The 72,089-nt window shown below is 40.5% G+C and overlaps 1 protein-coding gene and 1 long non-coding RNA gene across 2 annotated transcripts; both read right to left on the bottom strand.

The window, feature by feature from the left end:
- Positions 1 to 21,392: 21,392 nt before the first annotated feature.
- LOC148969511 (uncharacterized) lies at positions 21,393 to 67,765 on the bottom strand. The gene is made up of 3 exons (XR_016149359.1): positions 67,321 to 67,765; positions 66,294 to 66,372; positions 21,393 to 21,903 (listed from the first exon to the last, which is right to left on the bottom strand). It is a non-coding gene; the product is annotated as an uncharacterized LOC148969511 (long non-coding RNA).
- LOC120478279 (retrovirus-related Pol polyprotein from transposon 412) lies at positions 36,320 to 45,983 on the bottom strand. Its single transcript, XM_089125404.1, has 4 exons — positions 45,391 to 45,983; positions 42,677 to 45,295; positions 38,011 to 42,590; positions 36,320 to 37,915 (listed from the first exon to the last, which is right to left on the bottom strand). The coding sequence occupies exons 2-3, from the start codon at positions 43,524 to 43,526 to the stop codon at positions 38,656 to 38,658; spliced, it is 4,785 nt and encodes a 1,594-aa protein (XP_088981530.1). The 5' UTR covers positions 43,527 to 45,295; positions 45,391 to 45,983; the 3' UTR covers positions 36,320 to 37,915; positions 38,011 to 38,655.
- Positions 67,766 to 72,089: the final 4,324 nt, after the last annotated feature.

Genomic DNA, 72,089 nt, shown 5'->3' with positions numbered 1-72,089 from the left:
TGCTTTTACTTTTACAAATGTTGGTAATGTTATAGTTAATGCTTACAAACTTTGAAGATTTTGAATACAGAAGTTATGTGAAGTTATGAGCTACGTAGAAGTTATGTATGTGTTTTTTAACAACCCGATCTCACGACCAAGTCGTACGAATTCGACGAATGATTAAAAAGTGGCTAATACGTAACAATTCATACGACCTCACTCGTACGAATTAATATGATTTTGCTAAATCGTACATATTTTACGAATTGGCCAATTTGTATGAATTCGCACGAATGACTTACCCCTTACCCCGCCCCTAAACCTAACCATCACGTGGGTTTAGACAAATCGTACGAATTCATACGAGTGAGGTCGTACGAATTAGTACGAATTAGCCACTTTTTAATCATGCGTTGAATTCGTACGAATTGGACGTGAGATACAGTAGTGTTGGTTTGTAATGGTGTGATTTTCATTTAGATGAATTACTGCAAATTAATTAAGATTATAAAGTAATAAATTCATTTTAAGACAGCATGGAAAAGATTGTATAATATACTGCTAGCCACAGTTAAAGTCTTGTGACACTCATGCCATGCTAGATTCCTTGCGCCGATTGCTTTGGGCCGGGCCTAGTCAAAGTCCAGGGCTGATTTTTAGTCTGAACCAGGGGATAATATTCCTTTAAAGAACAGAGTATGCATCTGTACTGTAGGAAGCACCTTCTTTTCCTCTGAATCTGTCTCTGTCTCTGTCTCTGTCTGTCTAAAGGTCCAGAGGTCCTCCTGAGGTCCTGCTCCTGTCAGTGGTAGGCGTCGAGTGCACAGATTACTCAAGTGTAGTCGACTGTGGTGGTGTTCTGCACTGCTGTGCCCTTAGCTTCAGGACATTCCATAAGTAACTTCACATAAAAGCTGAGGTTAAGAGGACTCTCGGAGCATGTGTCATCCCCGATCCCATTTACAACACGCCATTCGAAAGGCATTCGTACAATGTTCATAACACAGAGTACATTTAATGCTTCTGGTTCTGAAACCAGAGGAGGTCAATATGCAATAAATACCTAAACAGTAATAAACAATAAGTGTTTAGCACAAACAGTGCAGGGCAAGTTTGATATTTTAAATTAAGGTTAAAGGATTAGTTCACTTTTGAAAAAACTTTTGCTGATCTTTTACTCACCCCCATGTCATCCAAGATGTCCATGTCTTTCTTTCCTCAGTCGAAAAGAAATTTAGGTTTTTTGATGAAAACATTCCAGGATTTTTCTCCATATAATGGACTTCATTGGGAACCGGATGGTTCAAGTATCAAAAGACGGTTAATAACAGTTTCAGATGTAGCTTCAAATGTCTTTAAACGATATCAGACGATGAATAAGGGTCTTATCATGCGAAACGATCGGTTATTTCAAAACTTATTCCAAAAATGTAACTTTTCTAAGGACAAATGCTAGCCTTGCTCTTTTCTGTGAGGCGCGTTTGTAACGTCACGTAATACGTAATTACGTTCAAAAGGTCACGGGCGACGTAGTTGGAAGTACAGAATCAAAATCGTCTGACATCGTTGTTTTTTCTTTTAATTCCTTTTTTTGTAAACGGTGTTTGAGTTAGTTTTCACGTTCAACCTATGCGTTCAACTTGTAAACACTGACTCTGTACTTTCGGCTACGTCGCCCGTGACCTTTTGAACGTAATTACGTAATACGTGACGTTGCAAACGCGCCTCACAGAATAGAGCAAGGCTAGCATTTGTCCTTAGAAAAGTTACATTTTTGGAATAAGTTTTGAAATAACCGATCGTTTCGCATGATAAGACCCTTATTCATCGTCTGGTGTCGTTTAAAGACATTTGAAGCTGCATCTGAAACTGTTATTAACACTATCTTTTGGACCTGAACCATCCGGTTCCCATTGAAGTCCATTATATGGAGAAAAATCCTGGAATGTTTTCATCAAAAACCTAAATTTCTTTTCGACTGAGGAAAGAAAGACATGGACATCTTGGATGACATGGGGGTGAGTAAATTATCAGCAAAAGTTTTTTCAAAAGTGAACTAATCCTTTAATGACTTGCTTTACTCTTTACATGACTACATGTAAATTCTGTTTTTGAAACCAGTTCATTTGGGGAGCTAAGATGAGGTAAATAAACATTGATAAATGCAGAGGTATTTTGAATTTCATGAGCCAGTTATACCGTGATGACAGCGTTTGAGGAACTGGTAATTTAGAGTAAGTATATTAAAGTGCCATCATTTGAATAATGTCGCATTTTTATTTACGTTTCATGCAGCAGCTCGAAATTCATGACCTAGTTTCATCATCAGACTGATTTGATCAAAATGAATGTAGGAAATGCATATTGACTATGATTGCTTTTTCAATAAACAGTAGCATTAAACATTATAGCTGTTTGAATCGTTTATGACATCTGCGTTAGCTCACTGATGGGACTGAAATCAAGCTAGGCCTATATATATTACGTTGCCAATGCAGACATGATGAGCCATATCAATAGCGTGCAGTTTTGCCTATGAATATATGATACTGGAGCGTGACACTTTCTTTGTCCTTTCATTTTTTGGGAAATGAATCCGAGCCGTCCGTCTTTATACAACCTCGGAGAATCTTGTCATACAGAGCTGGGCGCTGACTGATTTTTGCAAAATGTACGTACCTCTAATTTATCATCCTCTGCCACAGGCGTTCCATTCCCAGACCGGGAGAATTTCAAAAGCCGCCGAACAAAAAGAGGACTACGAGAACTTTGTCCACTCAGTCAATCAGACGGAAACCCCACTGGGACCAAATGCAGGGATGTTGTTTTCTCTGAAGCCTTCAAACAAGTGTCTTTCCCTGTACCCATGTAAATAAACTCCCTCACTGTTTGCTTGTGTCATTACTAGAGTTGATATTTTGCCTGTGGCCCTGATCAGTGTAGGACACAAAGTGAACTTCAAAGCAAAACTGAGATAGTGTGTGCAGCTGCTCAGTGTGTGTGTGTGTTTGTGTGTGTGTGTGGGGGGGTCTAGGTCTGTATGAAGAACAGACAGTGCTCAGCTGCCCAGCTTAATAAAGCTACAGGGGAACAGGGGGGGTTTAAACATAGAGACAAACGTAGACACACTATATCAAAGCCGTAGTCGCTCCCTAATAAAACGAATCGTTGCCCATCCTGCTCGTATTTATCTCGCCCGCTGCAGCCTCCGTGTAATTCTAACACTCATCATGTATCACATCACTTTCAGCTTACTTTAGCACACTACAAACTCATAGACATAAGTATCTCCGGGGTGTCGTTGTCCAACCCCTTTGTGGGGTTATGGGATAGCATTTCAGGGAAAAAATAATTTGTGTAATACCACCATTGACCTCTAGAGTGCGTTTGAGAGCAGCATATTGTCTAAAGGTCCTATACATATGTTTCCATGTGGGAGAAAGAAAAAGCATACCAGTTCATTTACAAATAAAGAAAAAATAGACAGATTTTTCAATGTATTATATATATATATATATATATATATATATATATAATTTAATATATAATATAATAAATGTACATTTATTTATTTAATCTTAACTAATACTTATTTTCTTATAAAACAATAAAGCACTTTAATGAACATTCAACAAATTATAAAAACCTAGCACATGGCCACATAACTTAACATATTAACTTAAACTTAATAATATTAATATTATACTATGTAATGTAATAATAAACATTTCTGGAAGAAAATGTGTGTTGTGCTTCATGGCCATAATGCTACTCTGAAAAACAATAGTAACCTAAATATGGTAACTAGTTTCATACTAGTAGTCAAAACTATGTAATATAAATCTAAATACTAATTTTCGTAATTTATAGCAACAGAATAAATGTGTATGTGTTAACCCTCCTGTCAATTTGACCCCAGTAATTTAAACCTCCACAATATGATTTTTATTTTATTTATTTATTTTTTTTACAAAGGTTTGTCTCAGTTAATTTATGTCTTTGTTGACTAAGTAACCTTTTAAGTTGACATTAAATCTTAAGCAAAAATAAATAAATAAATAAAATTGTTTTTACAGACGTTAAACATTTAATGGGGTCAAATTGACCCCAAGTATAATAGGAGGGTTAAATCAGGTAGAAATAGTTATTTACATTAAAAATAATCTCTATCTATCTATCTATCTATCTATCTATCTATCTATCTATCTATCTATCTATCTATCTATCTATCTATCTATCTATCTATCTCTGTCCGTCCGTCCGTCCGTCCGTCCGTCCGTCCGTCCGTCCGTCCGTCCGTCCGTCCGTCCATCTATCTATCTATCTATCTATCTATCTATCTATCTATCTATCTATCTATCTATCTATCTATCTATCTATCTCTGTCCGTCCGTCCGTCCGTCTGTCCGTCCGTCCGTCTGTCCGTCTATCTATCTATCTATCTATCTATCTATCTATCTATCTATCTATCTATCTATCTATCTATCTATCTATCTATCTATCTATCTATCTAAATTGAAAATCAGATCATTTAGAAAAGTAATAGTACACTTCTCCTCAATAAGTTGCACAAAAAGCAGCGTGCGACAAGATTAAGGGGAACTATCAAGCACCAAAGTTTCTCTTTACTCTAAAGATCAAATTCATATCTCATAATAGCTCTTTTAACAAGGCAGACAAAGTAGTAGCATGTTTTTTTGCAGAAAACCTGGATCATTTCTCAATGGAGCGTTCCAGCACACGGAGCGCAGTGTAAGTCACAGCGATGTGGGAGAAGATGTATTGCAGGTTAATGCTCTGAGTTAGATTGATCTGGCAAAGGGCATTACTTGTCTGTTCTAATCACATTAGCCGGCCATTACTCATGTGTCCATTAATTCATTACTTCATTTGTCTCCATGAATATTTAACAATGTCTTGACATCTTTATGGACTGCTTGTTCTGCCGGGCGATTAAAAAGAGCACTGTCCCTCAATAGCCACATGCTCGCTATCATGTGATAATACACCTCTTAAATTTATGGATGGGTAAAGTAATGTGGGTCTGACAGCTGCTTTAAAAAAAAAAAAAAAAAAAATCTGATAAAAAAACCAGATAAAAAAAGGAAAAAAGTGTTTCACCATTTTCCCCATGGTTAAAAGAGCACTGAAAAAAAAAAAATCTCGCATTTTCTTTGAACTGACGATAGGATGAGAAGGTGAGGTTGTAGCACTGTCTTTGTCTGACACATTTGATTGGGTCCAACACCATCTACTTTGCAAAAATAATCAGACCGCTGCCTCCACAAGCATTGTCTGCTCTTAACTTACGGATACAGATGAAACTTGCTTGCTAACTAGCACCACACAGCCATAAACACTCACCAGGGTGGCAAACCCCATGGGAAGCAACAACATTGAGGCCATATTTGCATGATCAGCCATTCTATTTGTAGAAAGACAAAAGTAGACTTTGACAACCTGAGGTTCCAGTTCTTTCTTGCGTTGTTTCATGGAAACATCAGATTCAGTATGTGCTGCAGTATCATCAAATGTTTTATAGACATAGCAGAATGGACACCCAAGACTTCCTAAGTCAACCAGAAAGAACCATTAACAGCGAGTCTACTGAGGACCAGCACACCAGTTTAAACTGGCCGAGACTGCTTCACAAGTTTCCTAAAAATGAGTCTCCATTGCAGCTGAATGACCTTGGGGCTCTAAAAGAACTCAAAATCAGAAGTCAGAAGCCTTCAGAGGAGCAATTTTGGTCAATCGAGCACTCGGAACTCCTCTGGCGCGCACAAACGGGTCTTTAAAATGACAACCTTAGACTGGAGCGGGCCTGGTGACTTTTCCAGGATTGGATTAGAAGGGCCGGCTCTAATGACCAGTGCTTTTCTCGCTAACCGGTGTCCTTCACAATGCCGAGGCCTTTCAGGACCGGAGATGGTAGTCAGGGTGACCTACGTACCTGCTGTGTTTTTTTGAAACCCAGACATTTTCAGCGGGGACTACGCCCCCTCCTCCCAGTTTCAAATAGCCCCCCCGAAGATTATCTTGAGTTCATATCACCAATTCAAATTGCTGGATAATCAGCATCAGATCAAATAGCATTCAGTCCCTTTCCTCGTTTCCTCACTGCATCATCTCAAATGGGTTCCTTGTCGATCACAATGAAATGGCCTTTTATTGTGTCTTTATTCTTCACAGTCATTATCTCTCTTCATATTCCTTTTTCCAAGAAAATATGCAATTTGCTAACATAAAGAACATGCACGTACGAGTGTGTGCGCGTCCTTATTTTGCCGTATTGATGAAACGCACTATCACAGTCAGGACGCCGGCGTCTTTTTCTCTTTGTCTGGCGGCTTTGATGAGAACATTTGTACAAGGCCTTTGATATCAGCACACTTTTAAATGGATTTTGTGTGCCCTAAAATACGCACACAATCAGGCTGAATTAGACAGAAATTAGACAGTGTTTAATGGAATTTCCTTCATCGTAGCAGTGCACCAAACACAGCTGTGATGGATTCTACACAACTCTGCCGTACACTGAAAATACACAGCATGCAATGCATATTAAAATGTACAGGTTTCATCTGCACGTTCAATCTAGTTGAGTTTTTGGACCTCACTCAGGGAGGATTTCATTTGAAATGAACGAAAACAAAGTCGTAAAAGTGCTGTAGGGGGGATGCATGTTGGTGAGCAGAACCCATAAACAAGTTAACATTAACAAGGTAGCACTTCCGGTTCCATCTTCCTGAAGTCAATGGATTTTGGGGTTATCCTGAAGTCAATGGATTTTGGGGTTAATGCCTGACATAAGATCTGTGGTAAGCTCAAGATATTTTCAGGTTTTATTGTACAGTATAAAGTACATCTGTATAACCCCCTTGTGATGTTTTTAAAGCCTTTTCTTGTCTTGTAAAAGGCTTGCTAACATGACTAAATGGTACTTCAGAGGTTGTCAGGGACATTAAACGTCATCGGCTGAGCGGGTAAACTCATCTTCTCTACTGTAGTGCAATAACAGCCTCTTTTAAGGGGACTTATTTTTAAAACAAAGACTGAAAGAGTTGCCGGAAGCTTAGTGATGGTGATATACGTAGATACACACACTCCCGTATACATATCACTGTAAAATATATATATATACATATATTTTCAAGATTTGTTATCACAACATTTTTTCTTTTGTCAAATCAACTTCATTTATTTAATAATAAATTAATAATTTATTTTGTTCAGGTAACTTATTATTTTGAGTTTCTGATGATTAAATCAATCTCCTTCATTCTATTAACTCACGTTTTCCAGTTCAATCAACTTAAAAATTTAAAGCAACCAGGTTACTTATTTCTTTAAGTTAAGCCAACAATATTTTTTTTACAGTATACACGCACTCAAAAAAAATGATTTTAGCTCTTTGTTCAATTTCATTAATTAAAATGAGCATATATGACACAATCCTTCATAGAAGTGATTCCTGCTTAATTTCATTAAATGTAATCAATGTAATCTTTTAAAAATTAGGTTTACCAAATTTTTTTTTAGTTGAGTCAACATGAATATTTTTCATTCGTCTTAAACGGATGTCACTCAAAAAATGAATTTTGGCCCCTTGTTAAAATAATTAATTAAAATAACATGATTGCTTAATATTGTCACAACTTGTGTTCAATCAACCTACTTTATTTGTGCGAAATCTACATGAATCATCGTTGTTGACATCTAACTGGGCAGTGGATCTGTAGTGGACCAGCATGCTTTGCAAGGGACTGCATTAAGAGGGTCAATTTATGGAAAAAGTGTTATTTTATGTGTTTTTTAGGAAATGGAAAGATGTTGTTAGTTAATGTTAGTGTTTTATGTTCAGTTATGTTAGAAACTTAGAGTACTTTCTGTAATGTTTTTGAATTTTGTGCTTACCATTATGCAGAAGAGTGGTGACTGTGTTTAGGTCAGTATTGTGTTCAGACTCAATATTTCACTATACATGTTTTAAACCTCCTGTTCAGGCTGTGAGTACTCAGTATGCACTATGTGTAAATCTCACTCACAGTCCTGCACAACTAATATAATATGTAAAAAATAGCTTAAAAATGTCTGTCATTAGAAGTGACCATAGAGTCAAAATAACTAAAATTATAATGTTGATGAATTAAGGCAGGACAAGACTAAATGTAGTTAACCTGTCAAAACTTTATCTAGTAGGAATGACTAAATACATTTAAATTCATACAACAAGATTACAACAAATTATTTCAAACTAATTTAAATTTGATGGAAAAATGTAATTAAATTTCGCGGAAAACCTTTCCTTAATTTAAAGGGTTAGTTCACCCAAAAATGAAAATTAAGTCATTAATTACTCACCCCCATGCTGTACCAACCCCGTAAGACCTTCGTTCGTCTTCGGAACACAAATGAAGATATTTTTGATTAAATTTGAGAGCTGTATAACTACCACATTGGCTGCCTAAGGGACTGCCTCTTGACGGCCCAGAAAGTCAATGAAGAAAATGTTTAAATATCCCAAGTGACTACCGTGGCTCAACTATATGTTTATCAAGCGACGCGAATACTTTTTGTGCAAAAAAACGAACAAAAATAACGAGTTTATTCGACTATTTCTTTTCTTCCTTGTAGGCCATGCAGAAACGAGATTTCCTTAGATTTCCACGACGCATGCGCGAGAATTGCGATCTGAAGTAGTGTAAGCAGTGAAGTAGTGTTTATTTATTAAAATGGTTGAATATTCGCTGGTTCCGGCCTCCTTCTTCTTATAGCATCTGAACATTGTTACAGTAGTTAAAGCATTTTATATCGACCACAAATATGTTACCTTACATTCTAAGTACGTGCTGTAGAGCACAACACCGGCATTCTGGATAGAGACGTACATGAAGTTTGTATCGTGAACCCTTGTGCATGCGTAGTAAAAGTATAACCTGTGGGGGAAAAGGTGTTTAAACCTTATTTTTGGAGCTAAGTCATCAAACTTTTTTCAGCGATTTTTATCATATTTTACTGCTGTTTCTATACATGTAGTTTGTATGTCCTGGTGACCAGTGAAAATGCAGTTCTGACTCTCTGCCCATTCATTTACATAGGATAGGTCTTGTTAGTCCAAAATAGCTGCCCGGAGGCGTTGTCAAGATGGCGGCCGAGTGGCATGGCATGCCGAAATGGACTTTGTTTTTTCCTGAGTGTTTGTCATCAAAGACTCTTCCCTTGACTTATTCTTCATTGTGTGATTACGTATAGCATCCACCTGTGGCTGCTCAAACATGCATTTTAGTCTGGGACTAGGCTTAAGCCTTGTCTGTGAAACCGGGGGTCAAAGAATTTCACAGACACAGAATTGTTTTCAAGTCAAAGGCTAAAATTTGTAATAAGGTTAGCTGTCGAGGGACAGGAGGAGGCAGGAACCGACGAACATTAAACAACTTTAATCATAATTAAACAAACACAAAATGAAACATAACGTATATACATAATATATACATAAAATAGTCCAGGCCTGGTCCTCTCTCATCCTTCACTGTTGTCGCTACTCCTTCTATGCTTCCAAAGCACCTCCTTGAGAAACTCAAGAATGGTGCGGTCCGCCGGTGACTCTTATTGTCAATAACGCCACTGGCCTCACGTTGTTCTCAAGGTCCTCTGCCTCATCCTTCTTGCCACAATATTGTAGCAGTTTTTTTTTTTTTAAATGGCATTAAGCATAAAAAAGTGAACTCTCATGGGGATTTCATTATATTTTGGGGTCTAGGACAGTTGTCCGCAAGTTCGGTCCTTGAGAGCCGCTATCCTGCAGAGTTTGGCTCCAACATTGAAAAAAACCTCTCCTGCCTATAGCCTTAGTAATCCTGAAAACATTGATTAGCTTGTTCATGTGTGTTTGAATAGGGTTGGAACTAAATTCTGCAGGATAGCAGGTCTCTAGGACCGAACGTGCCTACCCCTGGTCTAGGACATGACCGAATCAAAACATGACCATGCCATTCCAAAACTAAATGGCTTTCTTCTGTGGTCTCCAAAAAGGTTTGGTTTCCAACATTCCCCAAAAAATCTTATTTTATGTTCCTTAGAAGAAAGTTTAGAAGAAAGAAAATCTAGAAGAAAGTCTAGAAATTCAGCCATTTTGCTATCTATTACTCACATTTTCAAATCAGTCACACATGCATCTACTCTTAGCCAGTCCTCAGAAGCTCCAGAAGCTCCAGTGATGAGTTAGTAAGTAGTCAAGGCTGTTCTGTCTGTCTGCTCAGCACATTTGAGACATGTTTTGCATTCCGCTGGGCCTTTTGAAATTAAGCCAATGAGATGGAAAGCCTTGTTCCTGAGCATGTTTCAGGCATTGAACAGCCATCCCCACTGCAGGATGTTTTCAAACTGATGACTCTGTCAGAGAAGGAGGGTCAAGTTTGGGTCGTGAATCAAAGACCCAAAGAACACAGATGGGCTTTTTAAGATGGTCATGTTCTATATGTAGAATATATCTGCATCCCTTCAAGCAAGGCCATTGACTACTAAAGAAATGTCATCGATATTCAGCCGAAACTTAGATGTGTTTATACGAAAAACAGTGAACTAAACTGAACAGTCTACCACCTCTAAGATCAAAGACTCATGGTTCACTTTCACTGTCTCACACCTTTGACGTCACAAACATACTTTCACACACTGGCCTGGTCTACATATGTTCCGACACATTCGTTTGCAGCTCAAGCATTTCTCTTTCAAAGACAGGAACCAATGAAGCGGGGCGTTTGTGTGTGTGTGTGTGTTTGGGGGCAGTGATTCAGACTGCACCCTCCCGGACGTTATGGTGTTATTTTAACGTAGCAAGCTGCAATTGCGTGGAACAAGCCTGCTTTTTTTCCAGCAGGTCAAACCGAGGACAGCCCCCACTGCAGCCATCCTATCCCTAGCTAGCCTCCAGAGGTGGCCCTGGTCTGAGACCTGTTTGAAGTTCCACCTGCTGAGAGAACTTCACTCAAGAAACATCTTTGGACTCCTCGAGGCCAGCGGGTTCAGGAGCCAGGGGCTGCTGTGTGTTAAAGTCAACAACACAGAATCAGGGAAGTCTTTGTGCCTGGGAGTTTTTTTTTTTTTATGTGTGTTTTTGAAGCTGACCTTTGGCAGGTCAACACTACAGCATCACATTCAGGATAGTGAACCTTGTGAAATCGACTGTAGAACTAGTTTTCTCCCATTTTTTTGTTTTTCCTCACTGTTGAAAGTGAACTGCTTTGGCTACCAGTGAACATTTATAAGTCAGTGGGTGACTTTTCACAGCTTAAAATGTCAACCCTGCTATCTAAAGTCTCTTATCACCTTGTAACATTAATAATCGATTAAAAGCGGTTTCATGATCTTAAGAACAAGTCTCATAATGGCTAACTGAACTGTACCGTAAGACTGTTAACTCTGTTAACTGAATGCATTGGTTTCAGAGGTAGCTAGCTTAGCTATAATGAAACCCTGATAATGGTGGTGTCAAGCCTCAGACAGGTGTTTATTTTAAATAAAATTAGCATTGAACATTACAAAATATGTCTTGTGAGAAAACTGAAAGGTGGCATGCAGTCCTCGCTTTATCATTAACTGAGTAATATTAATATAAACAACATGTACTTACAGTAGTCTAAGGGTTTAGTTTTAGGTTAGTTGCTTGAAGTTATGCATAATTTACTGTAATCACTATAGTAAGTATGTGTAACAAGGACACTGCAAAAAAAGTGTTACCTAAATAACGAATTATTGAAAGTTTTTAATTTCACTATATATCAATATTCAAATCTATCTCTAATAACTCGTAGAGTCATGACAAGGTTGGTAATATTAACTATATATATAACTATATAACTATAAATATAATCTAAATTAACTGTAAAACTGCCAAGCATGTCATACTGTCAACTCTGTTACCTTTCTGAATATATACTGTAGTTAGGGCCCGAGCACTAACTGTGCAAGGCCCTATTGAAACTGTTAGGATTATTATTATTTTTTTCTTTTTCTTTTTTTTTTGCAAAGTAAGTGCCATTCGCGGCCGCAACATGCTCAAAAACTCACCAAATTTGGCACGCATGTCAGGACTGGTGAAAAATTTCATATTTTGTGGGTTTCGCAAATGGGCATGGCAAAATGGCTCACTAGCGCCACCTAGAAGATTGGAAAAAAAATAGCCCCTCGTCCACGTTCAACATACATGCACAAAATTTGGTGGGGACGTGTATCATATCAAGACACACAAAAAAGCCTCAAGAACCCATACCCTAAACTCGACAGGAAGTCCGCCATTTTGTATTTGGCGGCCATTTTGGGACGATTTACACCCTCCGTACTTCAACGAACTCCTCCTAGGGATTTAGTCGGATCGACTTCAAATTGTGCTGTGCCTTCTAAAGGCATTGACGATGTAAAGTTGTGCTATCTGCGCGTTTTCGTCGATGGGTGTGTCCGTGGCATCGATGATTCGCCATGAAACATTAAGTTGTAGTAACTTGGCTGTAAATGCCCAGATCTGCACGAAATTTTACACATTTGACAAGAGTCCCGCCCTGAACAAATCTACATGCCGACATTCACCCACAGTCATAGCGCCACCTGCTGGCAACAGGAAGTGACATTTAACGAAGCAGCCCCCGCTGCATGTTTGACCGACATGTAAGAAATTTCTGTAGTGCATCTACCATGTCCAGACACACAGAAAAGTCTCTTGGAGCGATGAAACTCAACAGGAAGACGGACATTTCTAATTTTCCCACAATTTTTGGATGATTTACTCATTACGTACTTTAACTAACTCCTCCTAGGGATTTAGTAGGATCGACTTCACATTTCTGCTGTGCCTTCTAAAGGCATTGACGATGAAAAGTTGTGCTATCTGCGCATTTTCGTCAATGGGCGTGTCCGAGGTGTCGACGATTCGCCATGAAACAGGAAGTTGTTGTAACTTCAGTGTGCATCCTCAGACCTGCGTGAAATTTTATACGTTATACAACAGTCCCGCCCTGAACACATGTACATGCCGAAATTAGCCCACAGTCATAGTGCCACCTGCTGGCAACAGGAAGTGACCTTTAACGAAGCAGTCCCCGTCGCACGTTTGACCTACATGTACGGAATTTCTGTGGCAAATTCAGAGCTCTAGAATATGCAACGCGGCCGCCTCACACACCGACACGCTACAGGTGCGAGGGCCCGCCCATCGCTGCTTGCAGCTTTAATTATATTTGAACTCAACTAATTAATTTAGCTCGAGATAACTCTTAAACTCCCAGAAAAAAAGAAAGAAATTTGAACTTACTAAAACAATATATTTTTCAAAATGAAAAAGGCATCCGTACATTTCAAGAGCAACAACATGTTTGGAATGATTAGTCTGACTGTGCTTTGCTTTATTTCCTGTTTCCTGTTTGGAAGGACTCATCTATCACATCCAAGCGGACAACGGAATTTGGCACCATGCTGGATCCCCGAGAAGAGGAAGCCATCGCTCATGGACAAACACACAGTAACACTCATTCAACATGTGTGTAAAAACGTAATATGTCCGAGTGTGTGTGTGTGTGTGTGTGTAAGTATGTTCTCAGCTGAGGTATTCATTTTCTCTCATTCTCTTTGATGGCATGTACTGGACTGCCAGCTCCCCTGTTATGTGGTCTCCTGTGGTGGGGTCAACTCGAGCAGGCCACAAAGTCTCTTAGTCTCCACGTATTTCTCTCTCATGGCGCTCTGGGCGAGTACAGGCTTGTACCACCGCCAGCCCGAGGTCCTGTCTCTTTTCTCTTTAGCTCACACTCGTGTCCTGACTCTAATGGCTCTCTTAGCACGCAGGAACCGTTGAGGTGGAACATGTTTAGCCCCTTGCTGTTCTCAGGTTGGACGAAGACACGACACACTCTTTTAGGACCCCCCCTGAGTTTATCAGGCCACTGCAGTGCCTGAGGTAAATCTGTCTGGTCCCTGTAATCCATCTCTCTCATCTGACCCTGTTTATCCACGTGACACTGAACCAAGTCTATGTGTGTTCGGCTTTACCTGTGTTTCCTCTTGGTACTGGGAGCCAAACACATAAGGGCATTGCAGTGCAGCACTTCAGGCACACTGAACCATCTGCCTTTGTTTTCTTTATCTTTATATTTTAGCATACATATCAGGCAGGCAAATGTTGATGTTATGGAAAAAAAAGAATGGAGTGAAATGCTGAATGCTGTCCATTAAGCCTGGGATGAGATGTAGAAGTAATGGAGAGGTTTTCCCACTCTCGGGTGCTACGGGAGATGTGAGGTGAATACATGTGAGATGCAGTGACTGCGAGCAGACGCGAAGGAAACGGGGGTTATGAACATTGCCATGGGCAGTTAGGTCAAGATGTGAGGGAAACGATGTCAATTAAGGTGGGCAGAATGACTTTTAAACAATCTAATTTACAGCCTGGACAGGTGGAGGGAAATTCGAAGCTTGTGAAGCATGTCAAAAGAAGAACGGTCATCTGGAGGTAAAAGTCAAACACGAGCGGCTTGTTTATGAAAATGCAGGGGAGTGTGGAAATCAACTTATGGAGGATGTTAAAAAGTTGCTTTACACAAGAACATAAAAGAGCGTTAAAGACTCCACAACCTTCTTTTTTGGATAGCAAAAATAGCCTTTGTTATACCATGATCCATGATTTGCTACTTGATATTGCTAGTCAGTGACAGATATAAACATGAACATAAGAATCAGAATCAGTGGCCGGATTCATGAAATTCTTCTTTAGAAAGAAGTTAAGAAATGTATTAAAATGGAATCTTTAGAAGTTCGTAAGAATGTTTGTAAGTGCAATTCTTGCCAAATTCGGTCATGAAACTCAAGTCTAGCTCACAATCTTTTTGAAAAATGCAACTTAAATGGGCGTACATAGCTGTGAGAAGAAGGGAGTGGAGTGAATGGAGTGGAGTCCCATGCATATCGACTGTCATTAAAAAGCAGTGGTAAAACGTGAGGAAATTCTAGATTTTTTTTATATAGCACATTAAAAAAAAGATTTTTTTAAATGGCAAAGTTAAAGTCTTATGAAATACACTGACACTTTATTATTGTCCTTTCAAAAGTAACTGAATGCCCTGCTACATATATTAGCCTACAGTAATTGTAATTCTATTTAAAACATATTAAAGTAGTCTATGCATTATTATACTGCCATTATAAAATGTATAGTGGTTTATATAGACACCAAATTTTCCGCTTTAAAAAATCGTTCCGTGTGTAACCCCTCACACTCGGGTCCTACTCGCCCCGCTCCGAGCGGGCCTCGAACCCGGTTCTCCGGCGTGAGAGTCGGGCGCTCTAGCAAGGAGGCTAAAGACTGCAGCCCCTAGCGTCTGTCGCTAGAGCGCCTATTGAGATCGGGGAGTGAGGTTTACTCGCACAGCAACTACTAGCTGGCCTCCGTTACACTCACCCCCCTAAACCTCACTCTCATCCGGGTCACGGCACCAATGTAACCCCTCACACCCGGGTCCTACTCGCCCCGCTCCGAGCAGGCCTCGAACCCGGTTCTCCGGCGTGAGAGTCGGGCGCTCTAGCAAGGAGGCTAAAGACTGCAGCCCCTAGCGTCTGTCGCTAGAGCGCCTATTGAGATCGGGGAGTGAGGTTTACTCGCACAGCAACTACTAGCTGGCCTCCGTTACACGTGCATTGCCTAGACCTACGCGCCCCCTGAACCCCCATAATAAAGATGTTTGCAGCACACACTATAGTTTAGATCAGACTGTTTAGATGTGTCCGTGTTTGATGGCAAACCAACCGTCCAAAGCCAGAGTCTAGCCTGGGTAGCATTGTGGGGAAACATGTTCAACCCACTTGGACTTTTGCACCATGAAAACAAACACTTGTTTATTATCACAGTTTGACGTGTCTGTCATGGGAAAGATCCACGTGGTGTAGACAGTATCATCTCATAGATATGAAAACTCAGTCTCATTAATAATTATGAGACACTGATGCGTCATCAAGCACTCATACTGCATGGCTAAATCACAGCCGGTGACATGGACACGATGAAGATTTTAAACCCGGAAGACGAAAAATGTGGGGGAAAAAAACTCCAATTTAACCGTTTTAACCCTATTATTAAATCTAACAGATGCTAACATTTTCTCCAATGGTGTTCATTGTACCTCTGTTAAACTCTCAGAAAATGTGGTTTGGGGTTTCATGACCTTTTAAAGACCCCTGGGGTGAAAATCACATTTGTTGTTGTTTATCAGCAAGAGAGAGGAGCCAGACACAGAATGAGCAGTGATGGAGTCTGTTGACAAGGCTGTACACAGGGCACAACATGGAGAGTGAGGTGTGAAACAGTTCAAACCAAAGTCCTAAAAAGTGAAGCCAAATTGTCCCCAGGTGGTTGGCACTAGCATACTGTAGGTCACAAACCCTGCCCTCTCCATGTAGTCTAATGAGACACGAGAGAAACTAAACAATTAAATTACACTTCAAACACATTTTTTTTTCCAAAGATGTTTTTAGTCATTTTAGGTAGATTTTTATCATGCTGATGTAGGTTTAAGTGTGTGTGTTTTTTTTTTTTTTTAAATAAGTTTGGTCTTAGTTATTTGATGCTATGAAAACGGGAATGTGACGTCATGATTGACAGCTTCTCTAAACGAAGTAGTCACTGAGGCACCAACAGACTTTTTGGGGGGATTTTCGGGAGGAGATTTTAGTTTTAACTTTAATTTCTTCATTTCCATGACTGTTAATTTCAGACCGACATAACGAATGGTTCTGCAGGACACTGTACAAACCATTTCCGTGAGAGTGTGAGCGGGACTTTGACATCGCCGCTCCACTTCACACTCAATAGTCAAGTCATGTCACCTTTATTTATAGCACTTTTTTATAACTTCAAAGCAGCTTTACAGAGAAAACATGAAAATAAAGTTGTAATAGTAATGTTAAATATAAAATGAAATGTCCCCAACTAAGCAAGCCATAAGCCAATGGCGACAAAGGCGAAGAAAGGCGAAAAAGGCCACAGTGGCAAGGAACCATAACTCCATCAGGTGACAGAATGTACTAGAAAAAAAAAAAAAAAACCTTGGGAGAACCTAGGCTCAGACAGGGGGCCAGTTCTCTTCTGGCCAACGAACGAATTTTGATTCAGGCAGCCTTATAGGTCAGAAGTCAGATTGGATCGAAACATTATATTATGCAGTTCATCTGGTTGAAGATCCGAGTCATCACGTGCGTATGGAGACGAGTTTGTTGAGGATCAGGGCGATGGCTGTTGTGTCAATGAGGCTTTCACTCACAGGGGAGAGTCTAGTTGACACAACTCTGCTGACACTTTAGGGATGCGTTGTGGTCGTGTCTAGGCGCAAGTCCACCATCTGATCTGGATACGGCCCGGGTCCGGCTGATTACAGTTAACCTCGGAATAAACAGAAAGACTAAAATTAACGTAGATGCCATTATTTTTATGATGTAGCGAGTACATCAGGGGTTATAGGAAGTGTTCCCGGTTCCGGCTGACCTAATTTATGCAGACTAATAATCATGGGCGTCAGTTTGGTTTGAAATTTGCTGGGTACAATGACGCATTCGTTCTTTTTTTCTCTTTCGAGTAGGTCATGTTTTGAAAGACGATGTCCTGTAGCTTCCTGATGTACATAAAAAAAATGAGCACAATGTCTGAGTACAGTAACTACAGTATATACGCCCTTTATTGCATATGTACACTAGCCATGTTTCCATCCACTTGTCAATCGAATTATCTGAAATTCGGTTAAAAAACTCATGCGGATAAAGCTGGTGAAAGTGTGTTTCCATCCAACGGCTTTAAAGCGAATAAAAACCTGTACGTAATGACGTCACATGCTGTTTTGCGATCAAATTGGTATATCGAATTGATTTGAGACATTTTAAGGTGTTTCCATTTATTTTCGCACTAAATCGAACAACATTCAAGCAAACTTTTGCGAACAAAGTTTTGTTAGACAAAACGGATCGCGCCATCTACCAAAAAATGATCAATATTTCAGAAGTTGAAGGCTAATAATGCTTATGTGCCAGCTGATAGCGACATATGAATGGGATAATGTATGCGAGGCGGTTGTTGTTCGCTATAACAACCGCCTCGCAATATTATCCTGCTTATTACATATAAATCAACCAAATAAATAAATAAATCAATAATTTGACACAAAATATTGACTTAAAAACGAGTTTATTGATTTAAAAACGAGTATGCACGTATGCCCGACGACAGCGGAGGTGACTGTGGTTTGGGAACGACAGCGCTCCATCAGTTCTGGGAGATCGTGGTTCACGGAAACCCTTTGGTTGAAGCATCTTTTTGCTTTGTCCACTTACATCTGTCTTTGTTGACATCCGCCATGTGTGCGCAAACAGACTGGCTGGAAATGAACTCGTCTTCTGACGTGTTGCAACCATAAAAGGGCATAAAACTTAATCGCAATTCATTATTTATTCGGCAAATAACATTTCCATCAGCTTTTATCGCATTAGCCGTGTATCGATCAAGAGAAAATTCGGTGAGACCGAACGTATTTCATTTCAGTCGATTTTCATGAAATTTCATCGAATTTTACTGTTTCCATAAGGAAATGTTATCAATTCAACCACTGATAAACATTATTGGTTTTCCCTTCATCAAAACCAATAATGTTTATCAGTGGTTGAATTGATATAATGTTTATTAGTGGTTGTATATGTTTTGATGTGGGAAAAAATATACGAGAGCGGATAAGAACCGATGAGAAACATGGACACGTTTGTGTGCATTTTGATTTGTGATTTCACCGGAACGAATCTCCGCAACGGATTGAAGTGCGTTTCCGAGAGAAGACAACACATTTCAGTGCTGGTTCGCCTGTTATTAAACAAACAAATGAAACGAATGCTGTTAACTGGAGATGTTTTATTTGTATTGGAACAACTGTACCGTGAGATGTTTCAAAAGTGGTGGGGACAAAATCGACCCTGGCAAAAAGTGGTGGGGACATGTCCCACCCGTCCCCCTGTAAATGACGCATTTGCTAATAATCATTTAACTAATTTGAATAATAGGAATGTGTAGTGTTCTATCTGTGAGCCAAGCTGAAGAGATGTTTTTTTTTTCATCTAGATTTAAACTGACAGAGTGTGTCTGCTTTTGCTATCTGTCTTACGGATACTAGACATGTGACTTTCAAATGAAAGATCGGTATCAAAGAGCACACCCAGGTTACTAAACAACGACAAAGAGTTGACAGAGCAGCCATAAAGTGTTAGACACTATTCTAAATTATTACATGAGGATGTTTTTAGTCCAATAGTTAGAATCTCTGTTTTTTTTTTCTTTTTTTCTGAATTAAGTAGTAGGAAATTACTAGTCTTACAGGTTTTTATATATATATATCAGCTATGCATTCCGGTAATTTTGTGAATTAGTAAATTTCGTCAGGGCGTGAAGAAATACAGAGCTGTGTATCATCAGCATAACAGTGAAATCTAATTCCATGCTTCCTAATGATATCTCCTAATGGTAGCATGTACAGAGTGAATAGCAGCGGCCCTAGTACTGAGCCTTGTGGTACACCATACTGAATTTTTGAAGATGTCTCTTAATTTACTGCTACAAACTGATAACGGTCAGATAAGTATGATTTAGACCATGCTAATGCAATTCCACTAATGCCAACATCATTTTCGAGTCTATGCAGAACTAAGATCAAGTAACACTAATAGAGAATTACAACCTCAATCTCTGATAAGAGCAAATCATTTGTGACTCTAATGGGGGCTGTCTCAGTGCCATGGTATGGTCTTAATCCTGACTGAAAATCCTCACAGATACCATTTCTTTCTAGAAAGGAACATAGTTGTGAGGATGTTGCCTTTTTTAGTATCTTTGACAGATCACACTCTTCGAGATAGGCCTGTATTTGACTAATTCTGTAGGATCAAGTTGCCTTTTTTTAACAAGCGGTTTAATCATAGCCAGCTTTAAAGTTTTTGGCATGTATCCTAATGAGATGCATTTGTGATATTAGGGAAGAGGATCTATGACCTCTGGAAGTTGTGACTGAATTTTGAATTTAAAATCATGTCACGAATGCAGAATGGTATCATCACAATATGGTGCTTAATACTTGCATCTTACCTTTAACTTTAATAGGATGACAACAACATTCTTTTCAGGAATGCAAATTCATGAGCTTTGGTGGTGGTGATGGCGCAGTGGACCCGGGTTCGAATCCACTGTGATACACCAATGTGTCCTTGAGCAAGACACTTAACCCCTATAGCTGCGTGCGACCTCTGACATGTATAACAATTTTAAGTCGCTTTGGATAAAAAGTGTCAGCTAAATGAATAAATGTAAATATGAAATGTAAGCTTTGTTGTTTGATAAAAAAAGACAATAACATTCTTAGAAAATGTTTTTGGAAGTACAATATTAACATTAGCAAATAAGAATAAAATTGTAGTTATGTATGAAAGCAGGATGTAATGTCATCATTAATTCAATTACATTGTATTCAAATAGTTTTCCTAGAATAGATTGACTAATAATTTTAATGTGAATATCCAAAAGTCACTTTGGTCTATTTCAGGTGTAGCCCCTAGAATATAAACAAACACACCTGGAATAAAAGACACTTTTCAAAGTTCTGTTTTTATGACAATACTCACTTTCTGTCTGTTTAGAAAATTGTGATTTTTTTTTTTTTTTTGAACTATTTTCATTCACCTGTTCAGGTACAAACAGTAGCTTTGGCCTTATTTGCTGTAACTGGATACCAGTGTCTGTCAAACTTTTAAAGTATATTTGCTATTTAGTTCTAGCTCTTCAGTGCAAACGAATACATTTCCAAAAGGTCATACTTATTTGTGGTCACGCTGCTTTTCACAAAACAGATGGAAACAATTTTTTCAATTAGAAAAAGGAACAAAAAAAAAAAAAAAATGAGGGAAGACATACACACATATCCATACAATCCATACAAAAAACACAAGAATTACACCTATTGCACACTCGAATAGCATGGTTTTTTTTTTATGTTTTTTTGTTTTTTGTAAAAGTAAGCATGACTTTTACAAACCTTTTACACAAACCTTTTACCTTTTACAAACCTTTTTTTAAAAAAAAAACATTTACACAAACATGCATTTTGGCCACATCACTTAAAACATTATAATCATCAACACCAGGTCAAAGATAAAAGTGTGGACAGCAGGCCAAAACTTGAGAAAAATATGCATTACCAATTTATCTAGATTAATGTAAACATATCCTGTATGTGCAAACATGCATGTATATATATGTATGTGAGTATATAAAGTTAAAACACACCACATGCCTCATATTCCATCATGTGTCCCTTCCCCAGATCTCCCCCCCCCCCCATGCCATGTATGCAATGAACATATGGTAAAATGCTGCAGTCATCCTGCATATGGTCACCCATGAGATTCATGGACTCTTTGCCTTTCTCTGCAAGACTGGTGCTAAGTAAAACCAGCAAAAATATAAACAGTCAAAAAAGAATAACCTTTCATACAATAACAGAAGCCATGTCAGCCATTTTGAGTGACAAATCAGCATGGTGCATGGCACAGGTTTCCCGAATGGTGGAGGAAGGATCTGACAGCCGTTTGAAGACGTCCTCGAGAGAACAGCTTCCTCTCCTGCTCCCCCACTCGTAGTGGTGCTGGGCCGTCATGCCCCTCACAAAGGGGGAAGACGTTATGTTCTGTTCCAGTCCTCTGTCAGAGCACAGAGTGCTGATTTAGACATAATGAACGGAGACACAGATGCTGGAGTCAAGCTCTTCCTGTGTATGACAGAAGGAGGAGCAGAACGCCAAGCAGCCCGGCCGGAGCTGACGCTGGGAGATACTCAGACCTGCCCACGATCTGCTAGCACTGGCATGAGCATACAACACGCATCAGATGTTGTTGAAGAAAAAATCAGACAAACACACATAAAAAATGTGAAACTATGTTACACATTCAGTTATTAATATTGTTGACCACATGTTAGAACAAAAGTAAAGTTTGTTTCAAAAGTTTTTGAAAACTATATCATTATCGTCTCTGTGTAAACTACAAAAAAACGTATTTTTGTGAAACATGATGCACTACGTGTTAGCCCCGCAGCAGAATACAGTAATTTTTCTTGCATATCCGTATGAACAGGGATAGGCAGGGTGGGGCCGAGAGCCATGGGATCGGATCGAGGACGGTGTTTTCATTTTGTTGTTTAATCGTATTTTATCATTAACATTACGCCCATCGTTTGCTGCTTCCCACCTCCTTCTTCCCTGAGCATGAACAATGTTACAACGGATCGTTTTGACAAAATTGTCATCTATACAAGAAAAACGCACATTTTAGTACATCGTTGTTGTGTAACACCGTGTCCTAACTACACGCGACGCGATAAAAGGTATCTTTTTAATTGTAAAGAGTTTTTGTCCTAATCAGACGCGACGGTGAGACGCAAAGTTTCTGATTTAGAAACAGTCCCTATTTCTGCAATATTGACAGATCCGCCCACACAGAGATCTCATTGGATGGAAGTTCTGCGTGTCATGAATATTTAATCATCAAACATGGACGACGAGGAACTGATTGTCGAAGTTCAAAGGCATTAGGTCACTGTGCCACAAGCAATAACGGATAATTTACCTCAGATTTTGAAAGTATATAACATAGCGTTCAAAACTAATTCTATGCAATCATACAACTGTACTTCATAACAAAATTAGTCAATGAGTATATTTTGTTAATGTTTTGATTTTTAATAATGTTATTTCTTGATTTGATTATGTCCTTACCCCTTTCCAATATGAGTGCGGGCCAGCAGTGCACTTTCACAGAGAGACTCCGCCCACTCGCTGTTCTGGGGTGCGTTTCCCGTACAACGAGATTTCACTACCATAGTATGATGCATCGTTAGAAAAATCAACTAGCTAGTCACGACTGTTTCCCGAAACCCACTGTCGCAAAGTATCGTTCAACCACGTTGGTTTCGCACGTGGTGGAGTAATAACTACTTTTAATGAAACTGTTTCAGATCCAAATAACGCTAGATTTGTTTTATATAAATTACAGACATGTCATCTGATGACTATTTCTAATTGTTCTGAGTTGTTCTGCTTTATTACCAGACTCAATATTTGGCTCGTTCTTACATAGTAGAGCACGTTCGCACATGCGCACTCTTCAAACACGGTACTTCAAATCTTTTGAAAAACTAAAAGACGTAAATTCCATTTGTATGTATTCTAAATAAAAGGCACCGGTTGTACTGAATGCCAGCTTGCTTATTTTGCTCAAGATAAGGATTTATTACCTCCAAATGTCATGCAATATAGAAACTATGCCTCTAACCACAGGTTGAGAGCTGTCGTTCAAACCCCTCAACTTTGCGATGCTGTTTGCGAATGTCCGTTGGAACGATGGTTTTGGGAAACACCGACTCGTTAAACTATGCAGATAACAACGGAACTTGCGAGCATAGTTGGCTAACTATGCTTTCAGGAAACGCACCCCTGAATGGCTGTGATCTTTGATTGACGTATCAATCAAACATTGACCCCATTCGTCATCATCCGATGGAACGTCTCCGTTCCCTACTAAAGGAACGAGGGTTACATCCGTAACCGTGACGTTTCTTTGTTTAGTTCCCGTTCCCTTTGTTAGTTAGTTGGTATTGTTAGTCTACTAATTGATTGATTATGTTCACCTGTTCTTCATCTAGTTTCCTTAGTATCTAGTAATGTATACTCCCTGTGGTTCAGTTGATCTTGGAGTTCGTTTTGTAAGTAAAGACTATATTTTTTGATTTACAGTCTTTGCCTTTTTTGCGTGTTGTCGTGTAAATGAACTGCCAAAATGCATAAAATGTTTTCAATTGTAGTCGAAACACGTGCACACTTTTATAAAAGTTACACCCACAGAACATGCACGAAAAGAACTACACACAACACACAGGGGAAGTATGTTCCATCTCGCATTAATTGATTCAAGCAGCTCAGAAACATTGAAACATTTTCAAACCCATGATGACTCAATCTTGAGTGTGAATGACAAAAACTGGAGTGAGAAGCGCTATGAATGGTACCTCAGAAATAACTGTAACAAGCCTCCCCAGAAGGCTCGCTCTTATTTAACAGCTAAATTGACCTGAATGTCATCTGGAATCTCAGAGGAAATCTCTCTCCATTTCTGAACGCAGCGCACATGCTTGTACTGTAGCTGCTCTGCTCTTCACAACATCTGCGGCTGATGCAAGTTTAGCTCTACCACCCAGCGAGAGGCGCGTAGACCCCATCAGTAAATCTAAAGGTTTACTACCATCAAAAAAACAAGTTACTTACAGTCAGGCCAACTGTGTGTTCAGAGACCGCATGTTTGTGCGAGAGAATGTTACAGCTAAAGAATGTTCGACTCAATCCAAAAGGGAATTGAAATGTCACATCAACACAACAATTATGATCATAAAACATCTCTAAGATAGGAATGTGTCATACATACGTTTGTTGTTCAGTCCAATGCCTTGTTTTCAATCTGTGTATATCTAACTGATCTGAATGAAAACCTCTCTGAATGAAAATTATCATATTTTTTTTTTTCCTGGGATGCCTTTTTTAGATGCTTAACTAAATTTGCTGAATCAGTCACTGTCTCTGATAAGACTTCTTGCTGTCATGGTAAAGTTTATGCTAAAAGGCTCTTTATTTGTGCCTCTGAATCGTGCAATTGTTATTACGACATGTCACAAATTCAAGCCGGATACATAAAATGGACGTAGCTTAAAGGGGTGATGAACTGAGAAAAATCCAATTTCCCCTGAGCTTTTGACATCTAAGAGGTCATCATATTATAAGAATATCCTGTATGTTTCAGAACTGAAAATGTCCTTGTTAGCCCAATAAAAGCTTTTATTGACACCAGCCCCAGCAAACGACTCGCTTTTCAAAGTGGGGAACTATGACGTCAAAGAGGATGAATCCTCACCCCTGTAGAAGAAGATCAACGCCTACTTCAACAAGCCCGGTTTAGCCCCGCCCACCGATTCGTGCATTACACGCATAGCTAAATAACATAGAGCCTACCTCGTGATGGATCGAAGTGCAAGTCCAAGTGCATCGACGAGTGAGTCGAAACTCATTATAATATGCAAAACTGTTATCCACTCACAGCAAGTCTTCAGTCAAGATGCCCATAAAAACCGAGCGATTTTCAGCTAGGCTCAAAACTTGGGTACAAAACAGCCTATTACTTATTCATCTTGATGAATGCGAAAACCAAGTGAACGTCATAAATTGACCTCAGAAAACAATATAATAAAATTTAAAAAAGCCAGTTCATAACTCCTTTAAACTAAACAACAAACAATATGAACAGTATACAACCAACCAAATAACTACAACAAACCAAACAACTACTGTAGGCTACATCTGAATTAAAGATCATTGGAAATCAAAACATTTTTGTGTTGTGTTTGCATAAAGCAAAATCGAGTACATCTCACCCTTAAGATGATTGAAATACAGCATGTACGATTAAAAAATGATTGCAAAATAATTCATTGTAATTGACAACATACTTGCTTTTTGCTCACAGACCTCTTTATAGAACAACGTGATCTCATGAGAATACGTATGTATGTGTACGTAAAGTGTTGTTCTATCATACGTATATATAATTACGTTTTATATGCGCAGAAACGTATAATACTGACGTATTTACAGTACTAAAACGTAAAATATTTACGTATTGACAGCACAAAAACGTAATTTATTTACGTATGAACAAATCCACCGACGTACACATTGTACGTATCACAATTTATGCATATTAATATCGTAGCATTATGTTTTGACTCTATTGCATCCCACTGTCTTATTAATGAAGTTTTCAGTCGCATTATTGATATAATACTCATAAATATTAACATTTTGCTCGTTTCGCCTGCATGGTGTTAAACGTATTGTTTAACACCATGCAGGCGAAACGAGCAAAATGTTAATATTTATGAGTATTATATAAAACCTTAAAAACTATAAAACCTTAAAAAATACATTCTTTAACGTTACTCGTTCAACCATTTTGTAATAGTTTATTTACCTTGAGACACATAAAGCGTTTTCTCCTATAAAACACAACAAAAATTCACAAAAGACATCAATTTTAATAGTTTGATGTAATCCAAATCTTTAGAATCCATAGTTGTTTGCAAGAAACAACTCCTAATTCAGCGATTTCAGCCTCTTATCCAGTCGTGATCTCCATTCTCAGCAGCGACCGTAACGTTACAAGTCAAACCCCGCGCTGGTGATGAATTCAAATTCAAATATTGCGCCCATACGTCATCTTTTACGGCAGCGATATCAAACGTTCATTGGCTCTTCCCTGCTTCGTCACAGTTTGCGACATGAAGGACTGTAGACGGTTGGTTAGTTTAGTTCATTTGAATTTTGAAATGGAGAAGCGCGAACCAACCGAAGCCGGATTAACATTTTCATTAGTAATTTATTTTCTGCTCTGTACTTCATACAAAACTATTACAATACTGCCAGAGAGAAGACTGCGACTGCAACGCTTCATCATGTGAACGGCTTTTGGTATCGGTTTTGACATTTTCGCAATAAATAAATTATTGTGATTATACTTGTCTGTTAGTTATGTTTTTCTTCATAATTGTAGTTTTTTACGTAGTTTTAAGGAATTGTTATGGTAGGTTTAGGGGTAGGAGTAGGTGGCTCAAAATATATTTTAATGCTATATTGTTAATGAAACTGCCCTTTCCCAACACCTGTCTGTTACGTTTTATCCTTTTTTTATATTAAGTATAAAATGGGTATGTTTAGGTTTGGGATTAGGGTTTTGGGATCTTACATTTATCTATAAAATAGTAAAAAGGGAAATTATCCAGATATCTTTATGATATAGAATATACGTAAATAGTTTACGTTTTGTAGCTGTAAAAACGTAATAATGTTACGTTTAAATGTTGCAGATACGTCTATATTATACGTTTCAGCATCTATCCAAACGTACTAAAAAGTACGTTTTCTATCTTTGCAAAAACGTAAAATAGCTACGTATTAACAATGAGACCAGGCTGAGAAATAACTATGCCGTTGCCAGTCCCAAGCCTATGAGAAAGGAGGAGGGTTGTTCTCCTGCCGAGGTACCCTACCAGGAGAGTATCCAATGGATCCCGGATAAATTGTACACAACAATGCCATCGCATACAGGGCAGACAATGTGCCGACACTGGTGGATAACCGAGGCCAGGGCACAGGTTTGAAGTTCACTACTGCCAAACGAAAAAATGGACGACAACAAAATATTGTCCTAGCGGCACCCACAGCAACATAATGGATCAGGGACAAATCTAGTCCAAACGCTTGCTAAGAGATTGAGTAAGTGACTTCAAAATACAATAATACTGCATCTTTAGGAGTTTCATATCTTATGACATTTCTGACTCAATGTGAGTAGTTAGCATCCCATGACATTTGTATTGGAAAACAAAGCATTCTTGTCCAATCAAACTCTATTATTAATAAAAATAGCTTCCCCCAGGTATTAAAACATCCTTGGTCTTGAGGTAAAACCAGATGAGATATTATCCTACAAGCAAATCTGCTATCAGTTTGAACTGAATTTGGACTGATGAAAATCTTTGAGTGTAAACACTGTCAGTGAGAACAGAAATTCAGGATAAAAGGGGGAGAACAAGCTGTAGGAAATGAGCAAGAGAGAGAGAGAGAAAAAATGAGAGAAAGTAGGGAAAAGAGAGACATTAGTGGCTTCAACCAGCTGCCAAATGATGGCCGTGATTGCCGGAGTTGGAGTGTAGAAACAGAAGGTGTGAGGGGTGATTATCCAGCCTCCATTCCTGATGAACAGATGTTAATAACAAAGCAGCACATTCATTGTGTTTAATAGCCAAATACAGGAGGCTAGGCTGAGCCTATCTCTCCTCCTCTCCCAGAGAGATGGGCTTGGTGCGCTCGCTTTGGCAGCTAGCTAGTCATAATGAGCCAGATATTTGCAAGAAAAGGTAATGATAATCAGTCACCGAGCTGAACGCAAACACTGATGATGGAATCGTGGAACGCAAAGATGCAGACGTTGTGCCTTCGGTAGCTTTTTTACAGTCTTTAGCCACGTCCTAAATGATAAGTTATTAAAACCGTGCGAGGTAGTGGTAATTGTCCCATTCACATGGAGTTGCTCACAGCGTGGCCTTGTGTCAAGAATGACGTCTACTCCGCAACGATGCCAGAAGATCTGTGGAGACTGACCAAGGATGCGAACGCAAATGGTTTCGAACCGCTTTGCTTGTGAGGCAGGCACAACGAAGGGTTAACAGGCTGTGCAAAAACCCATTACGGTAGCATCCGTGTTTAGCTTGTTTATGAAAGATAAAGTGAACACCCAACAGCTGCAAATGAAATGCCATTCCATGTTCCATAAGAGTACACAATTTACTTATAAAACATTAAAATGCCACGAAACGCCATGAATTATTGAAACGCTGCAGATGCAGCAAATTGAATAGCTTTGCTGTGTTTCTCTGAGCAGGAAGGCCCCATTCATCATGTAACTATCGTGTGTTTCTCTTTAACTCAGCGATTTTATTTCATGTACTATCCTGAAATGAAGTTCCTGTCGCTCAAACGGTAGATTGGGCTTGATTTTTATAGAATACATAAACTTCTAATGTTGGGTAAAAGAGGCCTAAAGGTGCTTTTGATTTTATTCTCCTCTAAACAAATACTGTAGATGGCACAAAAAACTTGGTTTAATTTCAGTAAAAATTTAGTTGGTGTGTGGTCTATACCGCATAACTTAATCGCATAACTTTATCCAGAGCAGACACTTATCTTGGTTGAGATATGGCTTGGGAAATAGCAAGGTAATAATACACAACGTCGCCCATCCTCTCGGGAACCTAGTGTCTGAGTTTTATGTACCCCATGCACACTGTTTGACCATTTTAAACTTAAAATGACGAGAAAAGCGAATGAAACCTGACTAACTGCAATGCATTTCAATGGACGTGGAAGCCATAGGTCAATTGTGGGCAACAGCACAAAGTTAATTCTGCACTAATTTAATTAAAGTAGCTTTTTAAATGCTATAAATGTATGTAACAAATGAGACTTGAACTGAATAGTTTGGACACTGCGAAACTGGGTCAGGATGCCGATAAAAACCTAGGGGACTTTGAGACCCTGAATATATATTTTGGACAATATCTCTCAATATGTTTTGATTCAATATCTCAAGAATATGTAAGGTATAGTATTTTGCGTGAAAAAAAGCTAGACTATGTGATAATTATAATAAATCTAACTGACTTTTATCGGTGTATCAATACTGGGGCCTTTTGCCTGGTCAATATGATTACCCATTTGCTTGACTACACTATCAAATAGCTAACCCTGTGTTGCTAGTGTTACACAAACCATGTTCGGGTTTGCCAGTCTTTCTTTCAAACGCTTTGAACAACTCAGAAAATCAGTGAAGAAAGGCAAATTTTATTTTTATTTTCATTTGACCTTTATTTAACCAGGATTGTCTTTCTGAGATTAAAAATCTCTTTCACAGGAGTGTCCTCCTGGCCAAGAATTGACAGCAGTTACAGTCACAAAATTACAAATCACCAACAAATAAAAAGTTACAACACTTAAAAACAGTTGCACAACATCAAGTCTTCTTCTGGTGACCGAAAAATAGTTCCATAATTGAAATGATCCATAATTGGCACCAGAGTTTTTAATTTCAATTTCGTTTGGAGTCGATTCCATTCAAATGGAGCTGCAATGAAAGCCCTTCTTCCCAATTCAGTTAAGTGGAACAGAAAGGGTAAAACAATTTTCAGGCTGGAGGGAATATTTCAAAATACTTTTCTTATGAATTAGACAGTTTAGATATAAAGGGAACAACCCCAGAATAGCTAGATATAGTTCAACGTAACATCGTAATATGCAACATACGTCTTGGGACGTCTTACATCCGCCTTTTTAGGGTACCCTTAAACGTCGGTTAGATGACGTTATCGCATCCTAACCCTACCCCAGACCTAAAACTACCCCTAAACCTACCCTGTCACCTAACTGACGTTAAAGGTAAAGCGCCACTTGTATGACGGCCTGGGATCGTCAACTAACCCTAAAAGGTTATCTTTAAGGGTACCCTAAAAAGGGGGATGTTGATGTATGGTCAAAAGACGTCCCAAGTCAGTTATATGACGACTTGGGATGAGACTATGTTAGAATTTGCACATGGCTTGTCTTAAAGCATATGCATAGACATATAAACCTCCTTTTTCACCATAGGAGGTCTTTAGCCATTGTACCAAGGATGAATGTCATTTCATCCTAAAGGAAAGTTGTCTCTCAGAAGAAAGCAAAGGTGTTGTTGATGTTTCCTGTAGCCTGGTAATACCAGACTTCACTTTGCTTCGTTGACAGAGTCTGGAATGGCATAATAGAGAAGTGTTTTCTCTCTCGCTAGGGGGGCGCTTGTCTGAAGTTTAAAATCATTGGTTACCCGTAAGCCAATCAGATAAGGTTATTTATGACGTATGTTATGCACCGACACAGCTGCATCGAACCACAGACATCATGCATCGAATTCAAATCTATGATCGAACTTCCACTGTAAACCTGCTGTAAACAATTGATGATGCGAGCAAAATATTAAATACTTGGCTGTAAACGACTTTGCATATTATGCGAAGTTAAATCATGGCCTCTAAAGTTATTTTTGCCAGAGTGAAACAAGAAAATATTTGTTGTCAACTCTCAAATTTAGGATTAGATCTTTTAAACACAGTTCTTTGTTCCTCTAGCCTAGTAATACCAGACTCTGCTACTTCACTTTGCTTAGACAGACGTAACTAACGGTAACAATTGATAAATTAACTTTTCCCAAAACCAATCGGGAGTACGGCCACAATATCACCTCCATTTAAAAGGTTTATCAAACACTCTTCTTGTTCTGGCTTCAGTTTGAAAAACCCCGGAAAGTTCTTTATAACAAAGCGAATTGCATACCGTGTCTCGTTTCCCATTCGATTTCTCTAACCTACAATGTAAAACTCGGGGCTTAGTGTCTACGTCACGGCTCTCAGCCAGCCCTCTGTTCGTGGATTGGCTGGCCGTCCGAAGGCCGCTGGAAAATTGAAAGATAGGCTGCTATCTCAGACTGACTAGAGGAGCGAAATGAAATTAGCGGAAGTAGGAAGTCTGACGTAGTCAGGCTATGTTTCCTGACCCTCCAAGGTAAATAGGACATTCGCAAGGTGGAAAGGCAGTATTTTCTGCCTGACGATCCCACACTTATGCTCTTGAAATGACGCCTCGTGTCCAATAAGAAGAGGCCGTGGTAATGGCTGCACTTGAGAGATAAGGAGGCAGGGCAGGCGCTCTGACTGGTAGGCCTTTGTAAGGGCTAAATGTCCTTTATTGTGTCAGTCAGATTACAGAGTGTGAGGACCAGAGAGAGACAGATGATTAGATGAAGGACTCATGCCTGTCTAAGTGTTTCTTCTCCGGGACATACAAAGGGCTCTCTAGAAAATGCTAAATGTTTTACATAATGATTTTCAATTATGCATAAACATTCAGAATGTGAGAGGGGGTCAGACAGCAGATTTGTTCTGTTTGAAGGTGTTAAATGAACATGTGGCTTTTGTGTGTGTGTCGCAGCCAATACGAGATGTTTGAAACAATGTTTTGTTAATCCACACACGTACATGCATCTCTGGTTGAGTTCCAGAGGAAGGAGCCGAAGCACGCTCTCAGAGTCAGGCCGTGTAATGGTCAAATGTAACCCTAGAATAGGATTTGTTTTATCAATAAAATCAATTAATTTCGTGACACTTCAGGTATTCCTCAGGAATCGTGTGATGTGAGCCCTAAGAATGTCATTTGCATATTTGTAGGTCATAGATTTAGACAAATTTGCATTTTTTTTATCCATACTCCAATGGGACTCACACAAACCGCTCGTTTCATGTCTTAGGCCATCAATGTGTACTTACATTCACGAGTCATTAAATCATGTTTAATTTGGACTTCTCTGTGCATGCTCTTTGAGGTGGTGACCATAGACCTCCATTATATGACTGACAGACAAGAACAGTTTGACCTAAAAATATCAAAATTGAAAATACTGTGGAAGCAAAGACACCTACATCTTGGATGCCCTTGAGGTAAGCTAAAACATGCCAAAAATTTATTTCAAAGTGAACTATCACTTTAACATTATTGAAATACTTCAGTCTTTGAGGAAAATTATCAAATCCAGCATGGGACATTTTGACCCTCTTCATGTCCATGTGTAGCTATTTGGGGGGTTATACACTCTATATAACTTATAAAATCCATATTTGTCAGTTGATACATGTGATATCTGTAAATAAGATTTCATGCTGGCTGGAGTCTCTGTTTAGGAATTGGTTTGTCTGCCAGGTTTCATAATGGGACAGTTTTTGTTGTTTCAAATTAAACCAGATTGAGCTGCTGTTAATTTAAAAAAGCTTACATGGTGAGTACATTATCCAGTCAAGAACTAATGAGAGAACACTTGTATCCTGCTTTACTTTTTATATAAAAACTGCACAGATTCTTCTGAAGTACTGAATCAATTTGACATGTAGTATTAAACCCAGCAGTGGACAAATAAATAAAGGATAGAAAGAAATGATTATTTCAATTGGTATTCCAGAAGTTTCACTGCATCCATTTGGGGCGTTGAACAAATAAAAAAAAAATTGCAGCAAAAAAAAAAAAAGAATGAAAGAAAAGAAAATGGCATCCTACGTCACATCGTAAAGGGCACTTGTAGTGTAGAGAGCTTCGTTGATTTTAATGCCTGCGATCTTGTTTTGTTGCATCGCACTGTTCGCATTCGCAGTCTTAATGACTTCACAAGTGTGTTTTTTTTTTTCTTCCACAATGGCGAAGACATTGAGGGGGGTCATGAAACATGAATAACCCAGAGCAGCACGGAGCCATTCCGATTCCATGATGACAACGAGGTTTCTCTCAATATTCACACCAATACAATTGAACAAAGTGAAAGAGATGAGGGCAAGGGGAGGAAAAAAAAGCACCCTGATGAAAGTGGAGGCCGTTATTTGAAATTGAAAGAATATGAGGATAGTTAGTGGCTGTATTCCCAGCGGATGCCTGGCTGTCACGGGTCTGGAGCTGCACTGTTTAATGTACACTCATGCTCCATCACCCTTCCCGTTCCATTATTCCAATCTCCAAACTGCCGTTTCATGCACACTTGGGCCGACCCCATGCTGCTCCCGCTATTTATTGAATACATTTTTTACTCCAAAAACATTTTTCCACCTGAGCTGCCACTTACAACTTCCGTGGCCATGAAAGCATGCAAGAGGGAGTGAAAGAGAGGAACAGATGAAGAGAGAGGCAGATAAAGAGAAAAAGAAGGAGAGATGAGGGAGAAAGACAGATCCCTCTACTCAGTGACGGTGTCCATTTGTTTGACTCGCATCTTGAGTTGATGCGGGTGAGCTAACACAGAATAAACTAACTGAGAAAGTCGTTTATTTCCTTTTTTTTCTCTATTTTTTATGTATTGTAGGAAGCCATCAACATTCTCTCTCGTCCTCATGAAAATAAATAAATAAAAAGAAGAAGTGGGGAATAGGTTGCCCCCAGCTGTGAGGAGATGTTCAGAAATCATAGTGAGGGTAAGTACACACCAGCCTGGTCCATTATTCAATACAAATGCACTAGATCAATTTTAAACAGTGCTGATAAAAACCACACTGAATGTGGATTAAGCTAGAAACATTTGTTTAGTGAGGACGCAGATGCAAATACTTGGTCAGTGCACACTTTTGTTGTATTAAAATGTGGGATTGATAAACTCCAGGACTGAAGGGGGCGATACAATTTCCTTCAACTGTCTGTGCCATTACATCAGGTGTTATTATCCGAGTAGCTAGCTGCATAGACATAATAAATACATAGACGCCCTATTGGCCACTGGAGCGTACGTCAAAGGTGCCGCCATATTGGGGAGAGCAACTTTCCAATCCCTCTCATACCGGGAATTGAGAAAAATGCCTGTTTTGTGTGCTGCTTGGGACTGGACAAATCGCCACACAACTGAAAACAGCTTTCGAGGACGTTACCTTTCACAAGCAAGACTGAACGTTTGTTTTTGGTTGTATTTGGTCATGATGTAATTAGTAATAAACTGTTATTGTGTCACGAAATGTAGTTTTAATAGTTTTTCAGTCGACAATGTAGTTGTTTAAAGCTCAAATATGTGGTTTGTTTATAAAGATAGCGCCAATTTAAAAATTTCGGAGTTGTAAGCTGCGCCCTCGCCCAGCGCTCGTCGTCTCCCCCGCCTGGAACAGCCCTACCTCGGCCAGTGCTTCTGACGGTTGCCGCTGGTTCGGATGTCTCTAGTCTAGAGGTTAAACATGAGATATAATTCGTATAATTTGTGTTTATCTTTGGACTCATTAATCTATAAATGGTTCCCTGGTAAATAGTTTTGGCTGAGGGCAAAGTAAAGTTTCATAACTTTATGTTTAGGCTTTAACATTGTATTCTGCTGTATGTTTGACTGAAGCTACTTCTGTTATAATGGCTAGCCTATTACCGATCAATAAAACTGAAATTTAACAAAAAGAGCTAAATATTAAATATATGTCACTATTTAACTTATTTTTTGTGTGTGTAAAGTCTGTAACGTTAGCTGAAATGTCTTATTCTATTGCTATTATAAACTATACTATTATCAATATTTTATATAATTATACTAGTATTCATTACCATTTTATTTGATGTGTAATTTTTGTTTATTTTATTGACTGAACTATTTACTATTACTTCTCACTTTATGTTATAGTTACTATTTGCATTGCACTGTATGCCCAGTTGTACCACAACATTATCATATAGGATCCATCAGTTATCAATGTTATTGCTAAAAGCTGGTCAATCACATAAAATGCTTTTTCCACAATGAGAAAACTTAAATATCTCAGTATTGGGGTCTTCACCATTCTTATCCAAAAAACATTTTTATCCAGAAAAATGCAGCTCACCCGTTTACTTACATTTAACTACAGTGCAGTCTTGACCTCCGCAAAATGGCGGACCCGTTGACGTATCGCAGCAACGTTCCAAAGCGGCCAATAGGGCGTCTATGTATATATTATGTCTATGGCTAGCTGTAGACATCATAGATATCTATATAAAGGCTAGATGTCTCATGGCGGAGTATTTATCATCATCATTGGTGGCCATCTTGTCACAGACAGGCTTTCTGGCGGGCTCTGTGGTATCTGATGTAAGAAATACTCTTATCTCGTTGAAATCTTGACGGATTTACAAACGGTTTGGTTTCTTACAAACGTTATTAACGTGGCTATAATTCTGGATTATTATTTTTTTATACACTTATAGCTATAATAAGTATGCAGTATCATAACTACATCTCTGCCGTTTATAACAAACCAGACCGTTTGAAAATCGGTAGAAAATTGAGCAAGTTACGGTGATTTAAAAAGTACATGCACCATTAAAACAATGTTACCAGTGAGCGAGCTGCCTGTGACAAGATGGCCGACATGTGCTGAAGTCGACCTCCATTGGCCAGCAGCTCAGACGATATATCTAGCCCATATCTATGGTAGACATGCTTTAGTCAGTTTGTCTTTAAATTAGTCTTGAAATTGTTCCTACAAACGAGAAAACCAACCAAAGAAGAAGACAACTTAAGTGGCTAGCCAAGTCAAGTCATCCTCGTTTATATAACGCTTTTAACAATGAAGATTGTTTCAAAGCAGCTTTACAGACTTAAACTTATAATTTAAGGTAACAGAGATTGGTTTGGTTTTATAGCGGTTCTTGAATAAAAAAAAAAAATTCCAGCTAAAGTTAGTTTTGATTGATTCACAGCTAGCAATAAACAAGTCAACAGTTAGCAAAACTGTTTCTGTTTCATAACTGTTAGCATAACTAGTAACTTAGCATAATTCTCTTTAACCTGTTTCCGCCATAAACGAAGTTGACTTGAAAAAGAAAACTAACAACAAGTAAAAAACAACAACAGTTACACTAATGACAAGAGATCAAGCTAGCGATAAACATGTTGACCGGTAAACTTAGTTTCCAGACATTTAATTACTTGTTAATTGTGTCACAGGTCGAGGGGAGGAACGCTCGGGTGACCAACCACCCCCCCTCTAACTGAGTCACCACCGTGAGGAGCCGACACCACAGGCACACAACAGAGGACCCGGAGACAGAGATAAATTTCAAAGGAGTAACAATCTTTATTAAGCCAAAGGTTTCTCACAGTTCAAGAGACTCTCGTCGATGTATGATGATGGAGCAGGGGGGTTGAAGCTTACTTCTCCCCAGCGGTGCTGCAGACTTCCAGACCCAAGAGAAAGTATGTCAGGTAAGGATTCTTCACGGTACAAAGTACTCTCGTTGGTGCACAGTAATGAAGCAGTGGATTAGAAGCTTACTCTTCCCCAGCGGTGCTGCAGACTTCCAGACTCAGACAGTAAGTATGGCGGGTAAGGATTCTTCACAGTACAGAGTACTCTCGTTGGTGCACGATAATAAAGCAGTGGATTAAAAGCTTACTTTTCCCCCAGCGGTGCTGCAGACTTCCAGACTCAGACAGTAAGTATGGCAGGTAAGGATTCTTCACAGTACAGAGTACTCTCGTTGGTGCATGATAATAAAGCAGTGGATTAAAAGCTTACTTTTCCCCCAGCGGTGCTGCAGACTTCCAGACTCGGACAGTAAGTATGGCGGGTAAGGATTCTTCACAGTACAGAGTACTCTCGTTGGTGCACGATAATAAAACAGTGGATTAAAAGCTTACTTTTCCCCCAGCGGTGCTGCAGACTTCCAGACTCAGACAGTAAGTATGGCGGGTAAGGATTCTTCACAGTACAGAGTACTCTCGTTGGTGCACGATAATAAAGCAGTGGATTAAAAGCTTACTTTTTTTTCCAGCAGTGCTGCAGACTTCCAGACTCAGACGGTAAGTATGGCAGGTAAGGATTCTTCACAGTACAGGGTACTCTCGTGGGTGCACGGTAATGAAGCAGTGGATTAAACGATTACTTTATCAGCGTTGCTGTATACTGCTGGGCTCAAACAGTAAGTAGAACAGGTGAGGATATTCACAGTACACAGTACTCTCTCTTCAGTTCACAATAGGGAGACAGTGAGTCATAAGGTTACTTTACCAGTGGTGCTGTATGCTTCTGGGCTCAAACAGCAAGTAGAACAGGTGTGGATCTTCACAGTACAAAGTACTCTCTCCTCAGTTCACAGTAGGGCGACAGTGGGTTAAACGATTACTTTATCAGCGTTGCTGTATACTTCTGGGCTCAAACAGTAAGTAGAACAGGTGAGGATAGTCACAGTACACAGTACTCTCTCTTCAGTTCACAATAGGGGGACAGTGAGTCATAAAGTTACTTTACCAGTGGTGCTGTATGCTTCTGGGCTCAAACAGCAAGTAGAACAGGTGTGGATCTTCACAGTACAAAGTACTCTCTCCTCAGTTCACAGTAGGGCGACAGTGGGTTAAACGATTACTTTATCAGCGTTGCTGTATACTTCTGGGCTCAAACAGTAAGTAGAACAGGTGAGGATAGTCACAGTACACAGTACTCTCTCTTCAGTTCACAATAGGGGGGCAGTGAGTCATAAAGTTACTTTACCAGTGGTGCTGTATGCTTCTGGGCTCAAACAGCAAGTAGAACAGGTGGAGATCTTCACAGTACAAAGTACTCTCTCTTCAGTTCACTGTATCACTCTGGGCTTCTGACGGGGGCAGATATAATAACCTTCCACGAACGTGTAAGCATGGATGGGGGCCACTTCTCAACAAAGACACAGCACACTTGTGTTCCTTCAATTCCACAGCAATAAATCAATGTGTATCAATAAGGCAAAAGCACTGCAATTCACTCACACGATAGGGTTGGACAGAGGCCCCACTCCGGCCGTTGCGCTCGTTTACAGGGTTTTCACTTTTAATTCCTCCTCATCACACTCTGAAACACATAGCTCCTCCAACAGTCAGATCCACATTCACTGTATCCTCTTCAAGTGGTTCAAATGTTCATAAGATGAAAACAATTCACTTATCTTTCCTCTCTCCTTCCACAGCACAGATCCAGCCCCAGCTCGGTCCAGCAGTCTTCCCACAAACGATCAATCTGACCCAGCAAACTCGAATGGGCGATCTCCACACTCCAACGATTTTTCCAAGGAAGCCTGTATCCAGCACTGCCCAGAGTCAACCCTTTGGAATCTTGGCACACTGTACACCCACCAACCGCACTGCAAACACTCTCTAAATGCTCCTTTTATATTGTGGCTTATGAAACAGGGAGTCTGTGTGAGTGCCGCTCCTCTCTCTCTCACACCTGCAATGCATTAGCGCTAATCAGTACGGGCATGTTTCCATCACACCCGGAACCGTAGTGGAGTGTTGCACCCAATATGTTCCCTTAGGAAACTCAGGACTATAAAGAAGGTTCCGTTTACTGAGCGATTTTGTCACCCGTGACATCCCCCCTTGCCAATCGGTTCCAGTCCCTGGAACTGGCGTCCCTCAATTCCATTCGCCGTACCTCTCAGGTGGTTGTCCTCGGGTGTTCCGTTGAGATCGTCGGGGTGGCGAGGGCAGAGCCGCTCTGGCTTCAACCTCAGGGTCCCTCGGGACCACAGCCCACCCTATCATAGGTGCCTCTAAGGCGGGTGGTGCGCTTGGGGCCTCAGCCGCTAGTTGCGGGTAGTTCGGACAGGGACGGAGCAGGTTTCGATGGAGCACCCGTATTGGTCCGGGCTTCCCTTCGGGCCGTACAGAGTAGACGGGGGCATCAGGCCCTTGTCGTTGTTCCACCACATATGGCGTCGACTCCCAGCGGGCACTGAGCTTCCCTTTCCCTGGGCGCCGGTTGTCCCATACCAGCACTCGCTCCCCAGGTAACAAAGGGGCCTCTCGGGCAGTCCGGTCGTATAGTCTCTTATTCTTGGCGGCTGCTGTACTCAGATGGTCTGAGACTCGTCGGTAGGCATTGAGCAGTTGGTGGTGGTGCCGATTTACCCAGTCAGTGGTACTATACCCTCTTTCTGCAGCCTCGGTCCCCATGAGCAAGTCCACAGGCAAGCGGAGATGGCGCCCAAACATAAGGTAGGAAGGAGCATACCCGGTGACACTGTGCACACTGTTGTTGTATGCTTGTAACAGCGAGGGAAGACTCTCGGCCCATTGGCCCTGTTGTTCACTCTCTAGGGTCCCCAGCAACCCCAGCAAGGTCTGGTTGAATCTTTCGCACCCTCCGTTACCCTGAGGGTGGTATGAGGTCGTATGGGTCTTTCGGCACCCATAGAGGCAGCTCAGCTCTTGGATGACCCGGGACTCGAAATTTGAACCTTGGTCCGAGTGTAGGGTTTCTGGGCAGCCAAAAGGTTGTATCACTGCTCTCCAAAGGGCGTTGGCTGTGGTAACTGCCGTTTGATCGACGGTGGGGACGGCCCAGGCATATTTAGTAAATAGGTCCGTCATGACCAGAATATTCTGGAATCGGTCTGTTGGTCGACCCAGAGTCAGGAAATCTATCCCTACGATATGCAGAGGTGCTTTCGGTCGCAGGGGGACCAATGGAGCTCGGACCTCCTTCCTGCGTTTGAACAAGGTACACCGTGGGCAGCTCTGAACAAATTCCTCAACTTTCTTTTCCATCCTAGGCCAGTGGAAATACCTCCTCAGCAGGGACAGTGTCCTCTCTTGGCCCTGATGACCAGTATGGGTGTGATAGGCATTCAACAGCTCCGAAACTTGGCCCTCTGGTACAACAACTTGGTGTACAGTCTCCTGTGTGCGGGGATCCCGTCTTGAACGACAAATTACTCCTTCTCGGAGTTGCAGCCTCTTCCACTGTCTCAGAAGCTGTCGTACCCCCACCGTCTGAGACCGTCTTTCCTCTGCCCTCGGCATGTTTCCCTGTCGGAGGTACAACAGGAGCTGACCCAAATCCGCATCTCTCTGCTGCAGCTCTCTCCACCGTCCGGGGTCCCACCCCCAACTAGATGGAACAGACTCCGGGGCCCCGGGAGCTTCCACCACGGCCACCAGCAGCTCCTCTTCGGTACCAAGGGCACCGAGGGGTGCTTGATCGTCCCTCTGGGTGGCTGGGAGTCTGGACAGGGCATCTGCATTTACGTGCTCTCTGCCGGGACGGTATTTTAGCTGGTAATCATAATTTGCTAGCTGTGCCACCCAGCGCTGCTCCACTGCCCCCAATTTAGCGGATTGCAAGTGTACTAAGGGATTGTTGTCTGTAATCACCGTTACCTTGGCTCCCCACAAGTAGTCTTTAAACTTCTCCGTCATGGCCCACTTCATCGCCAGTAGCTCGATTTTAAAGGAGCTATAGTTTGCAGCGTTTCGCTCGGCGGGATGTAAACTTCGACTTGCGTAAGCTATCACTCTCTCCACTCCTTGATGCTCTTGGGCCAGCACGGCCCCCAATCCTGCATTGCTGGCGTCAGTGTACAGGAGAAACGGCTGGGTGAAATCTGCATAGGCTAAGATTGGGGCCTTCAGGAGTTCCTGTTTAAGGTTCTGGAAAGCGGTCTCACAGGTTGAATCCCAGTGTACTGAGGGGGAGCCTTTACCACGGGCACGTCCAGTGCCAGCCAAGAGTTGGTTCAGTGGCTTAGCAAGCCCAGAGAATCCCTTTATAAAGCGACGATAATATCCCACAAAGCCCAGGAACGACCGCACCTGTCTTACTGTCCGGGGTGGCTCCCATCCTTGGACCGCCGCCACCTTCTCTGGGTCCGGGGAGATCCCTACAGCACTGACACGATGTCCCAAGAACTGCACCTCTTTCCGTAGTAACTGGCATTTTTCCGGCCTAAGCTTCAGCCCATATTTCTCCATGGCCCTGAAAACTCCTTCCAGATGATGCAGGTGAGTGTGGAAATCAGGGGAGAAGACGATCACATCGTCTAGGTAGACCAGCGTTGAGTCGACTAATTGTCCTCCTAGGCAGCGCTGCATCAGGCGTTGGAAAGTCGCAGGAGCGTTGCACAGACCGAACGGCATACGGTCCCATTCAAATAACCCAAACGGGGTGGTGAAAGCTGTCTTCTCCCTATCCCGGTCATCCACCTGCACCTGCCAGTATCCACTTGCCAGGTCCAATGTCGAGTACCATGCCGCTTGGGTAAGACTGGTGAGTGAGTCTTCAATCCGTGGCAACGGGAATGCATCTTTCTTCGTTACACTGTTAAGTTTGCGATAGTCGACGCAAAACCTCCAGGCTCCCGTCTTCTTCTGCACCAGAACGATGGGCGCAGCCCAAGGACTACTGCTTTCTCGGATGATTCCTCCCTCCAGCATACCTTTCAACAGGGTGCGGACCTCGGTATAAAGAGTGGGGGGCACCGGACGGTACCGCTCTCGACTAGGTGTCGCCTCACCAGTGGGTATTTGATGCTTCACCACCCCTGTGCAGCCATAGTCCTCTTCATGTTTTGAAAACACATGTTGCCACTTCCTCAAAAGCTCCTGAAGCTGTACCACTTGCTCCTCTTCCAGATTCTCACCCTTCAGGGACTCTCCCATCAGATGGGCCGGCATCCCTCCTCCAACCGAACCCAGTTCTACCTCAACAGGGCGGACGGCCACTTCCACCACCGCAGGGCTCACCTGTCTGAAGCAGACAGCTTGGTGCTCGTGCACCTGGGCAGGACGTACCGAGGAAACTCGGGCCAGACGTTGATGTCGACGAAGGAGCACTGGGTAAGGATTTGTGTTCCGTACTTTTACTGAGACTCGCCCCCGATGGACAACCGCCAGTCCGTGAGCCACCTCAACTGGCTGACAATCTTCGTGAGGCTCTACCAGGACACAGGTGCCTGACCCACGGGGTCTTGCGGGTACTCGGACCCAAAGAACGGTCTCACTCTGAGCTGGGATGGACAGAGCATACCTACAGGCAACTCGACCGATGTCTTCCCTCTCTTCTATGCGATTAGCTGCGTGCACTCTTTTACAATCGGCCAGAATTCGGTCCCATTCCTGTTTTGCCGGTGACGGAGACATCCGAGCCGGCGGCCCCCGAAACAATTCTTCCCAGCAATCCAGTATAACGTTCATCCCTAAAAGTGCTCGATGATTTCCCAAGCAATGATCTCGGACAATAACTACCCCTTTTTGTTGGACGGGGACCCCTTGGACAAGAAAGTCTACCACGATGTACCCTGTGTAGGGGATGTCCAAACCATTAGCCCCCCGTAGGGTCAGCCTGGAAGCTTCAGTTGCTTGGAGCCGATGATCTGCGAACAACTCCTGGGCCAGGCTCTCCGAGAGTAGCGTAACTTGAGACCCTGTGTCAACCAAACAGTCTATCGTGACTCCATTAGCTTGAACCTCCACGGTAGGGCAATGTCCCACCCAGTCATCTCGTGCAACAGGAACAGAAAGAGGGTCACACAAAGGGGTCCCGGCCACTTGACCCACAGTGGCCGGTGGAACTAAAAACCCCCTTGAGAACCCCGACGAAGCCCACACTGGCGACTGATATGTCCAGGATCTCCACAATTTATACAAATGGGCCTGCCTTGGTCGTCCCACTGGAACCGGGGGCCCACAGGACGTAGGGGGCGGTGCAGAGGACCTCGCCCTTCCTCTGAATACGACCTCTCTTGCCCCACTGCTCCGCCTTCAACTCGTCCTCGACGAAGCTCACCCAGCAGGTTCCGGGATAATTCCGCCATCTGTCCCTTGACATCCTCCAACAGTTCGGCCCTCAGTTTCTGCTTCCAATCGCTCGGTTCGACAGGCGCAGGTCCACTGGCACTACTTGCTGCCACACAGACTGGTGTGCGAGTTACCTCTCCCTGGTCCAGTTCTAACGCCAAGGCCTCTTGTCGCAGAGCCTCAAAGGTCATAGTGGGGTCTCGTCGAAGCTGGAGTCGTATGCCCTGACGTACTGGCCCTTCACGCAGCCCCAAGACGAATTGATCTCGTAACAAGTCATCCCCTTCACCCAGTCCATGATCCGGCCGCCCCTTCAGCCAGCCAAACTGCTCCCGCAACTTCAAGGAGTATGCCCGCAGTGTCTGCGTAGGCCCCTGTTTATAGTTAAAGAACTGGGCACGAAGAGTGGCCACTGGGGTGGAGTCTCCATATAATCCGAACAAGAAATCGAAGATAGTTTTTGCGGTAGCACGTGTGGCTTCCGATGCAGCCAGAACTTCCCTTTTGGCTTCTCCTTCCAGCGACCCCAACACAAACTGTACTCTCTGTGCTGCACTCAGTCCCTGTAGTCCAGCCAGATACTCCGTCTGCGCCTTCCAATCCTGTAAGCTTAACTCCGATCCCGGTCCTCCATAGCGCTGCGCCCAGGGAGCTCCCATGAAGATCGGCATGACTTGAGGACGTGCCGCAGGTGCCTCTTCGTCCGCCATCGCGTACCTGTGGCCGCTACAACTCACGGTGTGTACCCTGCCGACTACGCCACTTTTGATGTCACAGGTCGAGGGGAGGAACGCTCGGGTGACCAACCACCCCCCCTCTAACTGAGTCACCACCGTGAGGAGCCGACACCACAGGCACACAACAGAGGACCCGGAGACAGAGATAAATTTCAAAGGAGTAACAATCTTTATTAAGCCAAAGGTTTCTCACAGTTCAAGAGACTCTCGTCGATGTATGATGATGGAGCAGGGGGGTTGAAGCTTACTTCTCCCCAGCGGTGCTGCAGACTTCCAGACCCAAGAGAAAGTATGTCAGGTAAGGATTCTTCACGGTACAAAGTACTCTCGTTGGTGCACAGTAATGAAGCAGTGGATTAGAAGCTTACTCTTCCCCAGCGGTGCTGCAGACTTCCAGACTCAGACAGTAAGTATGGCGGGTAAGGATTCTTCACAGTACAGAGTACTCTCGTTGGTGCACGATAATAAAGCAGTGGATTAAAAGCTTACTTTTCCCCCAGCGGTGCTGCAGACTTCCAGACTCAGACAGTAAGTATGGCAGGTAAGGATTCTTCACAGTACAGAGTACTCTCGTTGGTGCATGATAATAAAGCAGTGGATTAAAAGCTTACTTTTCCCCCAGCGGTGCTGCAGACTTCCAGACTCGGACAGTAAGTATGGCGGGTAAGGATTCTTCACAGTACAGAGTACTCTCGTTGGTGCACGATAATAAAACAGTGGATTAAAAGCTTACTTTTCCCCCAGCGGTGCTGCAGACTTCCAGACTCAGACAGTAAGTATGGCGGGTAAGGATTCTTCACAGTACAGAGTACTCTCGTTGGTGCACGATAATAAAGCAGTGGATTAAAAGCTTACTTTTTTTTCCAGCAGTGCTGCAGACTTCCAGACTCAGACGGTAAGTATGGCAGGTAAGGATTCTTCACAGTACAGGGTACTCTCGTGGGTGCACGGTAATGAAGCAGTGGATTAAACGATTACTTTATCAGCGTTGCTGTATACTGCTGGGCTCAAACAGTAAGTAGAACAGGTGAGGATATTCACAGTACACAGTACTCTCTCTTCAGTTCACAATAGGGAGACAGTGAGTCATAAGGTTACTTTACCAGTGGTGCTGTATGCTTCTGGGCTCAAACAGCAAGTAGAACAGGTGTGGATCTTCACAGTACAAAGTACTCTCTCCTCAGTTCACAGTAGGGCGACAGTGGGTTAAACGATTACTTTATCAGCGTTGCTGTATACTTCTGGGCTCAAACAGTAAGTAGAACAGGTGAGGATAGTCACAGTACACAGTACTCTCTCTTCAGTTCACAATAGGGGGACAGTGAGTCATAAAGTTACTTTACCAGTGGTGCTGTATGCTTCTGGGCTCAAACAGCAAGTAGAACAGGTGTGGATCTTCACAGTACAAAGTACTCTCTCCTCAGTTCACAGTAGGGCGACAGTGGGTTAAACGATTACTTTATCAGCGTTGCTGTATACTTCTGGGCTCAAACAGTAAGTAGAACAGGTGAGGATAGTCACAGTACACAGTACTCTCTCTTCAGTTCACAATAGGGGGGCAGTGAGTCATAAAGTTACTTTACCAGTGGTGCTGTATGCTTCTGGGCTCAAACAGCAAGTAGAACAGGTGGAGATCTTCACAGTACAAAGTACTCTCTCTTCAGTTCACTGTATCACTCTGGGCTTCTGACGGGGGCAGATATAATAACCTTCCACGAACGTGTAAGCATGGATGGGGGCCACTTCTCAACAAAGACACAGCACACTTGTGTTCCTTCAATTCCACAGCAATAAATCAATGTGTATCAATAAGGCAAAAGCACTGCAATTCACTCACACGATAGGGTTGGACAGAGGCCCCACTCCGGCCGTTGCGCTCGTTTACAGGGTTTTCACTTTTAATTCCTCCTCATCACACTCTGAAACACATAGCTCCTCCAACAGTCAGATCCACATTCACTGTATCCTCTTCAAGTGGTTCAAATGTTCATAAGATGAAAACAATTCACTTATCTTTCCTCTCTCCTTCCACAGCACAGATCCAGCCCCAGCTCGGTCCAGCAGTCTTCCCACAAACGATCAATCTGACCCAGCAAACTCGAATGGGCGATCTCCACACTCCAACGATTTTTCCAAGGAAGCCTGTATCCAGCACTGCCCAGAGTCAACCCTTTGGAATCTTGGCACACTGTACACCCACCAACCGCACTGCAAACACTCTCTAAATGCTCCTTTTATATTGTGGCTTATGAAACAGGGAGTCTGTGTGAGTGCCGCTCCTCTCTCTCTCACACCTGCAATGCATTAGCGCTAATCAGTACGGGCATGTTTCCATCACACCCGGAACCGTAGTGGAGTGTTGCACCCAATATGTTCCCTTAGGAAACTCAGGACTATAAAGAAGGTTCCGTTTACTGAGCGATTTTGTCACCCGTGACAATTGCAGTTAAACGAAAATAATTAACATGTATATAAAATGGATTAGCTGAATTACAGTGCTTTTTTTATGACCCAATTCGTAGGACTTAAAGGGATACTCCACTTTTTTTGGAAATAGGCTCATTTTATATCTCCCCCAGAGTTAAACAGTTGTGTTTTACCATTTTCGAATCCATCCAGCCAATTTTCTTATATTTATTAGAATATCAGTAACCAGACAGTTTCTGGTCTCATTGACTTCCATAGTATATATTTTTTTCCTACTATGGAAGTCAATGAGACCAGAAACTGTCTGGTTACTGATATTCTTCTAAATATCAGAAAATCGGCTGAATGGATTAGAAAACTGTAAAACTCAAACGTTTAACCCAGAGGGAGTTGTAAAATGAGCCTATTTCCCAAAAAAGTGGAGTATTCCTTTAAAGACATATTTATAAGTAATATCAAAATTGCTTCTATTGTCTTTGTAATATGGTTAAAGTGTACTGTTGAATGTTCTGACAAGCATTTAAACTAAAATATACATTATGCATATGTCATTTCTATTTGTAACATATTTGTAATTAGTTGCAATGAAATTTACTACATTTATAATATAATATTTTTAAACGTAGGCCTAATATAAAATAAAACACTATAGTAAAAAAAAAATATATATATAATCAAGTAATTTACATGTGCGTTAGTATTTTAGCCAAAACATCAAAAAAAGATTATTTCTTAGCTTGACAAAATGTTATTAAAACAATTTTTTTAAAATAAAACTCTTCATTTGACATTATTATAAAGTGCACTCAAAAAAATAATCATAATCTTTTTTTATATATCTCTTTAAGTACAGTTAAGTGGCCTTTTATTGCATTAATATTATCTGCAAGTAATGGCTCATTTGAAGTAGCTAGCTATTTAATGTTTAACTCTGAAGTCAACTCTAATGCTCACTATAGCGCCCCTTGTGGCTATACTGAGAATGCATCTTTCATTGAATTACAAATTGTTCTGGCACATTTCAGAATGCAATAGCATGTGAAATCAAACTTGCTTAGCTTGTGAGTTTAATTCACATACTGGTGTAAAGTAAGTTTCAGGCCTTACCAGTCAAAACCAAATCTGCGAGGTTTATTTTGTTAAAGTATAGATGTAATGGGTGTTTTTGGTGTGTGTGCTTTGGCAGGTGGAAGGGACGCGGCTTTTCAGACGCAGTCTAACCCTATCACACACAGGTCAAAAGCAGAAGGGGAAAGACGTGACACTTATTCCACCAGCGCTTGGTCTTGCTTTGTAATGGCCCTGAAAGCGACGCTTTCCAACAGAATTACACCGGCTTTGTGTAAATAATCAAGGGCTGACCTGTGGGGTTAAACCCCGTAATTGAAGTGATACTTCAAAGCGACGACCACCACCTTCATATACTGTGTGTGTGTGTGTGTGGAAAAAGAGGGGACCATTTAAGAGGGACAGCATCCAGTGTGTGTGTGTGTGTGCTCATGTGATTGGATAGGGATGGCTCTGTGGGTCTCATCTCCCCTACAGCTGCTCTCTCTATATCCATCACATCATTTTTCCCGCTCTGTCCCTCTTTCTCATCTCTTCACTCATTAAATGAGTGACACAAATGCAACATTAAGTTGTGTCGAGGCCACAAATGGATAAATAAAATCAAATGATCTGATGTAATGTATTCTTTTCCACCATTGCACAAATGTGTATAGAGAGTCATTTTCCTGGTTGTGGAATGACTGTCTTCAATGACATTTTGTAGAATATTTTATTTTTTATTTTTTTGCCAATCCACGCGCATATAGATGACGACGCTGTTCACTGCATGTTAAAACAAAAGTTTAACTTGTAAATAATGTAGGCCATATTTAAATGGGGCTGGCCATACTAAAAGAGCTTTCGTGATAGTCTCACAGAGAACATGAAATAACGGCACAACATAATGTGTTGACTGAAATGAAGACCTACCACCTTTTCATTAATATTCATTGATGTCACCGGGGGGAATTTGTCATCATTTATCAACATTTAAGGCTAATTATTATGACTGACGTGATGGGTAAATGAGGTCAATACAAAGTGTCAAAAACATTACAGACACTGATTTACAGAAGAGTTTAGCATATAGAGAGCTTTTTAACGTGCAGTTTCACACAGAGGGCCGGTCAAACACAAAAGCACAAATCAATAAATGACGTTGATCACCAACTGCAATAAAGCCACAAGAGGCCATGTGTTCCAGTGATTTTACTAAAGTTAATGGGTGTTGTTAGACAGCAACCCTTATAGCTGCAACAGAAATATGACTATATAATATGATTATAAACAATTTCTCCACCAAGACATGGAGTTCATTTTAATTAAATCTTAATTATAGGTTACAATGTAGATATGTAGATTTAGCACATTAAAGGTCACAAGTGTGTATATCTACTATTTTACAACAACTTCCAATCAATGTTTTTGTGATATTAAAATCTATTTTATAGTCTTAAAATCAGTGGGTATGGTAATGTCACATAAAGCAGAACATTTTTTTTAAATCAAATTAAAAATGTATACTAACCATTTATAGCTTCTCTTTGTTTTTGTTTTTATTTGTTTTTATGTCAAAGTCTATTGTATTTTGGCACAAATTCATCTTTAACTTGGTAAAATCAAGTTAAAATATAGCTGCGAGCAGCGATGGCGGGCCCAAGCCGGAGGCACCGCAACCCCGGTTCCTTTAGTTACCTAAAGGCACCCGGGTGGCGGTGCCGAAGGCTTTGGCCCTTTCATGATTAAATGTTAAAACGGCTTGCCATACTCTGTCATTTCGACTAGTCACAATTATGTTACAGATATCTTAAATGATAATACAAACTATCCAAAGTGTAACGACTAGACAGAAAGACTTTGTTGATATCTACAATGTTAATTCCGGACAGGCAAACTTAGCTTTTAAATGTTAAAAGGGCTTGCCATACAGGGACGTAGGCTCAGAGAGAGGCTCACCATATTCAGACCAAAATATCTGACTTCCTCTTGGTCCGAGCTAATGACTATGTATTAGAAAGTTGTACGGCTTGAGGAGTACAATGTATATACCGATTTTTGTAACTGTAGATAAAACTAACAACCCCACTTTTAAGTATATATATGGTGCCTTTAGTGTTATTCTGCACGACGTGCAAAAACTTAACCCCCGCTTTTTTAAGTATATATATATATATATATATATCAGTGATGCGCGGGTCAATGTATAAACAACCCGCAACCGACCGACGTTTTCAACTACCCGCCCGCAACTCGGACCGCAAAAAAAAAAGTAAAAAAATATTGTACCCGACCCGCTTCCTGACCGCATTTTTAAAAATTAGTAAATGCTCATCGGAGCGTTATTGGGCCATAGACGTGTAACAACACAGCGTCGCAAAAAGACGTAGGCCTAGGCTTCTACACATAACAAAGGCAAAGCCAGCACTTTCGCCATCATCTTTCATTATTTCAGCAAATGTCTCCCACACTTTTACTCTTTCTATTTGTGTATTTGCGGAGCTTCCACTCCCCCGTCATCACCTTTTCTCTTGCCGCCATCTCTCTGCAGACTGTAGTGATCATGGCCGGTTCTTTTTAGTGAACCGGTCGAACCAGTACACTAAATCGAACTGAATCGTTCGAAACAGTTCGCGTCTTGCGTCAGTGCTGATCCACAAGTTACTGAAGTTACTCACTTTCAGACATGCCTGACAGTCGCCTACGAATCGAAATAAATCAATATCCTGAATTATATTTTACTCCAGTAACTCCAACAGTTCACTGAACCGAGACATGTGCCACTGTTGAGAGAAGTGATGAGCACGAGCAGCTGATACTGCGGGACAGCGGACCGCGGTTCTCCAATCACTAGTATAGAACCGAGAACTGTTTAGACTGAGCTTGTGTGTTATCTTCGTGCCAGTTATTGCAGCCAATAATGTGTAGGGCTGTATATTTCATCAAACATTGTGTCTAGTACTATATTAATACAAATGTTTAATTGGCATCTTTTTTCAAACGACCCGACCGACCGCGACCCGAATATCATTAAAAACATTTTTGGATGACCCGTAACTGCGGGTAACCGCGGGTGACCGCAGGCACCCGCTCATTTCGGATCAACCCGCGCATCACTGATATATATATATATAATTTTTTACAAATTAATCTACGATTTTTGTGGTTTTTTTTTTTTTTTTTTTTGCAAAAAGATCAGCAAATTATCCTCTAAACTGGCCTTTTTAGGGGGCTTTCCTCTCAGGGTGAATGAGCTTTTTTATAATTGTTTTTTTCCTGACATCTTTGAAAGACAGAAGCAATAATTAATGCATCCTTGGCCAGGATATAATTATAAAATATGACATGATTTTAAAAGTGACCTATAATATCGACTATGCAATACACTTTAATTTATCTAGTGCTAATAAAATTATTAAGCCTATTTGGAGAGAGAGATGTTTTAAAATCGACTATGCATTACACTTTAATTTATCTAGTGCTAATAAAATTATTAAGCCTATTTGGAGAGAGAGATGTTTATAATGTGACAATATGTCAGTCATCGTGATTCGTGTAATAAGATGACTAGGCCTAGACTACTTGTTCTGAGCAGGTGTTGTCAGTGAACAGGCTGTAAAACTGTTGTCTAAGTTACAGACTGATACTAATTAAATGGGAAACGAATCGATTACCTAACGTAACCTCGGTTCTCTCTAGATGAGGGAACGAGCATTGCGTAAGCTAGCTTACGCTACGGGAAAGATTCATCTTACATCAGTCAAGTTGTCATAGTTTTTGTCAAACAAGTTGTGAATTTGTTGTAACATTAAAACAGGAGATCATGACTTACTCCGTGCTCTAAGTGATGTTCGGAGCTCTAGTGATAAGTTTCATCTGTGGGACGGGTGAAGAAACTTTCGGAAGATGTAACAGAATCATATGAACAATTCCAGGATATGCTTTTTTTCATTGGTTGTTGCGTTAAATTTTACCCAGATACAATAGTGCCCTTTTCTGATTGGCTATTAAGTAGCACTTCTCTTTTTTTGATTGGCTGATGCGTAGCAGGGTCGACTGCTGAACTCCAGGCGAGACGCGCTTGATTCTCACGTGAGAGCGGCGCGGCCAGAGAAATTGCGTATATTAAATATATTATTAATAGTTTTTCCGCATGAGAAATACAATGTGTGACGGGAGTGTGAGACAAAAGACTGAAACGAGTGACTGTCATGCTCAATGCGTGACACACTATAAAAAAAATATTTCACACTGACTCCACATTTAGGGGGGCCACAAGGGGGTCCAAGCTTGTTGTCGCAGGGGCACTGGCCCCCCCAGGCCCCCGCCTAGAACCGCCACTGCTCACACACACACACACACACACACACACACACACACACTTTCTCTCTCTCTCAAGAAGCAAAAACATGACTGCTAAAGGTTGTATCAGCGATGGCGGGGTAACATCACTTAACATCACGAGTGATATTCCCTTAGGCCACGCCCCCTTGTCTCCCCAAAGTATTATAAGCAATCATGCGCATCCCGTGTGCAGAATGATGCACTTGAAGCAACACCAAGTCACAGCACGCAACGCTTCACATTGAAAAGAACATAGCGAAGGGATGGTATCTATAATCTATGCTTAGTAGGGCTGCACGATTTGGGAAAATGTCATATTGCCATTATTGAGCCAATATTGCAATTGCGATTTGCGACTCCGATATAATAAAATGGTTTCATGAGTCCAACTTGCTTGGTTCTAAAGTAAAATGCACACACAGATTAATGTTTATTTCTCAACTCAAACTAAAAACAACAACAACAACAACAAATGATTGATAACACCTATAATGATCAATAAACCATCAACCAAACCAACATTACAGTGATTCCATCAATTGAAAGCCATCAACTTTTTAAAAAATTATTAGGCTTAAAAAAAATATATAACAGCTTTTAAATTAAGTGAACTTCAAACAATCCCCACATAAACCCATAATAAAAAACATATTTACCTGTGCCCTTCCTGTCTTAACAGGTACAGAAATTGAATAAAGTTATCAAACAGTCTGCGCTGCCTGAATCATAAATTATATATATAATAATCCTTATTAAAGCTACAAAAGTTCTTTACTCAAGATCAGTGAGTAATTTTCTAATTTCCCTTTGTTCTTTTAACTTTACTGAAAGAACGCTTTATTCGCTGCTGGCCCTTTAAGAGCACCCGTTGCCGAGACGCGGATCTCACACGCGCCTCATAGCACAACCCTTTAATCCATAGACTTTTCTTATGTTATGAAGATACTAGACAAAACCACATTTTGGCATAATTGTGTGTGCTATTGTTCGTTCAAGCTCGAAAGAGAACTGTTTATTCTGGGCTGGCACACGGTCAGTGCATGCGCATTATGCGAGTCTCATCTATTCTAATCTAGGGCACTCACAGGCAGCTTTTCACTTCTTGTCGTGCAAAATGCGAAAAGGCATTTGAACCAATAAGAGGGGGATCTTGTAACACTAGTCAAAGGATGACAATAAAGAAGAGATGCTGCGCTAATAGCCCTACTTTGTTTATTTCATATAAAATCGCGGCATTTTGCTTTATATAATTGCATAGGTTTGAGATCGCTATTACGACTGCGATATAATTAATCGTGCAGCACTAATGCTTAGTGTATTCTAAAGGGCAATAAACTCCACTCCAGCAAGATAGTCATTTTATGCAAATCATAGACCTTTATGCCTTATCTACAAATAAAGTATAATATTGGGAACATTGATCTTGAAGAGAGTGTCGTCGTGTTACTGTCGCAACCGAACGCGACGCGCTGTGTAAATGCTGATGCATGGAGAATGACTGAGGCGAGATGACTTTCCGTTAACTTTAACTTAGAGACTAAAATATTAATTTTACCACACATTAAGCTATTGAATGACTTTAGAAGTCTTGGAATATAGTGTGAAAACTTGATTGTGCTTTACAGTTTTTTATGCCTTTAGTGGGGCTTAACAAAATAACACAATATGCAGAATGTCGGACGTCACTTATAGGCTAAACTGTTTTTATAGATAAAACTATTTACATTCGGCAGTCATGAAAACAAATCTCAGATAACGGTTGACTAGGTAACAATGTGTAATTTTGCGCCGGAGTTCTCCTTTAACTTACATTAGCTAGCTAACTACGAACGAGCTAACCAGATAACATTAACAAATTGACAAGCACTTACTGGGCAGAATATGGCTCTTCAAATGACGGACGAAATTGGAGGTTGTCATCTGACTGTCCGCGATCTTAACGTTGCATGTCTTGCAAAGCGCTGTTCTTTTGCCATCTTGTTGTAAGAAATTCTTAAATCCGAAAGCGACCCTCGGTATCCCTCCGGCTGACATGTTGATGTGATCTGATGTAAGTGGGCGTGGTGTGCGTAAGGTATGAGAGGGCATGACTGATGATCTCTGATCCAGTCATGACAGCGCTATTCTCAGCCTGCGCTCCAGCTGGATCAACTTTATTTTTTTTTACATAATTTATATATTTTATATTCAAACTGAAAACATGATGTGATTAACACTCAAGTCATATTATTACATGCAAGTGTGTTTGATTTATGGACCAAATTTTCAGATCAAGTTTATGGACCAAGTTAATTTAATTAATAAACTAATTATATAAAACTATTAATGCACTACAATTAAACTGGTTATATGCCTTTACTTATAAAAAAATAAAAAACTTATTTAAAAAAATACCAGGCTTAAGGCATTTATTTTTTATGCAGGCCATACACACAGGAGTGAAATGGTTAATACCCCTCCCCCTACAAACACACACACATACACAGACAGGCAAAGACAGCAGGCTCAGATTGAGCAAGACCACATTCAAACAAACATATCTGACTTTCTGTGGGTCCTAGCTAATGAGTGTCAATTAGAAAGTTGTCCGGCTCGAGGAGTACAATATACATACCGATTTTTGTAACTGTAGATAAAACTAACAACCCCACTTTTGTCAAAAGGTGGCGCTACTGAGCCCTCACCACGCCCGTTTCTGAAACTTTGCACGTGTCTACTGGCTAATAAATGTGATGTGTCTGTCGAGTTTCATGCAATTTCAAGCATGCTAAGGGTCTCAAAAGCATCCTAAAAGAATGGTAACGTTTGATGCGTCGCCACGGCAACAGTTTCAAAGATATCAAGAATCCATTCACAGGTCTACATCTGCCGTATGTTTACATTATACAGATGACGTTTGAAGCAAATCGGGTAAAAATAAAAGGGTGATATCAAAGCATTTTGAAAGTGACACACTTCCTGCTGCCAGTTGGTGGCGCTATAACTTTGACTCACAATAGTCACATCCATGTGATCGTCCTCTTACAGTGAACACACTGCTGAAGTTTCATCAAGATCAGTTAATGTATGCTGAAGTTATAACACACTTCCTGGTTCACGTTTCTCGCCATGATTTCGTTTCCTCGCCACGGCCAAACCGTTCGAGATATCAAAAATCCCCTCGCAAACTTTCATCCTCAATGTCTTGACTTCATGCTGACCGAGTTTTGTCGAATTTGGATCAAAGCTCTAGGAGGAGTATTTAACATTCCATTGCGAGCGTTTTACAAACAAACCTCAATAGCCGACTTCCTGTTGGGCTGGGGTAAAAAGTAAAAGCGCGAGGTATAGATGAAACTATGAGATCAACATGTGCACAGAGTTTCATATTATTACATACAAACGTGTTTGAGTTATGGACCAAGTGTTCGTACCCCGTTCCAGGGGGCGCTGGCGAGCCGCCCTGCCACGCCCGGGTACCAGCTTCAGCCCGGCTCTGATGGCCGCGGGTTCTGACCCATGTGCAAAGTTTCAAGAGTTTTCGAGCACGTTAAGGGCCCCAAAAATGCCCAAAAGGTTACAAAATAATAATAATAAATAATCCTTAGGAAAACAATAGGGCCTTCGCCCTTTCAGGGCTTGGGCCCTAATTAGGCAGATTCCAACATGGACAGGTTTTGACATGTTCTTATCCTCGAAAACCAAAAAAACTCCACAAGGTAGAAGAAAATGTGACCCAGACTATATTAAATGCAGGTTTGCCATGACCACCATAGAGTGTATGGCATCAGAACCCAGAAGACTAATGGTGCGTTCAGGTCCTCCTGAGAAGTTTGTATTTACGAGGTGGGAAGTCGTGTCAATTAGCTTACTTGTAAATAGAAAAGCCTGATATCACTGCTAAATAACTTTAAGTATTGTGACACACCCCCAACTCAAAAGATTGGGCCTTAAAGAAAATCCCAAGCTCACCACTCATATTTACGACATTGTGGTGGCGTTCATATTTAGACGCTGGTTCCTTCAAGATTTTCGAATGGGTTTTATATTGGGGTTTTTCGATTCATGTGTAAAATAAAGCCTGTGGTAAACATAACGTGACTATTTTTTTTTCTATACTGTACGTTTTGTTCTACAAATGTAAATTACACACAAACGTAAATTACATGTAAATTATTCACTGATAGCGAAAACTTGAAACAAACTAAATGTGGGGTGTGAGTACGTGCACTGTGTGTTGAACAACAAAACGTATTGTCAAGTTAAGGCGGGCATACACTGTGCGATTTTCGTCTGATTTTGAGCCGAATTCTGACTCGTGCGACTCTTTTCCGTGTCGGACCGATTTTCAGCTTTGTCGTGCGTCGTTTGTCGTGCAGTGTTCGTGCAGTGTACAGGGAGAAACGAGAGGCGATTAACGTCTCACGATCGACAATCGGATGGTCGGATGAATTTCTGGCATGTCAGAAATTTTGGTCGCTCCTCGTGACTATATCGCACAGTTGAAGCAAAGCTACGAACCGATTGCCCTAAACTCAGTGTTTTTTGTCCTCACTGCACCTGAGCGAAAACAGAAGTTTAACCATTTAATCTGCAGCAAAAATAAAATTAAAATAAAAATGAATAGAGGGAGATCTTAAAGTTCTGTAGTTCAAACTAGCTACAAATTACTGTTGCTTACCTCCAGTTCGTGTTGCAAAATGGATAATATTACCCACCGTCTTCAAGCCACCTGATACAGTATGTAACACCTCTTTTATTATTTTGTCAAACAATGTTTTTGAAATAAACGTGTTTTTAATTTTCATTGATGATTAATAATGGCAATGTTCGGACATATTATAGACTGTTAATAGTTATTTTATATGCATATAATTCATTGTAATCGACCTAAATGTTTTAGACAATTTTTAATGAGGAGTAAGATTATGTAATATTTTATTATCCTTTATTATTTGTGCGAAAAAACAAACAAAAATAACGACTTTATTCGACTATTCCTTTTCTTCCTTGTTGGCCTGACACGAGACTTCCTTAGATTTCCACGACGCATGCGCAAGAACTGAACTGAAGTAGTTGAAGGAGATCGCAATTCTCGCGCATGCGTCGTGGAAATCTAAGGATGTCTCGTTTCAGGCCAACAAGGAAGAAAAGGAATAGTCGAATAAAGTCGTCATTTTTGTTGTCGTTTTTTTCGCGCAAAAGTATTCTCGTCGCTTGATAAACTTATAGTTGAGCCACGGTAGTCACATGGGATATTTAAACATTTTCTTCATTGACTTTCTGGGCCGTCAAGAGCCAGTCCCTTAGGCAGCCAATGTGGTAGTGAGACAGCTCTCAAATTTAATCAAAAATATCTTCATTTGTGTTCCGAAGATGAACGAAGGTCTTACGGGGTTGGTACAGCATGGGGCGAGTAATTAATGACTTAATTTTCATTTTTGGGTGAACTAACCCTTTAAGAGCGGGATTCGAACCGGGGCTCCGGCGTGGGAAGCACACATGCTAACAAGGACGTAAAAGGCCACAGCCACTAGCGTCAGTCTCTAGCGCCTCTTGGGGAGTGAGGTGTACCAGCACAGCTCTTACTGACCTACGTCCATTACACCTGCACCACTCTATGTCTATTTAGATACCATACCAATTTAGACATTAATTATTTATTTATTTATTTTTTAAATGTTTAGCTTTACTATGATTAATAATTTTGCTTCTGGCTTTGGGTCACCACATAACGTTCAAAGTGAAAACTGGATCCTGAAAGTGCAAAAAAAGTGCAAAAAAAGCTAGTGTCACTGTACCGTACATTGTGCCAATCTCAGTGTTCAGCACTTCACATGGTGTAAAGTCCAGATGTTAGGTTACCAACCAAACATTCTCCATTGTCTGTTTTAATAATTATGTCAGCTCAATCAAACACCGAAAACAACTGATGGTCTTCAAAAGTCAAGTCTAATCAAGTTATTCACTGAGCAAAACGTTCATACACAGACAAGCGTGTAGTCAGACGCACATCCAGTAGCACACACACGGATAGATTGATCCCTGGTCCTGCTCTAGCAACGGGCCTCCTTCCCTCATTAATTTTACCGAGTCCTCCAGATGGGAAACAAAATATTAATTTTATTCAGCCTAAGGCATGGAGCAGTGCGAAGGTGCTCCGTAAATCAGAGGGCTCTGGCGAAGACGCAATATCACAGGACGACCACAGAGGCCTACGGGTGGGCAGAGGCTTCAGTTTGTCATAAATGTAATTAATTGAATGGTGGGGAATGATGAATCGATCAGAACACGTGGAGCAGACGTGACTTCCTTAGAGTCATGGCAACCGCACACCAAATTATGCAAATTAATTGGCTCTACCAATGCGGCATAAAATGCTAGTGGTACTACACTGCATGGTACATTAGTCGGTTCATCCAATAAAAAACGCATTCTTTAAAAGTGAATCCTTGAGTCACAGAGCTCAAGGAAACTATTCATTTGCAGCACAGATGTGAGAGTCTGGCAGCATTTTGCAGCCCGTTCCTGGCGGAAAGCGGCATGGGGCGAGTCGCATGTGTGAGCGGGGATGTGCAAAGAAAGAAAGAGATAAAAAGAGATGGAAATAGCGAGAAAAAGTGAGTGGGAAAAGGCTCGAACAGATGAGACACTCTCTTGACCGTGACCACAGTGACATCTGGTATGGAAGCAGTACAAGTGTTGCTCATTGAAATTCTACTGTTGCCTCAAACTGATCATCTCAAAGCCCTGTGTCCAACTATTATGTCTCTTTTTTTTGATCCACTCAAGCGAGGACTTGAGGAAGTCTATTGGTCACATCTCAGATAGAGTATCACTGATTTTGTCCACAATGTTGCTCTACCACCCGCTGCTGAAATTGCTATTGTCAACACACGCACACATACGCGCTCGCGCGCACACGCGACATGGCTCTAATTAAAGAGACAGTCCAATGAATGTCACCCGTGCTTTTCACATTACTGCGTCTGACTTCCCTCAATCGTGATAGACCTTGTCACATGGGTGGATTATGCTAATTGTCCATACATCTAGGGGCTTATTTCAACTTAATTTACACAAATCCTTTGCCTTGGACCTCTGAATTCATGTCTGTTATGATCAAAGGCAGGACAGATCATTCCACAAGGAAGGATATTACATATGAATATCAGGTTTAGGTCGTCAAATAGGCTATATTTTAGATCATATCCTAATTTGGCTGAATCGCATATCCATTTTTGGCATTATAATGTGGTTTGTAAATACTTTGGGTCATTTTATTAATCAACACTTTTTGTTCTATTAATCGACTTTAATCTAAAACAACAATTCAGCTACTCATACATTTATATGACTTAAATGCACTTATATAATAATGTTTTAATTTCTGAATGTAACTAATGTTACTTTATTGAGGATATACAGTAAAAATGTCAGGGTGATACAAGAATATGGTCCTCCTAATGAAGAAAAGAAGAAAAAAAAAGAATAAAATATTCTAACTCAGTTTATTGTCAGGCAATTATTATTATCCTGTATTCATTTAGTTATCTATTATAATTGTATTTCAACAAATCTGCTCAACAGTTTATTAACAGGATAGTTCACCCAAAAATTAAAATTACCCCATGATTTACCCACCCTCAACCCATCCAAAGTGTAAATGAAATTCTTCTTTCAGATGAATACAATATATTATATTCAAATATATAAAGCTCTTCCTAGCTTTATAATGGCAGTGAAAGGCCGTTTTTGTTTTCAAGTCCATAAAAGTGCATCCATTCATGATAAAGGTGCTCCACGTGGCTATTATTTGTGTTCAGCTGGCGATAATCTACACACATACCATCCTCCTTTTTTTTCCAACACAATGGGGGAGGCGTGAGGACTACAACTGGTTTATATGCGTTTTTACCACATCGTACTCGAACAGAGGTGTCCGCCGGTACCGTTGTCAAATTGGGACCGAATCTGAAATTTTAACAGCAGAGACCTCACCAGTTCTTGTTCGGTCACTGTCAACACGGACAAATCAAGTTTCTTGATGTGTTCAGGTTCAAGTTTCAAGTTTCTTGATTTGTTCCAGTACCGAAAGAAGAACTGTAGGAATCTGAAGATTCACTGACGACGAAACGGATTTAAATTCCGAGATGCCAAGGAGCAGGCTCACAATAAATACCCGGTGCAAAGTGCCCAAACAGAGTTCCGAAAAAGCATTACATCAGTTTTACCTACATTGATGACTGGTACATAGATAGTGCTTCGGATTACCCGCATTAATGCAGATGACGCCAAAAGACCTACAGGCAACCCAATCTCTGGTGGTTCAAAAAGCACAGCATCCCCAGAAAAGTGCCCTGAGCAAGTGGCGGCAACAATTTGGTGCCGTCTGGAATATGACATGCCATAAGACTTATTGAAGTGCTACATATGAATGGGAGAAACCATATAACTCACATAAAATCGTCTATCTTCCTCACTGGGACAGAGTCTAATCTCCTCCGAGCCCACATGCATGCCTCAGCCTCCTCCACCCACTCGTAAATACCAGTACCAAATTTGCCAGACAATTTTGGACATTGTCTTTCCCTGGGCATACAAACAAACCGCTCCAGCACGACAAAATCAGTCTCAACTGGCTGGGGAGGGTCAGGTACTGCTGCGGGAGTAACCACAGGAACAGAGCTAGGACCAGGTAGCTCACTTTCAAGACGCAAACAGTTAAACTTTGCCACTGTTTCTCGCAACTCCTGGATCTCATCCTCCATACTGGTCATTGCTACACTCACCCAAAAAATTATAAAAGGGCCACCGATAGAGAAATACAGCTTGCCCAAAAGGTCGAGACGCAAGCTGATGTTTTGCTCCTGAAAAAATAAATAAATAAAACAATAAAAAAATAAATAATTAATCCAATATTAAAGACTAACTTAACTCTGAATTACCACCATGATTCACTTTCTGCCTTACCCGGTAAGTCCTGCCGACTACGCCAAAATGTGGCAATACTCAAGTGGAGGGAAAAGTGAATCACTATTAAATTAATCAGACTATGCCATCCTAGTGGAGCGCCAGGGAAATAACCAGCAATAAGGACAAACTGGTACATTTTACCATTTAAAGCCAGAGATAACGTGAGACGCAAGGAGCAATACAAAAATACACTTTATTGTAGAATCACCAGCTAATAAAATTATCTCGCTGTCAGGAATCTCCCAACATAACAAAAATAATTATCCAGGGCCATGGCTTAATGGGAAAAAGGCTGGCCGGCTGCAACTAAGGAGGTCATCCAAACCCACCTCAAGTCACAACAAATCAGACACCACGGGCCCACACAATAAGAGAGTTGTCAGCACACACAGCACATGGTGAAGCACACACTACCAAATGAAGCATCTAGCCTCCCTTGTTCCACACTGGTTCCTGAAGAAAGAAGAAAGGGAGACACACATTAACAAAAAACAAGAAAATTACACTAAATAATGAAAACGAGAACCAAAGTAAAAACATTTTACAGACAAAATGTTATGACAGCTACAGAATTCAGGCCCCCTGACGGCAACCTCTGCAGAAAATGCAGATAATCCACGCCTAAATGGCACCAGAATAACAGGAAAGGGGAGGAAGGGGTAATAACCAATTTAGAATAAAATACATTACCAAGAAAAGGAGAAAAACAGCTTAGTAATATATAATAAAGCTGCAAACCACATCAACAGAAAAAAAATAACTAAATGGCAAATGGTGGTCACACATACTGACTGGTTTTCGGATATGATTCTGTTCAGTGTATATATCATCTGTGGACGGTGTAGGACCAAATTGTCTTCTTTCCGAGGCCAACGTTACCCTACTTGCCAATCCACGTATGTATTTCCATACCTCGCGCAGACATCACTGAATCTACAGAGTTAGACAGGCGTCAGTCACCAAGCACCCCAACCAAAACAGCAGGTACTGTTTACAGTTCTTCCTGAACCAAAACAACCAATTTATGCTGTGTTCAGGCTATAACTGTAATTAGGAAGAGATGGAAACCCGTGATGCTATACTTTCAGTGTCAACACTATCAACCGCTGAATTAACCTGCAGTAGTCAGGTGGTAGGCTACAGGCAGTGCTCTTTTTAGTAGTTTATGTCCATTATTATTGTAATGTTATGTGCTTTGAGACATGAGGTAGCTTAACTCTTGTTTGCTCACTGCTGTACTGCACACTGCTCATGTGTTTTGAAGGAGCTCTGAAGGGAGGGTTGGATCTTATGCTTTCAAAGCTAGCTCACTATTGCTAGTGTGAAACTGCAGTTTATACCCAGGAACCATTCCGTTTACTCAGGGGTTAAAACGAGTCAGGATGTCAAAATCCAAGTAGCATGACATCACCGATTATCTTTAAACTTTTTTGAGCTAATAATTTTAGGGCCCATAGACTTCCATTGTTAGAGCAATTCTGTACAGAATTAAAATTATTTGGCAGACGTTAAGTAGCATTTAACCAGGAATATTTATTGGCATTTAACAAGGGTATTAACCCTTAATATGTTATTGCAATAACTCGACCTACCAATGACTAAAAGATCGAATTATAATTGAACAAATACCATTTTAAAAAAAGCGTGTTTACAAACACTATGGCGCACACACACCAGACAGAGGAAAGGTCTGAAGACATCACATGTCACACATCCGTGCCCACGCGCTTTTCTCGTGGCATTCTCCCACAAAATGGCAGCGCAAAAAAAGAAGGAAAGACAGCGCAGATCAAACAGAAAGACAAGAACGAGTGACATCTTTCTTCTAATAACAGAGAAGGTCCCTTCCAACAGCACTATCCTTCCACGGCTCTCTCTTTTTGAAATACACGTGTCACTGCAAAGTGACAAATAGCACATATTAATTAGGTACTAGACTGGGCGAGATTGCTGTTATTAACAGGGAAGGGGAAGGTCGGATTTAATTGCCTGTGACATCAAAGTCAAGTGACTGGTATTTCAAGCATCATTTAAAATGTTTGATATGGAAGCCATTGTTCTCACATAAAGGAGCGTCTAAAAATACAAAAGGAGAATGATGGGGAGCAAAGACAGTTCTCAGGCAGTTATCTGCAGCCTGACTGCTAATATCACCAGGGCTGCTCGTGAAATGACTGGCTTCTAATGGAAGAATCTGTTCCCTTCAATTCAAAGCTGTTTTCTTGCATCTCAGTAGGGTTTATTTTCGATCCCGATTTTCATGTTAAACTTCTCATCTGTTCTGCATTGTTAAATTGAATTCGGAAAAATCTGAAAAACGCCACGATCTGTCAATTTCACGCCATCCCTTTCTGTTCAATTAGCATCGTATTGTGGTAAATTTGGATTTTTCCTCTGAAGAAAAAAAAACAACATTTCTCCCAGGGGGAAGGTGTGCTGATGAGCTGAAATGATGTGGCTGGAAAGGATATTAATAGTATTGTACGTTTACCTTGAACTTTTAATTATTGCGAAAGCCAGACGAGCTCTGCAATTAGACATAAATAAGTGCATCACTTTTAGTGTACAATTAGGTTGATGGCACTCATGATGGGGATTACAGATATATGGTATGAAGCGGCGGCGGTCTGGCTAATGATTGGGAGGGGCCGACAGTGCAGAGAGCACCGCGCGGTTAGTCGCCAGTCGCCATGGCAACAGCACGCTCGCACTCTGTGGTCCCCAACCCCAAAATTAGTGCTGAGGTGTGTGGCTCCAAAACACATTCCAGGCTCGCTATGACAGACATCCATTTGGCAAGCTGTACCAAAAGCACCACCAAAAAAAAAAAAAAAAAACTGAGAGAGAGATCACCTCCGCCATATCTATATACAAACACAAGACAGACTCGTGTAAAGAAAAAAGCACCTGCGATAAATGGGAGGAAAAGTCTCTATAGTCTGACTCGTAAGCACCCAGTTTGTAGTCGCTTTTATGTGCTTTGGGGGCCCTTCACTCTCGTTGCCGTTTCCGAAACCATCCACCATCTGCTAGCCACAACCATTCGGCTTTTATCATCAGTCCCAGGCTGAGGGTTACAGGCCCCTCGAGAAGGAACTACTGTAGTCCATTTAAAAGCATCACATCATGAGTGTATCCATATTAAAGCACGCTCTGCCCACGACCGACGGTACAGCGAAGCCATCTTGATCCTGTACCATCCTTGGTCTATTTCCACGCTGATTTTATTCCGCTCTAAATGGAATGTTAATGCAAACACTGTCAGCGGCAGGTCTTTAGATGTTCCGTCTCATGCATATAACATAGCTTAGCGCTGCCTCCAGAGTCTGGCGTTCTATAAGACTCACCAGGTGCACGGCTCGGCAAATTATCAGATCAACAGGGAGGCGACTACAACATCCCGATGATCGCAGGACTGCGCACCACATCATTTAGAAAATAGCCTATTCGTTTTTCTTGCTTTTTTGCCAGCATTAAAGATAATTTACTGACTTTCAACTCCTGATTTGTACCCAGAAACACTTAAGGAGTAAACCGCCAGCTGAGGTGCACGTTAGTGACTTCGAGTGTGGTTGTCTTGTGTGAAAGAAGGAAAACTTCTTCACCTGACTGTCGAGCGGGTATTTCTCTTAAAAGTGGGTCATTCATCATTGAGACTGACAAAATCTAGCAATTGTGAATGCGAAGGAATTACGATCAATCAAGAGCGTTGTCATGGCTAATGTCTCTTATTTGATCACGATGACTGACAAGATAAATTATTTTTGGTCTAGAGTTAGCTGAAAACTCTTGCTTCATCAAAACCTGTTCGACTCGTTCAGAAGTAATAATTCATAACTGGATGTCTTTGGCTCAGCATGAGAAGTTATCAATCAGTATTAGCAAAAATGATTCAAGTGTCAGTACTTTCGGATGAGTGACATGATAAATATGGCAATAAGTGATGTACTCGTCTCATTTTAAAGCACAATAATAATGGCAAACTGTCATCATATAGGCTTTCAATCTCGTGTACAACATAATGGAATATCATTTTTTTTTATTATGAGATTGGTTAAATTGCATAAAATTCAGTTTATTGTTGTGAAAAGCCATCATTTTGCGATTACTGATACATTTGCCTGATTGGTTGATTGTCAGAAGTAGTGTCAAAATTTAGCAATTTCAACTAGCACACTCTTTTTTACATTATTATATTGAATTTTGAGTATACGCTGTGAAAAATCATTTTTGTCAGATCAACTTAGATCATTAATGTTGTTCAGATGAGTTTTCATATTTTGATAAACATTTTTAATTTCAATGAACCACATTTTAAGGCAACCAGGTCACTTTTTTTTAAGGTGAACCAACAATATTTTTATAGTGGTGAAATTAAAAAATTCACATATTTTTATCAGACTAATATTGGCCTGGTGTTTGTTTATTGTGCCGCATCAGGCTGTTAACCAAAAGATTTAGCATAAAACACACATTTGACGACAAACATGGCTCACGCCAACACTGTAAAAAAAAATATTGTTGGTTTAACTCAAAAAATGAAGTAACCCGATTGCCTTGAAATTTTTAAGTTCAATTAAATTGAAAAAATTGAGTTAATACAATGAAGGAGATTGATTTAATCATCAGAAACTCAAAATATTAAGTTATCTGAACCACATTGATTATTTAAGTTGATTTAACAATGTTGTGATTTCAAATCATGAATATGTTTTTACAGTAAAGATTGACCCCAAATGTACACTCGGCTCTTTGTGTCATCCTTCTGATGGCCATGGGTTGGAGCTGTAATTGCACAAACCCCAAAACACACACATGCACTGGTGTCGTGGCCTTTCAGGGAGGGGTTCGGAGAGAAAATACATATTGATAAGTTGCTGTGGTGGTCCCCAACAGAAGCGGTCCCTCGACGAGTCACAGATTGGAATTATAATGAGTGGGATTACCGCAGCACCCCCCTGTCCCACGCACACACACACACACACACACACATCACCCCTGTGTGAGTGTGCCACGACACTGGGCTCTGCCCCGCGTGGACGACAGGAAGCCGAGCGCGGGTGAGGAACATACTGACGTTAATTAACAACATCTGACACAGATGCTACGCTTGTACTCGCACAAGAGGTGGTCCGGCACATTATTAAATTTTGGGTTATTTCCTTTCATTTGGCACCCCCATTTCCACTCTTTCCTCCACTCTCCATTTTTAATCTCCTACACACACTGTCCTCTCTGTCCATCAAGGGATGCAGGAACTGAGCAGGCTTTCGACGCAATTAGGCTTTTTCTTAATTTCCAACGAACTGCTCTTTTGTAATGTCCCCGTCGCATTATTTGCACTCTCACCTTCATTTGCTCCAATCTGTTTAAATCTGCGATCCTGAAAATATTGTGACATAAAACCTAACTGTCAGGCCACATATGGTGAGCTTTCAACCTCCGGGCCCTCATATGAGATGTACAGCTAGTATAGAGATAATTGACCTCTGGAGATGGAACAGATATTGTACTGTAATATTAGAATGGAGGACAACCTTTTTCTGTCAATCCATCAGGAGGTGTTGAAACAAAAGGACTCTGGTTGAACTCGTTATTACACCATACCTCCGTAATTAACCCCAACCTTCTACTGTTGTTACACCATGTCAGGGTGGGGAGAGCGTTAACATATGTTTAATATCTCCTGCAACTAATCAAGGGACCAAAAACTGAAATAGACGTGTGATTCTGTAAACGTGTTGATAAGCAGCACATATGTCAAAAAGAGATTTGCAGAGATCTAGAAATTGTGTGTGTGTGTGTGTGTAGTGCTACTGTAAGACTCAAATCAGTGCAGTCTGAGAAATGAAAACCGCCTGATCGGTTAAAGGAAAAGAAGCCCAGAGTCATTGATTCTTTATGTTGCGTCTTGCCCTGTCTTGTTAATTACCCTCATACATCACGTGTTAAATGCCACACGTTTACCTGCTGCGGGTTTGGCCGTCCTGTGTGTTCTGGACCCGCTGAGAACTGGACCGGCTGATGGAGAGGAGATGTGGCGTCACTACGGGAAAGTCACCACAGAGGTCACAAAACAATGACTGCTGAAGTGCTCCTCTGTGCATTTACACATACTAAAATATCTGGAGGTACATGAGCATAGCTACATTTTGAGATGTTATCTATCAAAATGTATTTGACCTTTATTGTCTGTTTAACCCCTGTCCGATGGGGCCCAAAGTAATCGCCATCAGCTTTTGTTTGTGTGAGGGCACGAATTAGCCCGGGCTATACTACTTCTGATTTTGCCACAGAGATGTTAAACAATGAAATGCGAATAATTTCGATAGGTAAATAAGATAAATCATTGTAGAATGCCACGAGCTTTTAGCGGTGTGTAAGGCAGAAGGGGTGGGGCATCTGAAGCGTTCTGCTGCCGCCCCCTGCTGGTAATCTCTTTTGATTTCTCCCCCTGTGTGGCCACTTAAAAAACACCCCCAGCAGTCTCTCTCTCTCTCTCTCTCTCTCTCTCTCTCTCTCTCTCTCTCTCTCTCTCTCTCTCTCTCTCTCTCTCTCTCTCTCTCTCTGAATTTACCATCAATAGCCTCAGAACAGAAACGCTAGTGAAGGGAAATGTACAGGTTTTATTTCATCATTTTTTTATTTTTTTCAGGTTTAAATGTAGATGTTTTTTTTTTAGGCTATTTCAGTTCACCTGCAAATTGAAATACACAATGACAGAGATTTTACTTTATTATTAAGTCATTCAATCAATGAATATAACTTCTGATAGCGTAGCAATGCATATGTGCTTTTGCATATAGGCTATAGTTTTTGCAAAACAGCGTTGAATTGTAGCTACTAGCTACAACATCGCCTTATGGACTGACATTAAAACATTATTTTGCGTTTATATTTTTGATCTATTTTAAGACATTTCCCTTTTTTTTTTTTTTTTTTTTGTAAAGAAACCTTTTAAGATATTTTAGATTAAGTTCGAAATTACACTTACCGGCTGTTCGTTTGAACTCCGACTGCAATGACGTATTGATGTATTCTGGCATGTGATTGGTCTTCAGTTTCACTGTAAACAAAATTCATAAAAAAATAAATGTATATAAAATATTAATACATTTGGGATATATTTTTAATAGTTTTAATGTAAAATCATTAATCATAAAATTCATTAAAAATATGCAAAAATACCGTAAAAAAGTAGCCTATTGTTGGTTTAAATAATAAAAAAAAAATAATTTACTTAAATGCCTAAAAGTTTGAGTTAATTCAATGAAGGATTGGTTTAATAATAAAACTCAAAATACGATGTTCTCTGAACCACATACAAGTTACTTTGACAAGATTTCACTTTTATAAAAATGAGAATAAATGGAAATTATTGTAAATATAAAATCAATTTAAAGTCGTTATTATGTTGTTGTATGTTGTTGTATGTATGTTAGGCTATGTACAATCTATGTTGTTGGCATTATGAAAAACACATTTGCAACACTCGAAAACACTCAAACACAAATTTAAAATATAAACCTATTTATGTAGCCTATATCGATTAAATAATATATATATATATATATATATATATATATATATATATATATATATATATCATGAATTAAAACTAATTAAAAAAATATCGCTATATCTTTCGATTAGTGTCTTATATTAGCACTATTATTATATTAACACTTTTTTTTGCGCGAGTGGCTTTCCCACCATAATCAGTGTGTTTTCAAAAAGCGAGATTCGGCTCCATGTTTTTGACAGGGTTACAGCTGCTGGACACATGCTGGTGAGCGGTGGTCTCAGACTGGTGGAGGTGGCATTAGTGCCCTCAGCGGTGCAAAGGGGGGCTCAAACCAGACAATGGTCCGCCAAAAACCGTGTCTGTATACCTCAAATGTTCAAATTAACTGCGAGGTCTGGAGATTTCCGCAACACGGATCAGTCATACGGTTGTCATATAAAAATGTATATCGAAATGAATTATTCACCGCGGATTGTCTGCAGCCCTAATTGATAAAAGGATGTGTTTATTTAAGCTGACGACTTTTCATATGTAAGATTGCGTGTCCATTGTTCTCCAGAGGGCCCGTCAAGGTGAGATGAGACAGGGGCCACTCATTCTTCATGAACAAAAGGAACAAATGAATGCGCACACACTCCCTAATGGTTTTCCCGTATACTTGGGTCCACGGGAGATAAGTCTAACAAAATTAGTATGCAAAAGAGCCACTCTCTTGAGGCCTATAATTTTCTTTGCAAATTATTTCCGTTTTGAGGATGAAACAAACACGACAATGCCGTTGTAAGCGCTGGTTCAGGATGTGTGCGTGCCTTCAAGCTCCTAAAAGAAGAGGGATTTGAAGAAGTTAACCCTCATCAGCAGGTGGTTTTGGAAAGGAGAGAGAGAAAAACAACTACAACCAGAAAAGATTCTGCTCGGTTCATATTTAGTTGATTACATTTGGCATAATGCCCTGGCGAAAAGGGCCCACGGAATCCAGAAGAGCCATTGCTTTGAGAGAGGCTTGCATGAGTTCTTCAGCCCCATGCTGTGCCATCTTTTTCATCAGTTAACTTAATTAAACATATATCCACCCGAGACTGTTCTCATATTCTCTACCAGTTTAGCTTTTGTTAACTGTCTTCAAACAGTCCCTCAAGTGTAAAACGCTGTTATTTACATGAACTTTGCTCTTCTAAACCCAAGGGCTTGGTGCTTTTCTACTTTATTGTGCTTTATTATTCGAGTCTTCGAGTCTTTTTTCTTCGAACACAATTAGCGGCTAACTTTTTTTTTCTGATATTTAAAAAAATAATAATACTGATAACATTGTTTAATTTTGTATTGCAGTTATTAATGAACACAATACAAATCCGTTTTAACATAATTCATTTGTATAATTCATGTATTATTTACTATGCAATTATGTAGATCGTTAAAGATTATTTTAGCTTATTTAGAAGGACACGCACTCATTGTAATGAATAATTTATTTATTTCTGGAGTCGAGTCTCTCCTCCTGTTCCCCGTACCGTTTCTTAATGCTCCATATAAGGGAAAAAGGTCATAAATTTTGATTCTTCGGATTGTTCACATTAAACGCAAATGTATGTCTTTATAAGTGAAATGCGTGCACGCGTGCGTTTATTTGATCCAGAGTCTATGAACCTTAATTGCGCCGTTTCCCTATCATAAATGCGCGTATAAATCACAGCACTGTATAACAATACTCTGTCTGTATTTTCACGTTCCTAACGTGGTCTGCAGTAGCTCTCTTTTCCAATAAATCATGCACTTACTTCCCAGGAGCTTCCTGCTCTGTGCTGAAGATTAGGACCCCGTGTCTTACTGAAAGCCAGGAGCAGTTTGAAATTATCAAGAGTTTAAAGACATCACAGTCATGAAGTTATTTTATGCACTTCTAGAGCAGTATAGCCTATATATTTGTGACACTAAGAATTGCTAAAATGTTAACCGTTTCTGTGCACAAAAACAATTTATTAGAGTGCTATTAATGTAAAAAGAAATAGCTCTATTTTACTTTATTATAATCAATTAATATTACAACACCATAATATTAATAAATAATACATTAATAGCAAAACATATTGCCAATACCTATTATTTAATATTTCGATATCGTGAACTTTTGCTTTCCGTCGAATGAGATATTATACACAAATACATTATATCAATCCCACGTGCGTAAAAAAATATTAGAATAATTAAAGTTAAAAAAAAAAAAAAAAAAAGCCCGGACGTTGATGGGAATTATTATGAGCAAGTATGACAATCGAAGACAACATCTGGCCGTGAATTTTCACTGAACAAAACATCCAGACATGCTCAAATAATTAGATTTGTAATGTGATTATTTTATCTGTTCGTCCCTGTTTACCATTACACAAATTTAATTACTTTTTTCATTTACTTAGGCTATGTTAATTTTTTATTAACATTTAAAAAAAACCTAATTGTTCAATGAGTAATTTGTTTGAAAACACCTGTTTCCATTTCACATTCATTTGTGATGGTTGGCAAGAAGGTCGTTTTCTGTTGAAATGTTTGTTATTGTAAATTGATTTAATTAAACTTTCATTCAGTTTAGATCTGGCCAAAGGGTATTTGACACACAATAAAGTCTTAAAAGTATAGCCATGTTGGTTAAATCAAAATAGCAAGGTTGGAATATTTTTTGGTTTTGGTAAATCTTTAAGACTTACATATTTTAACAGCTAATTGTTTAACGGATAGACCTCGTAACAGCTTATTTACTTGATTTAATTACTTGATTGGTACCACCTCCTTTAACACACTGCTGTTGTGTTTACTGAGAATTCACTTTTAAATGCACAGATGCATGGGAGTGTAATTAGTCAAAGATAAGGCTAAAGCAGGGCATATTTGAATAGTTTCCCCATTAACCTTGGCTTGGGAATGTAGCCTACATTGTGCCATACAGTCTTGTGCTACATTAGTTTTAGTGGCAGTCTGTGAAGTGCTGTTCTCCCCTGGTTATGGAGGAGAAAGTAATACATGGGGACTCATTTCTGCATGTGTCTGTGTCATAACCCCGGCCAGGGTGTCATATTCCTCTCTTCCCTCATCTGGCCCAGCATGGGAGCCCTAATACACACATCTCTGTGCAGCGCCTCTCCAACTAAATGGACGGATTTGCACATTTCCTGAGCCGCTCACACCCAATTCCCTCACTCTGTTAATGCCGGTTAATTTTTTACAAATAATGCCCGGGCAAATCAGTCTTTGGAAGTGTTATATCATTTATTGCGAGGACTTCTGTGAACTTCTTTTTGAAAAATTAATGCCTTTAATTTTGGTTGATGGCAACATCAGCACAGCTCCGTAAATTGCAGTTTAATGAGATTTTGCTACAGGGGATAATCTGCTACTGACAGAAAAACATCTTGAAAACATCTGTAGACCTATGATTTCACTCTGACGATTAAACCCCCAACCCCCCGCGTCTCAGAGCACTGAGCAAGAAAAATGGTCAGTTTAAAAAGTTACACTCCGCCATCCGATCTGATGGAAACGACTTGGAGGAAACTTGACGCTGTTTTACTTCTATTTGTCTGTGTAATGAACGTCTCTGGGTTGTTTAATAGTTAACGTCCAGCTATCTTTGCATTGCTGTGGGAGTCTAGCAGCTAACATAATGAGCAATGCTTTATACGAGTCCTAAATGAGCAATTTGCTCCTCCAACCCAAGCCTGTAGATGCGATGTAAGGTTCATTACCCTCAAGTGGACAGCAACCTAATGTATTCTTCCCTACGACTAATATTGTCGTGAGTCAGGCCGTGCAAAATGACATCCTTTCAAGCTTTGTTTGCTGGTAGAGGTCAGCATGCACTTGGCCAAATAACCTAACTTGGAAAAGAGCTGATGGCAAGAATTGGTAAAGATCCTATCAAGAGGTCAGCCTTCTTAACACCTGTCCTTGCGCTTTTCTGACTTTCAAAGTTAGAACTACTTCCTTCTGGTACCTAATGCTGTTAACACGTTTTATTGTAAGGTTTTACAAAGCCGACATTGAAACGATGACTTTGAAACCAGCACAAACTCATTGCCTATTAATTAAAACATCAGCATTTCAATTTCAGTTTCCGTAAACTTGTTGGCTGCGCCGTGACATTTGAGTAAGCACAGTCAAGGAGGAATGTACACCCACGTCCCTGTCCTCTAAAGCCCATGCGCTCCCGGGACTCTGCAATGTAGATTACTTCCTCCAGGGAGTCT

This window comes from Pimephales promelas, chromosome 22, assembly GCF_988280905.1.
Source record: "Pimephales promelas chromosome 22, fPimPro1.hap1.1, whole genome shotgun sequence".
NCBI lineage: Eukaryota > Metazoa > Chordata > Actinopteri > Cypriniformes > Leuciscidae > Pimephales > Pimephales promelas.
The sequence above is the reverse complement of the archived record's forward strand: the minus strand, read 5'-3'. Positions and strand labels throughout refer to the sequence as shown.

Coding starts and splice junctions, on each gene's coding strand:
- LOC120478279 (XM_089125404.1), bottom strand. CDS start 43,526: ATGGCGGACGAAGAGGCACCTGCGGCACGTCCTCAAGTCATGCCGATC. Junction 42,591..42,676: donor GTTCCAGTGGGACGACCAAG/GCAGGCCCATTT, acceptor GGGGGTTTTTAG/TTCCACCGGCCACTGTGGGT.